General features: G+C 47.1%; 1 pseudogene across 1 annotated transcript; it reads left to right on the top strand.

Moving 5' to 3' along the window:
* Positions 1 to 26,662: 26,662 nt before the first annotated feature.
* LOC147119906 (uncharacterized) lies at positions 26,663 to 40,490 on the top strand (annotated as a pseudogene). The gene is made up of 2 exons (XR_015078098.1): positions 26,663 to 26,976; positions 38,798 to 40,490. The product of XR_015078098.1 is annotated as an uncharacterized LOC147119906 (transcript).
* Positions 40,491 to 72,089: the final 31,599 nt, after the last annotated feature.

The raw sequence follows: 72,089 nt of genomic DNA on the forward strand, positions 1-72,089 counted from the left end.
TAGATTTCCACCCTGGAATTGTACGTGGGGATTCCAACCCTGGGACTGTACATGGAGATTCCAGCCCTGGGACTGTACATGGGGATTCGAATGCACTGGGACTGTACATGGGCTTTCCATTCCTGTTGGGATGATTGGGCTTGTACTCGCTGGAGTTTAGAAGAATGAGAGGGGATCTCATTGCAACTTATTAAATTCTGGCAGGACTGGACAGACTAGATGCAGGGAGGATGTTCCCGATGGTCGGGGTGTCCAGAACCAAAGGTCACAGTCTAAGGATAAGGGGTAAGCCTTTTAGGACAGAAATGAGGAGGAATTTCTTCACCCAGAGAGTGGTGAACCTGTGGAATTCTCTACCACAGAAGGCAGTAGAGGCCAATACATTAATTTATTCAAGAAGGAGTTGGATATATTTCTTAAGGCTAAAGTGATCAAGGTGTATTGGGAGAAAGCAGTGACTGGGTACTGAACTTGGATGATTAGCCGCGATCGCATTGAATGGCGGAACAGGCTCAAGGGGCCGAATGGCCTACTCCTGCTTCTATCTTCTATGTTTTTATGTTTCTAGGTAATTATACATGGAGATTCAGTGCCTTCAGGAGAGATGGTGAGCTATCCGAAGTTTTGGAGAGTCTGAATTAATTAACTGTTTTATTCACCCGGGCACTAGGACCCATTTGGGAAGAGACACTGAAGCCCCTCCCACTCTTTGTTCATAACCAAAATGTCTACGCATGCGCTTTGCTACGCACGGAATCAAGATGGCGGCTGTTAGCCTGGGCCTGTGACTGGGAGAAGCCCCGAAGCTGCAAACACGGGATCTTCAGATTCTTATTCGGGCTTGCGGCCTACACCAGTTGTTTATGAAGCCTCCCCGCCCACGCCCGGTCCATTACTCCGTTCGGTTCAGGCGCTTTTGACTGACTATCTGGAGCTGGTCCGCAGCCTGATTTCACCAGGCTTGTGATGGGCGCATGCTCCAAATCCGTGCATTCCCGCACCTGCGCGCTGGGCTCCTGTAGTCTGGGTGCGGCACATTCTCCCCCGCAGGGAATGCTGGGTAAAAGCCCTGCCATTGAAAGACCACATCAGTGAATAGAATAGGATTTACTGGGATTGCATTGAGCACTGAACCATGTTCATTCTGGCAGTTAGAGTGTGTTTCTGCTGATCTTAATAACCCCTATACCTGGGCTGGAGATTAATATTCTGTAATATTCAGCAGCAGCAGCGGCAGTGCGGACCGGGGAGGAGCGGCGGCGGTGATGAAAGCCAAGTCCGAGGCACAGGTAGGCCCCACAGCGGCAGTGCAGACCTGGAAGGAGTGCCGGTGGTGATAAAAGGTGAGCCCGAGGTGCAGGTAGGCCCCACAGCAGCAGCAGCGACAGTGCAGACCTGGGAGGAATGGCGGCAGCGGTGATAAAAGGAGTGCCCGAGGAGCAGGTGGGCCCCGCGGCAGCAGTGCAGACCTGGGAGCAGCGGCGGCGGCGATATAAGGAGAGCCCAAGGAGCAGGTAGGCACCACACCAATCTCTGAGCTCCGAGAGCGTGAGAGAAGTAAAAACTAATCGAAGTGTGACGTCACCAGAATGAAGGTAATTGATTGGTTGGTGAGTATTTCTCTCTCTCTGTTTTTTTCCAAACTTAAATGTTGTGGTTTATAGTTTCTAGGGTCTCTGTTGTGTAATGGGGACTGCTGTTAAACAAGGGCCCTTGAGAATATCATTTAATTGTAGTGTAATTGGTGGGATTGATTTGATTTAATTTAATTTGAATTTATTAAAGGGTCAATCATGGCAGGGCAGCTCGGTGCTGTGGTATGCTCCTCCTTCGCTTTGTGGGAAATCAGTGAAACTTCCTGTAATGAAATCTGTTTGTCTTGATCCTGTATTCGTTTTGCACTCATGTATATTACCCTCCCCCACTGTGTATAGTTTCACTTCCTCTTTCCCGACTAACCTGGGAGGTTCCAGGTCTTGGCTCTTGGCTCCGCCCCTGACTTCTCTTACATAAAGATCCCAGGATCTGTATGACTCATTCCTGTGAACCAGTCGGCGTGTTGAGATGTTAGCTCTGATCTTAGTGATTAAAAGCCAACTTGTTTAAGTCTATAACTTCTAGTTTTGTGGTTATTGAAGGCCCATCAATTTTAATCACTAAAGAATACTAGGATGGATCGACTCCTAAAACCAGAGCATCTGGACTTGGATCCACATTCTGCTGAAGCATCAAATCAATCTGGACAATGTCACTATCTGCGGGCACAACCAGCAAGACCATGATCTAAATCTTGCGAGATTTATAAAACTGCACTAAAGCTGAACCTAACCTACAATGAAGACAAATGTGTCTTCAACACAACCCATCTCTGTATCCTCGGCTGTGTGGTGGAAGAGGGGGTAATTGGACCGGACCCTGACCGATTATGCCCCCTAAAGGAACTGCCCCTGCCACACAATCCCAAAGCTTGAAAAAGGTGCCTGGGATCTTTTTCGTATTATGCCCAATGGGTGCCCAATTACTCTGATAAGGCCCGACCCCTCATTAAATAGACGCCCTTCCCACTATCAGCTGAAGCTCGGGAGGCTTTCACCAGTATTAAACAGGACATTGAAAGGGCTGCAGTGTGTGCAGTGGACGAATGCATTCCCTTTCAAGTCGAAAGCGATGCATCAGACTTTGCCTTAGCTGCGACCCTCAATCAGGCTGGGAGACCTGTGGCCTTCTTCTCCCGAACCCTTCAGGGACCTGAAATCAGGCACTCTTCTGTCGAGAAGGAGGCACAAGCTATAGTGGAGGCAGTGCGGCACTGGAGACACTACCTAGCCGGCAAACGTTTCACCCTGCTCACCGACCAGCGGTCGGTGGCTTTCATGTTTAATAACAAACAAAGGGGGAAAATCAAGAATGACAAAATAGTCAGGTGGAGGATCGAACTATCCACGTTCGACTATGATATTTATGTACAGGCCGGGAGCCCTTAATGAACCCCCAGACGCCCTATCGCGGGGAATGTGTGCCAGCATTTATACGGACAAATTACAGGGTCTCCACAACGACCTCTGTCACCCAGGGGTCACCCGACTATACCATTTTATAAAGTCCCGCAATCTGCCCCACTCCATCGAGGAGGTCAGGGCAATGACCAGAGCCTGCCGCATCTGTGCGGAATGCAAGCCTCATTTCTACAGGCCTGACCATGCACACCTTATCAAAGCCACACGGCCATTCGAGCGCCTAAGTCTGGACTTCAAGGGACCCCTTCCCTCTGCCGACCGTAATGTATACTTACTCAATATCATTGATGAATATTCCCACTTCCCCTTTGCCATTCCCTGCCCAGACACGACCAGTGCCACGGTCATCAAGTGTCTCTGCAACCTATTCTGCATGTTTGGCATGCCGAATTACATACACAGCGATAGGGGGACGTCATTCATGAGTGACGAACTGCGCCAGTTCTTGCTCTCGAAGGGGATAGCCACTAGCAGAATGACTAGCTACAACCCCCGGGGTAATGGGCAAGTGGAAAGGGAGAATGCTACTGTTTGGAAGGCTGTCACGTTAGCCTTAAAGTCAAAAGGCCTTCCGACCTCCCGCTGGCAGGAAGTCCTCCCAGACGTGCTCCACTCCATAAGGTCTCTGTTATGTACTGCCACTAACGCTACCCCTCACGAAAAGATGTTCATTTTCCCCTGGAAATCCACCTCGGGCATATCTCTACCCACGTGGCTGACGTCTCCGGGGACAGTACTATTGCGGAAGCACGTGACAGGCCATAAAATGGACCCCCTTGTGGAAAAGGTACAGCTCCTCCATGCAAACCCTCAGTACGCCTATATCGAATACGCTGACGGGCGAGAGGACACTGTTTCCATAAAACACCTCGCTCCCTCGGGGAGCGGAGAGAACGATGGGAGACTACCCGATGAAGACCTACACTACAAAGAGACAGGACGCCCAGAGGTATCAATACCCAACTTTAACCTGGAGGACACTGCAGATAACCTGGAAGACACTGCGGAGGCCCTGACAGCGGAGGAACCAGAATCCACCCCCCTAGAGGCACCCCAACCGGCTTTGCGCCAATCACTGAGAACTGCAAAACCTCCTGACAGACTCACTTATACCAACTTTTAAGAAACATCACCCCGATGGACTAAATCTATAGAAGGGGTGAATGTAATGAAATCTGTTTGTCTTAATCCTGTATTCGTTTTGCACTCATGTATATTACCCTCCCCCACTGTGCATAGTTTCACTTCCTCTTTCCCGACTAACCTGGGAGGTTCCAGGTCTTGGCTCTTGGCTCCGCCCCTGACTTCTCTTACATAAAGATCCCAGGATCTGTATGACTCATTCCTGCGAACCGTTCGGCGTGTTGAGATGTTAGCTCTGATCTTAGTGATTAAAAGCCAACTTGTTTAAGTCTATAACTTCTAGTTTTGTGGCTATTGAAGGCCCATCACTTCCTGTGTCCCTGACGACCATGTGTGCGGGAAGTGTATCCAGCTGCAGCTAATGGCAGACCGCATTGCGGTGCTGCAGCTGCGAATGGATGCATACTGGAGCATTCATGATGCTGAGGACATCGTGGATAGCACATTTAGGAAGTTAGTCACACCGCAGGTACAGGATGCATAGGCAGGGAGAGAATGGTTGACCACCAGACAGAGTAGTAGGCGCAGGCAGATCGTGCAGGGGTACCCTGTGGCCATCCCCCTCTCAAACAGATATACCGCTTTGGATATTGGTGAGGGAGATGGCTTATCAGAAGAAGGCAGCAGCAGCCAACTTCCTGGCACCATGGGTGGTTCTGCTGCAGAGGATGGGAGGAAAAAGTGTGGGGGAGCTATCGTGATAGGGGATTCTATTGTAAGGGGAATAGATAGGCGTTTCTGCAACCGCAAACGAGACTCCAGGATGGTATGTTGCCTCCCTGGTGCAAGGGTCAAGAATGTCTCAGAGCGGCAACAGAGCATTTTGGAAGGGGAGTGTGAACAGCCAGTTGTCGGGGTGCATATAGGTACCAACGATATAGGTAAAAAACGGGATGAGGTCCTAAAAGCTGAATATAGGGAGTTAGGAGGTAAATTAAAAAATAGGACCTCAAAGGTCGTAATCTCAGGATTGCTACCAGTGCCGCGTGCTAGTCAGAGTAGAAATAGAAGGATATTTCAGAAGAATATGTGGCTAGAGGAATAGTGAAAGGAGGAGGGATTCAAATTCCGGGGACATTGGAACCGGTTCTGGGGGAGGTGGGAACAGTACAAAACGGACAGTTTGCACCTGGGCAGGGCCGGGACCGATGTCCTAGGGGGAGTGTTTGCTAGTGCTGTGGGGGAGGGTTTAAACTAAAATGGCAGGGGGTTGGGAACCTGTGCAGGTAGTCAGAGGAAAGGAAAACAAGGATAGAAGCAAAAGACAGAAAGGAGAAAAGCAAAAGTGGCAGTCAGAGTAATCAAGGGTTTAAATCAAACATGGCCACAGTAAATAATAATTCTAAAAGGTCTAAGAGTGTTAAAAAAAACAAGTCTGAAGGCTTTGTGTCTTAATGTGAGGAGCATTCGTAATAAGGTGGATGAATTAGCTGCGCAAATAACAGATATGATATGACTGGGATTACGGAAACATGGCTCCAGGGTGACCAGGGCTGGGAACTCAACATCCAGGGGTATTCAATATTCAGGAAAGACAGGCAAAAAGTAAGAGGAGGTGGGGTTGCATTACTGGTTAAAGAGGAGATTAACACAATTGTAAGGAAGGATATTAGCTCTGATGATGTAGAATCTGCATGGGTAGAGCTGAGAAATACCAAGGGACAGAAAATGTTAGTGGGAGTTGTATACTGACCCCCAAACAGTAATGCGGAAGTTGGGGATGGCATTAAACGGGAAATTAGAGATGCCTGCAATAAGGGCACAGCAGTTACCATGGGTGACTTTAATCTACATATAGATTGGGCTAACCAAATTAGTAACAATACTGTGGAGGAGGAATTCCTGGAATGTATACGGGATGGTTTCCTGGACCAATATGTCGAGGAACCAATTGGAGAGCAGGCCATCTTAGCCTGGGTATTATGTAACGAGAAAGGAATAATTAGCAATCTTGTTGTGCGAGGCCCCTTGGGGCGGAGCGATCATAATATGATAGAATTCTTCATTATGATGGAGAGTGTAGTATTTGACTCAGAGACTAGGGTCCTGAATTTAAATAAAGGAAACTACGATGGTATGAGGCGCGTGTTGGGTGGGATTGATTGGGGAATGTCACTCAAAGGGTTGACGGTGGATAGGCAATGGCAAACATTTAAAGATCGAATGGATGAAATCCAGAATTTGTTCATCCCTGTTTGGCACAAAATAAAACAAAAAATGTGACTCAACCGTGGCTAACAAGGGAAATTAGGGATAGCATAAGATCCAAGGAGAGGACATATAAATTGGCCAGAAAAAGTAGCAGACCTGAGGATTGGGAGCAGTTTAGGATTCAACAAAGGAGGACAAAGGGATTAATTAAGAGGGGGAAAATAGAGTATGAGAGTAAGCTTGCTGGGAACATTAAAACTGACTGTAAAAGCTTCTATAGATATGTGAAGGGAAAAAGATTGGTGAAGTCAAGCATAGGTCCCTTGCAGTCAGAATCAGGGGAATTTATAATGGGGAACAAAGAAATGGCAGGCCAATTAAATACATACTTTGGTTCTGTCTTCACAAAGGAGGACACAATTAACCTCCCAGAGATGTCGGGGAACATAGGGTCTAATGAGAGCGAGGAATTGAAAGAAATCAGTATTTGTAGGGAAATGGTGTTCGGGAAATTGACGGGATTGAAACATAGAAACATAGAAGAAATAGGAGCAGGAGTAGGCCATTCAGCCCTTCGAGCCTGCTCCGCCATTCAATGAGATCATGACTGATCATCCAAATTCAGTACGCTGTCCCTGCCTTCTCCCGATATCCCTTGAGCCCTTTAGCCTTAAGAAATATATCCAACTCCTTCTTCAATATATTTAATGAACTGGCCTCCACCGCCCTCTGTGGCAGAGAATTCCACAGGTTCACCACTCTCTGGGTGAAGAAATTCCTCCTCATTTCAGTCCTAAATGGCTTACCCCTTATCCTTAGACTATGACCCCTGGTTCTGGACTCACCAGCCATCAGAAAAATCCTCCCTGCATCTAGTCTTGTCCAGGCCTGACAGAATTTTATAGGTTTCGATGAGATCCCCTCTCAATCTTATAAACTCCAGTGAGTATAAGCCCAATCGACACAATCTCTCCTCATACGTCATTCCTGCCATCCCAGGTATCAGCCTGGTGAATCTTCGCTGCACTCCTTCCATGGCAAGAACGTCCTTCCTCAGATAAGGCGACCAAAACTGCACACAATATTCAAGGTGCGGTCTCACCAAGGCCCTGTACAACTGCAGCAAGACATCCTTGTTCCTTTACTCGAACCTTTGCGCTACGAAGAGCAACATACCATTTGCCTTCTTAACAGGCTGCTGCACCTGCATGCTTACCTTCAGCGACTGGTGCACAAGAACACCCAGGTCTCTTTGCACTTCCCCTTCTCCCAATCTATTGCCATTCAAATAATAATCTGCCTTCCTATTTCATGTGTCTAATTCTGTTAGATTCAGGAGATGGCTCTGTGATAGTGGATTGGCGGTTAGGATCAGATCAGCCAATGATCTTATTGAATGGCGGAGCAGGCTCGAGGGGCCGATTGGCCTACTCCTGCTCCTATTTCTTATGTTCTTATGTTGTTATAATCTGACTTCCTGTTTTTGCCACCAAAGTGGATGACCTCACATTTATCCACATTATAGTGCATTTGCCATGTTTCTGCCCAATCACCCAACCTGTCCAAATCGTACTGGAGTTACATGACATCCTCCTCACAGCATACCCTCCCACCCAGCTTTTTGTCATCTGCAAATTTGGAGATATTACATCCAATTCCCTCGTCCAGATCATTAATATATATTGTGAACAGCTGGGGTCCTAGGACCGATCCTTGCGGTACCCCACTAGTCACTGCCTGCCACTCGGAAAACGACCCGTTTATTCCAACTCTTTTCTTTCTGTCCGCCAACCAGTTCTCTATCCAAGTCAATACCTTGCCCCCAATCCCATGTGCCTTAATTTTGCACGCTAACCTCTTATGCGGGACCTTATCGAAAGCCTTCTGAAAGTCCAAATACACCACATCCACTGGTTCTCCCTTATCTATTTTACCAGTTACATCCTCAAAAAATTCCAGTAGATTAGTCAAGCATGATTTACCTTTTGTAAATCCATGTTGACTTTGTCCGATCCTGTCACTGCTTTCCAAGTGCTCTGCTATTACATCTTTTATAATGGACTCTAGCATTTTCCCCACTACCGATGTCAGCCTTACTGGTCTATAATTCCCCGCTTTTTCTCTACCACCTTTTTTGAATAGTGGGGTAACATTAGCCACCCTCCAATCCATGGGTACTGTTCCAGAGTCTATTGAGTTCTGGAAGATGACCAGCAATGCATGTACTAGTTGTAGGCCCTCTTCCTTATTTACCCAAGGATGTAGATTATCAGGCCCTGGGGATTTATTGGCCTTCAGTTCCATCAATTTTCCTAACACCATTTCCCTACAAATACTGATTTCTTTTAGTTCCACCCTTTCATCAGACCCTATGTTCCCTGGCATCTCTGGGAGGTTATTTGTGTCCTCCTTTGTGAAGACAGAACCAAAATATGTATTTAGTTGGTCTGCCATTTCTTTGTTCCCCATTATAAATTCCCCTGATTCTGACTGCAACGGACCTATGCTTGACTTCACCAATCTTTTTCTCTTCACATATCTATAAAAGCTTTTACAGTCAGTTTTTATGTTCCCTGAAAGCTTACTCTCATACTCTATTTTCCCCCTCTTAATTAATCCCTTTGTCCTCCTTTGTTGAATCCTAAACTGCTCCCAATCCTCAGGTCTGCTGCTTTTTCTGGGCAATTTATATGTCCTCTCCTTGGATCTTATGCTATCCCTAATTTCCCTTGTTAGCCACGGTTGAGTCACCTTTTTTGTTTTATTTTTATGCCAAACTGGGATGAACAAATTCTATAGTTCATCCATTCGGTCTTTGAATGTTTGCCATTGCCTATCCACCATCAACCCTTTGAGTGACATTGCCCAATCAACCCTACCCAACTCGCTCCTCAGACCATCGTAGTTTCCTTTATTTAAATGTAGGACCCTAGTCTCTGAGTCAACTACTTCATTCTCCATCTTAATGAAGAATTTGATCATATTATGATCGCTCTGACCCAAGGGGCCACATAGAACAAGATTGCTAATTAATCCTTTCTCGTTACATAATACCCAGTCTATTGGTCCAGGAAACCATCCTGTAAACACTCCAGGAATTCCTCCTCCACAGTATTGTTACTAATTTGTTTAGCCCAATCTATATGTAGATTAAAGTCACCCATGATGACTGCCGTGCCCTTATTGCACGCTTCTTTAATTTCCCTTTTAATGCCACCCCCAACCTCCGCCTTACTGTTTGGAGGTCTATATACCACTCCCACTAACGTTTTCTGCCCCTTAGTATTTCTCAATTCTGCCCATACAGATTCCACATCATCAGAGCTAATATCCTTCCTTACAATTGTGTTAATCCCTTCTTTAACCAGTAATGCTACCCCACCTCCCTTTCCTTTTTGCCTATCTTTCCTGAATATCAAATACCCCTGGATGTTGAGTTCCCAGCCTTGGCCACCCCTGAGCCACGTTTCCGTAATCCCAACCAAATCATATTCGTTTACTTCTATTTGCACAGCCAATTCATCCACCTTATTACAAATGCTCCTCGCATTAAGACACAAAGCCTTCAGGCTTGTTTTTTTAATGCTCTTAGACCTATTAGAATTATTATTTACTGTGGCCATGTTTGAATTAAACCGTTGATTTCTCTGACTGACACTTTTGTTTTTCTCCTTCCTATGTTTTGCTTTTGTCCATTTTTCCCTTTCCTCTGTCTCCCTGCTCAGGTTCCCAACACCCTGCCATTTTAGTTTAATCCCTCCCCCAGAGCACTAGCAAACACTCCCCCTAGGACATCGGTTCCAGCCCTGCCCAGGTGCAAACCATCCGGTTTGAACTGGTCCCAGCTCCCCCAGAACCGGTTCCAATGTCCCAGGAACTTGAATCCCTCCCACTTGCACCATTCCTCTAGCCACGTATTCATCTGAAATATCCTTCTGTTTCTACACTGACTTGCACGTGGCACTGGTAGCAATCCTGAGATTACTAGCTTTGAGGTTCTATTTTTTAATTTACCTCCTAACTCACTATATTCCGCTTTTAGGACCTCATCCCATTTTTACCTATATTGTTGGTGCGTATATGCACCACGACAACTAGCTGTTCACCCTCCCCTTCCAAGATGTTCTGGAGCCGCTCTGAGACATCCTTGACCGTTGCACCAGGGAGGCAACACATCATCCTGGAGTCTCATTTGCGGCCGCAGAAACGCCTATCCAATCCCCTTACAATAGATTCCCCTATTACTATAGCTCTACCCATCTTTTTCCTCCTGTGCTGTGCAGCAGAGCCACCCCTGGTGCCAGGAAGTTGGCTGCTGCTGCTTTCCTCTGATAAGCCATCCTCCCCAACAGCACTCAAAGTGGTGTATCTGTTTGAGAGGGGGATGTCCACAGGGGACCCCTGCACTACCTGCCTGCGCCTAGTGCTCTGCCTGTTGGTCACCCATTTCCTTTCTTCCTGTCCAACCTCTACCTGCAGTGTGTCCAACTCTGTAAACGTGCTATTCACGACGCCCCGAGCATTGCGAACGCTCCAGTATGCATCCAATTGCAGCTCCAGTGCTGCAATGCGGTCTGTAAGTAGCTGCAGCTGGATGCACTTCCTGCACATGTAGTTGTCAGGGACACAGGAAGTGTCCCTGAGTTCCCACATATCGCAGGAGGAGCATACCACGTGGCCGGGCTGCCCTGCCATGACTTACCCTTTAATTAATGAATTTGAATTAAATCAATCAATCCCACTAATTACACTACAGTTAAATGGTTTACCAACAGTCCCCACTACACCAGAGGGACCTTAGTAACTATAAACCACAGAGTTAAAGTTTAATAAAGAGAGAAATACTCACCAACCAATCACTTACCTGCTTCCTGGTGACATCACACTTTGATTACTTTTTACCTCTCTCCCCCGCTGCTGAATTGGTATGCCTCGTTCGCTGCCGTCAGTTTTATACCTCGCTCGCTCCTCAATCCACTCCCAGGTCTGCTCCAGCCGCTCTGGTCGGGCCTCGTTCGCTGCCACCGGTTTTATACCTCGCTCGCTCCTCAATCCACTCCCAGGTCAGCTCCAGCCACTCTGGTCAGGCCTCGATCGCTGCCGCTGCTTTCATACCTCGCTCGCTCCTCAATCCACTCCCAGGTCCGCTCCAGCCGCTCTGGTCGGGTCTCGTTCACTGCCGCTGGTTTTATACCTCGCTCGCTCCTCAATCCACTCCCAGGTCAGCTCCAGCCGCTCTGGTCGGGCCTCGTTCGCTGCCGTCGGTTTTATACCTCGCTCGCTCCTCAATCCACTCCCAGTTCCACTACAGCCACTCTGGTCGGGCATCGTTCGCTGCCGTCAGTTTTATACCTCGCTCACTCCTCAATCCACTCCCAGGTCCACTCCAGCCGCTCTGGTCGGATCTTGTTTGCTGCCGCCGGTTTTATACATCGCTCACTCCTCAATCCACTCCCAGGTCTGCTCCAGCCGCTCTGGTCAGGCCTCGTTCGCTGCTGCTGGTTTTATACCTCGCTCGCTCCTCAATCCACTCCCAGGTCCACTCCAGCCACTCTGGTTGGGCCTCGTTCGTTGCCGCCGGTTTTATACCTCGCTCGCTCCTCAATCCACTCCCAGGTCCGCTCCAGCCGCTCTGGTCGGGCCTCGTTTGCTGCCGCCGTTTGAAGGCTGTTAAATCCCCAGGGCCTGATAATCTACATCCTAGGGTACTTAAAGAAATGGCCCTAGAAATAGTAGATGCATTGCTGGTCATCTTCCAAAATTCTATATACTCTGGAACAGTTCCCATGGATTGCAGGGTTGCTAATGTTACCCCACTATTCAAAAAAGGTGGTAGAGAGAAAATGGGGAATTATAGACCGGTAAGCCTGACATCGGTAGTGGTGAAAATGTTAGAGTCCATTATGAAAGATGTAATAGCAGAGCACTTGGAAAACAGTGACAGGATCGGACAAAATCAACATGGATTTACAAAAGGTAAATCGTGCTTGACTAATCACAGAATCACAGAATCACAGAAACCCCACAGTGCAGATAGAGGCCATTTCGGCCCATCGAGCCTGCACTGACACATATCCCACCCGATCCCCGTAACCCCTACACATATCCCACCCTATCCCCGTAACCCCACGTATTTAATCCCCCTAACACTAAGGGTCAATTTATCATAGCCAATCAACCTAACCTGCACATCTTTGGACTGTGGGAGGAAACCGGAGCACCCGGAGTAAACCCACGCAAACACGGGGAGAATGTGCAAACTCCACACAGACAGTCGCCCGAGGCCGGATTCGAACCCGGGTCCCTGGCGCTGTGAGGCAACAGTGCTAACCACTATGCCACCGTGCTGCCCTACTGGAATTTTTTGAGGATGTAACTGGTAGAATAGATAAAGGAGAACCAGTGGATGTGGTGTATTTGGACTTTCAGAAGGCTTTTGATAAGGTCCCGCATAAGAGATTAGTGTGTAAAGTTAAGGCACATGGGATTGGGGGCAAGTTACGGACTTGGATAGAGAACTGGTTGGTAGACAGGGAGCAAAGAGTTGGAATAAATGGGTCTTTTTCCGAGTGGCGGGCAGTGACTAGTGGGGTACCGCAGGGATCAGTCCTGGGACCCCAGCTAATCACAATATATATTAATGATCTAGACGAGGGAACTAGATGTAATATCTCCAAGTTTGCAGATGACACAAAGCTGGGTGGGCATGTATGCTGTGAGGAGGATGCCGAGAAAGTCCAATATGATTTGGACAAGTTGGGTGATTGGGCAGATGCATGGCAGATGCAGTATAATGTGGATAAATGTGAGGTTATCCACTTTGGTGGCAAAAACAGGAAGGCAGATTATTATCTGAATGGCAATGGATTGGGAGAAGGGGAAGTGCAACGAGACCTGGGTGTCCTTGTGCACTAGTCGCTGAAGGTATGCATGCAGGTGCAGCAGGCGGTTAGGAAGGCAAATGGTATATTGGCCTTCGTAGCGAGAGGGTTCGAGTACAGGAACAAGGATGTCTTGCTGCAGTTGTACAGGGCCTTGGTGAGACCACATATTGAGTATTGTGTGCAGTTTTGGTCGCCTTATCTGAGGAAGGATTATCTTGCCATGGAGGGAGTGCAGCAAAGATTCACCAGACTGATACCTGGGATGGCAGAAATGACGTATGAGGAGAAATTGGATTGATTGGACTTATACTCACTGGAGTTTAGAAGAATGAGAGGGGATTTCATTGAAACTTATAAAATTCTAACAGGACTAGACAGACTAGATGCAGGAAGGATGTTCCCGATGGCGTGGGAGTCAGGAACCAGGGGTCACAGTCTAAGGATAAGGGGTAAGCCATTTAGGACTGAAATGAGGAGAAATTTCTTCACCCAGAGAGTGGTGAACCTGCGGAATTCTCTACCACAAAAGGCAGTTGAGGCCAATTCATTAAGTATATTCAAGAAGGAGCTAGATCTATTTCTTAAGGCTAAAGGTATCAAAGGATATGGGAAGAAGGCAGGGACAGGGTAGTGAATTTGGATGATCAGCCATGATCTCATTGAATGGCGGAGCAAGCTCGAGGGGCCAAAAGACCTACTCCTGCTCCTATCTTCTATGTTTCTATAAATATTGAATGAATCTGCTTTGTTTCAAAATCATTGTATTGAATATTTTATTTCTCCATGATAAGTGAAGATTAATTGATGTCCTGTTAGCGACTGTTCCTTTTTTGGGCCCTTTCTTACTCTAACTTATATCACTTCTCACCTAGTTCATCCTCTACCACATCTAACCGAAGCTTGTTCAGTTTGAGTTCATGGCTTGTGGGTGTCATAGACTGAACTGCAGTGTCTCACTTTACACTCATCTGATGGCCTGGCCAAAGTGGCCATTAACTGGTCCAGGCAGCGGGCGGTCGAGGGGGTCGTTCGGCCCGATTGCTGGCCTCTCTTCCGCGGCCATGTTTATGCCCGGGTGGCCCTGGAGATGGAGAACGCGATGTCCGCCGGCACGCTCGAGGCCTTCCATGACCGGTGGGCACCGCAGGGACTGGAGTGCATCATCACCCTGGAAACACAATTTTAATTTAAGTTATTAAGTTTTATTTAAAGTTTTATTAAGTTACAGATTTTTTGTTGAAACACCCAAACAAAAGAGTACACACATCTGACTGGAGATGGAGCATGCGGTGTCTGCCGGCACGCTTGAGGCCTTCTGCGACTGGTGGGCGCCACAGGGACTGGAGTGCATCATCACCCTGGACAACACAATTTTAATTTAATTTGTTAAGTTTCTTTTAAAGTTACATTAGTTACCGTCTATTTGTTTAACCACCCAATCAAAAAGAGTACACTCATCTGAAATTCCTTTGAACCACCCACCCCTTTATAGAACTATCTTGCATAAGATTTGAAATCCGTTATTTTCTTTTTGGTCTGGTCTTGTTGATTTAATCTCTTGTTATTAACATTCCTTGCACTATTCCTTTAATGGAGATATTTGTTTCAAATACTTAGGATTACACAGGATATATGGCACAGAAACAGGCCATTCAGCCCAACCAGCCCATGCCGGCGTTTATGCTCCACTCGAGCCTCTTCCTGTCTTTCCCCATCTAACTCTATCAGCATAACCCTCTATTTCCTTCTCCCTCATATGCTTGTCTAGCCTCCCCTTAAATGCATCTATACTATTCGCTTCAACCACCCGCTATGGTAGCGAGTTCCATATTCTCACCACTCTTTGGGTAAAGAAATTTCTCTTGAATTCTCTATTTGATTTCTTGGTGACTATCTTGTATTGATGGCCTCTAGTTATGCTCTTCCCCACAAGTGGAAACATTCTCTCTGTATCTACTCTATCAAAAGCTTTCATCATTTTAAAGACCTATATAATATGGCAAACAGAACTGTATACAGTACTCTAAGTGTGGTCTAACCAAGGTTTGATACAGATTTAGCATAACGTCCTTACTTTTCAATTCTATACCTCTAGAAATAAATTCCAGTGCTTGGTTTGCCTTTTTATGGCCTTGTTAAACTGTGTCGCAACTTTTAGTGATTTTTGTATTTTTACTCCGAGATCCCTTTGTGCCTCCACCCCACCTAGACTCACACCCTCCAAGTAATAAGTGACCTCCCTATTCTTCCTACCAAAATGTAATACTGTGGCAGAGCCATTAAGGGACTCTAAACAACTGTACATAATTCCCTTTTAACAACTTGTTAGCTACAGACTGAATCTGTATCTTTATTTATATTGTTTGCATGTAAATAGCGCAGCCCCTTTAAGAGCAAGGCCAAACGCGATGATGTCATCACGTTGATCACGTGATCCTCCAGCGGCGGGAAAACGTGATGACATCATGACGTCGACCCGGGGACCTCCCAGTCAGTCCTCGTGGAGCCTCTGAACTGAGCAGATCTGTATTCGATGTTCTCCTGCATTTATTTGTTTAAACCTGTTAGTTTCCATTAAACTTCATTTTGTTTGATCGCCTGAGTGGACCTCAGTCTTTTGGATAGGAACTAAACATTCCTACATTGGTGACCCCGACTTTTGCGAATGGTTTTCGCAGAAGATACTCAACATGAAAATGAACGCCGTTACCTTGAAGCTACCGCAGTTCTGGGAGCAACAACCAGCCACGTGGTTCATCCAGGCTGAAGCCCAGTTTGCCATCAGGGACATCGTTGCGGATCAGACCCGTTATTATTACGTGGTCTCTGCCCTCGACAGTGCCACAGCCTCGTGGATCATCAGCCTACTTGGTAGTCCGCCTACTGATCGCAAGTATGACACGTTAAAGGCGCGGTTGCTACAGGTCTTCAGGCTCATGAAGTCGGAGCATGCCCGCTGGCTGCTCGCTATGCCCGGCCTCGGGGATTCCAAGCCGTCCGAGCTCATGAGCCAAATACTCACGCTCCTCGGTTCCGAACCAGAAAGCTTCCTCTTCAGGGAGTTATTCCTCAGCCAACTACCGGAGCAAGTTCAGGCTGCCCTGGCAGGTCTGAAGTCACAGACTGCGTGGAGCTTGCTGCCGAAGCGGACAAGATTTTCGCAGTGAGACAGCAGTACTGTGCTGCCACGAGGTCCCCATCCCCCACAGACTCTGCTCCAGCTCCTCAATCAGCGGGGTTGTGCTTCTGCCACGCCCGTTTTGGCATGAAAGCAAGATGCTGCCACCCTCCCTGCAGCTTTTCGCTCAAAAAAAAGCATCAACAGCAACCCTGGCGAAAGAGGACCGGGTCTAACAAGTGCCCCACAGCTGCGATGGCCATCGGAGACTCGGGCAAACTCCTCTTCATCACCGACTCCCTATCTGGTTGACATTTCCTTTTCGACACCAGGGCGCAGTGTAGCATCCTACCTGTGTCAAATCTCGACATACAAGCTGGGGGCCATGGCCCTTCCCTCGAGGCGGCTAATGGCGGGGCCATTCGGACTATTGGAAGGCGGCGGGTCCAGGTGTGTTTCGGCGGCCAGTGCTTCCACTGGGAATTCATCACGGCCAAAGTCTCGCAGGCCATCCTCGGAGCGGATTTTTTGTGCGCCAACGGCCTCCTGGTCGATGTCAGGCACTGCCGGTTGATCAATGCGGCCACGTTCCACTCCATCCCGTGCCACCGCAGTAACGCCATGTCGGGCACTGTCTCCTGTGCGTTTCTACCTCCGGATGACTTCACTCGCCTCCTCGGAGAGTTCCCAGATCTTACAAGGCCCACTTTCTCCTCCTCGGCCACGAAACATGGTGTTGAACATCACATCACCACTACTGGCTCCCCGGTTTACGCACAGGCCAGACGACTCGAACCCGGCAAGCTCACGGCTGTGAAAGCGGAGTTCGACATGATGGAGCGGCTGGGGATTATTCGCCGGTCGAATAGTCCCTGGTCTTCGCCTCTCCACATTGTTCCGAAACCTGGCGGTCGATGGCGGCCATGCGGCGACTACCGACGCCTGAACGATGCCACTACTCCTGATCGGTACCCGATCCCGCATATTCAGGATTTCTCGGCCCATTTGGCGGGAAATACCATTTTTTCAAAAGTCGACCTCGTCCGTGGTTACCACCAGGTTCCCATGCACCCGCAAGACGTCCCGAAAACCGCAGTCATCACCCCATTCAGCCTGTTTGAATTTCTGCGGATGCCGTTTGGTTTGAAGAACGCTGCACAGGCTTTCCAGCGCTTGGTGGACGCTATGCTTCGGGACCTAAATTTCCTATTCGTCTACCTCGACGACATCCTCATCACCAGCCCTAGCAAAGAGGAGCACATCTGCCATTTACGCACCCTCTTTACGCGCCTCAGTCAACACGGTTTGATCATCAACCCGGCCAAGTGCCAGTTCGGCCTGCAGCGGATTGATTTCTTGGGCCACTGCATCACATCAGATGGCGCAGTTCCCTTACAGATGAAGGTGGAGGCAGTTACATCTTTCCCGCGCCTGCAGACCGTAAGGGCCCTGCAAGAGTTCCTTGGGTTGGTCAATTTTTATCACCGGTTCATCCCTAAGGTGACTTTGCTCATGCAGCCCTTGTACGAGGCCCTCAAGGGCAAGTCCGGTAAGGAGCCGATCAACTGGACGGCCGAGATGGAACGGGCTTTTGTCAACACTAAAGGCGCCTTGGCCAACGCAACCATGCTGGCACACCCGCTTCCAGGTGCCACCATCACCCTTACCACCAACGCATCAGACTACGCCATCAGCGCAGTACAGGAACAGTGGGTGAATGGGATGTGGCAACCGCTGGCATTTTTCAGCTGGCAACTACGGCGCAATGAACGAAAATACAGCACTTTCGACCGGGAGTTGCTGGCACTCTTTCTGGCCATCCACCATTTCCGGTTCTTGTTAGAGGGACATCCCTTCACCGCGTTTGTGGATCATAAACCACTAACCTTCACCATGGCCAAGACTGCCAAACCGTGGTCAGCCCGACAACAACACCAGTTAATGTTCATATCGGAATTCACGACAGATATCCAACACATAGCTGGCAAAGACAACCTGGTGGCAGATTGCCTCTCCCGTGCGACCGTTTATCGACTATGCCCTCATGGCTGTCGAGCAAGTATCTGACCCTGAGGTGCAGGCTTACAGAACCGACATCTCTAGCCTCCAACCGGCTGATGTTAAGTTCCATGCAGCAGGCACCACGCTATTGTGTGACGTCTCCATGGGAGATCCTCGCCCTATTGTTCCGGTCGCCTGGCGCCGCAAAATTTTTGACGCCATACACGGGTTTTCACATTCTGGAATGAAGGCCTCCCAAAGGTTGATGTCATCAAAATTTGTCTGGAAAGGAATGCATAAGGATGTCCGCGACTGGGCTAACACCTGCGTCGTCTGCCAAAAATCAAAAGTGCAACGCCACGTCAAGGCTCCATTGGCCACTTTTGCAGTATCAGAGCGCCGGTTTGACTATGTGAACATAGGCCTGGTTGGGCCGCTTCCACCATCACAGGGGTTCACAGACATCCTCACCATGGTAGACTGCACCACTAGATGGCCAGAGGCGGTTCCTTTGTCATCTACCACCTCAGCTGACGTCGCCAGGGCGTTCATATCCACTTGGGTTGCCCGTTTCGGTGTTCCGGCAGACATCTCTTCAGGCCAGGGTCCGCAGTTTTCATCTGAGCTCTGGAACACTGTGGCCCGGGGCCTCGGCACCAAGCTACATCGCACCACGGCCTATCATCCACAGGCGAACGGCTTGTGCGAGCGTTTTCACAGGTCCTTAAAGGCGGCACTGAGGGCCAGTCTCCAAGGCGCCGGATGGGTAAATAAGCTACCGTGGATCATGTTGGGTTTGTGCACGGCACCCAAGGAGGATTTTCAGTCGCCTTCGGCTGAGCTCGTGTACGGTCAACCACTCCGCGTACCAGGTGACTTCCTCCCGAGTCCAACAGAGCCATGGTCCGCATCCGACCAACTCACCAGACACCAAGGAACAGCCAAGTCTTTCGCTCCAATAACAACGTCGCATCACGGCTTGCAAACCTCACATGTCCCAGCAGAGCTGAAGAATGCCACATATGTGTTCATCCGCGATGACGCCCATCGGGATCCGCTCATGCCTCCTTAAACAGGCCCTTTCCGTGTACTGGAAGCAGGGGACAAAAGTTTCTCGGTGGAGATCGGGGGTAAACCAGACCACGTATTGATTGATCGTCTTAAGCCGGCACACCTGGACCTTGACCGTCCTGTCGAGACCGCACAGCCGCCAAGATGTGGTCGACCACCCACGGCTCCCGCGCCAGACCAAATGTTTCCACCCGTCAGCCCACCCACTGTCCAGCAGCTGCCACCTCAGGAATACAGAAGTCGCTCTGACAGGCATGTCAGACCTTCTCGCTGGTTGACTTTTTCGGTTAAAGGCAATTCTGGGGGGGCGCATGTGGCAGAGCCACTAAGGGACTCTAAACAACTGTACATAATTCCCTTTTAACAACTTGTTAGCTACAGACTGAATCTGTATCTTTATTTATATTGTTTGCATGTAAACAGCACGGCCCCTTTAAGAGAGCGGCCAAACGCGATGACGTCATCACGTTGATCACGTGATCCTCCAGCGGCAGAAAAAATGTGATGATGCCATGACGTCGACCTGGGGACCTCCCAGTCAGTCCTCGTGATGCCTCTGAACTGAGCAGATCTGTATTCGATGTTCTCCTGCGGTTATTTGTTTAAACCTGTTAGTTTCCATTAAACTTCGTTTTGTTTGATCGCCTGAGTGGACCTCAGTCTTTTGGATAGGAACTAGACATTCCTACAATACCTCACCTTTATCCGTGTTGAGCTTCATTTGCCAATTATATGCCCATTCTGCAAATTTATTAATGTCCTCCTGTAATTTGTTGCAGTCCTCCTCAGTATTGACAATTTGGTGTCATCCGCAAATTTAGAAATTGTGTTTTTGATTCCAAAGTCTAAATCGTTAATGTAAATTTGAACAACAGTGGTCCCAGCACTGATCCTTGTGGAACACCGCTACCCAACTTCTGCCACTGTGAATAGCCACCCTTTACCCCTACTCTCTGCTTTCTGTCTTAAAGCTAGTTAGCTATCCATTCTGCTACTTGTCCCCTGACTCTGCATTCTCTGACAGTTGTTCGTCAATCTATTAGGGGGTACCTTATCGAAGGCCTTTTGAAAATCTAGATAGATTACATCTACTGCATTACCATTGTCTACTCTCTCTGTTACCTCTTCAAAAAATTCAATGAGGTTGGTCAAGCAAGATGTTCCCTTTTGAAATCCATGCTGACTATTCATTACTTTGTTTTTGATTTCTAGATGTTCTTCTGTTTTCTCCTTTAGTAGGGATTCCATTATTTTCCCTACCACCCATGTTAAGCTGACTGGTCTATAATTCCCTGAACATGTTCTGTCCCCCTTCTTAAATATCAGTTTTACGTTAGCTATCTGCCAGTTCTCTGGCACTATACCTTTTTCTAACAAATTATTAAATATGCATAGTAATGCCTCTGCTATCTCTTCCCTAGATTCTTTTACAATACATGGATGCAATCCATCCAGACCAGGGGTTTTATCCTCATTGAGTTTGATTAATTTTTTTATATATCCCATTTCTTATTTTAAATGCACTTATCTCATTACTAATCTCATCATCGAATGTCATGTCCACCTGTTCTATCTCCCTGGCAAATACTGAAGCAAAATAATTATTTAACATTTCTGCCATCCTCTATCATTACCAGTGGTATTATCCTGACTATCCCTTGATGGCCCTCTTCCCATCCTAACCTTCCCTTTTTTGTTGATGTGCCTATAAAGTATTTTACTACTTTGTTTTATGTTCTTTGATAATTTAATTTCATAGTTCCTCTTTGCCTCCCTAATTGTTTTTTTTTTACTTCTCTCCTAATCTTTTCATATTCTCTCTTGTCATGCACTCCCATGCTGTCTGTGTACTTAATGCATGTCTCTTTCCTTACCCTCAATTGTTCCCTTATGCCTTTATTCATCCATGGAGTCTCATTATTGTTTAGTTTGTTCTTTCCTTTTAGAGGAATATATTTTTCCTGCTCTCTGTTGAACACCATTTTAAATGTTTCTCGTTGCTGTTCTACATCATTGTTTGCCAATATTATTGCCCATTTTTGTTTCCCAAGTTCTATTCTCAGCCCCTCAAAATCAATTTTTCTCCAATCTATTAAACTGGTTTTCATCATACTTATGTCCTTCTCAATTATCATCTGAAAGTGTATTATATTATGGTCACTATTGCCTATATGTTCCCCTACCATTACTTCTCTTATCTGTTCTGGTTCATTCCCCATTACTAGATCCAATAGCGAATTCTCCCTTGTTGGGCTTTTTACACATTGTAGGAACTCCATTCCCTTATCCACTTTACCTACCTCTTCTGTCCAATCAATACCGGAGTAGTTGAAATCCCCCATGATTATTATTCTATATTTTTTACTCATTTCCCTAATTTGCATGCATATTTCTTCCTCCATCTCCCTTCCACTATTAGGTGGTCTGTGGACTACGCCTATTAGTGTGATTGATCCTTTATTATCTTTTATCGCTATCCATATGGATTCTATTTTTGTCTCACTGATATCTGCGTCACTTTTTTCTACTGCCATTATGTTATCCCGAATAAGTACAGCTACTCCACCTCCACTTTTTCCCTCCCTATCTTTTCTAAATATGTTATACCCTGCAATGTTTAATTCCCAGTCCTGATTTTTCTGCAGCCACATCTCAGTAAACCCTACTATGTCCAGTTCCTCGCAACGTATGATTGCCTCCAGCTACCCTGTTTTATTACGGACACTGTGTGCATTGCTGTACAGAGAGTTTAACTCATTTCCTCTCACTTTATGTTTAACCATCTTTTTAGACTTCTGTTCTATAACTCTATTTATTCCCTTGCCATGAATGTCCTCCCTTACTTTACTCTTTCCTGTGCTCTCTTTTTCTCTTCTGTTTATATTTAGGCTGGTTACGTTTCTTGTAGATCCATCCCCCATCTTACTAAAGCCTTTGCCACTTCCCTATTTACCCTTTCCGCTAGGACACAGGTCCCATCCCACTTCAAGTGGAGCCTGTCCAATTGGTACAGCTCCTTCCTGTCCCAGAACTGGTGCCAGTGTCCCATGAAAAGGAACTCCTCTTTCCCACACTAGCCCTTTAGCCATGTGTTAATTCTCCTGATCTTTCTGCTTCTATGCCAATTTGCAGAGATTATTACCCTCGAGGACCTGCTTTTCAATTTAGATCCTAACTCCTGATACGCTTTCTGCAGGACCTCCTCCCTGTTCCTACCTATGTTGTTTGTTCCAACATGGACCACGACAACTGGATTTCCACACTTCCCTTCAAAGTTCCTCTCCAGCCGCTGTGAGATATCCTTTATCCTGGCACCAGGTAGGCAACATACCCTTCGGGATTCACGTTCTTGGCTGCAGAGAACGCTATCTCTCTCCCTAATTATAGAGTCCACTATCACTACCACATTTCAATTCTGCTCTTCTCCCCCACTTGGACAGCCTTCTGAGCCACAGTGCCTTGGTCTGCATTGTGGCTGTCCTCCCTGCAGTCCTTCTCCTTGTCCTCACAGGTACATCATACCTGTTGGACAGGACCAGTTTCTGCGAGACCTCCTTCTCAACCTCTCCTAAATGCCTGCTACCTCGCTCCCTAACAGTCACACTCTCCCTTTCCTGAACCTGAGCTTTCCTCTGGGGTGTGGATGTTGACGTAATAAAACTCACTACGCATTTGGTTTGAGCATAAACCAAGGCTTTAATCAACTTGTTTCAGAACATGGAGGTCTAGTTGTATTTCACGAGCTCCTTGTCTTGCAAAATGTCCCTGACAAGCTGGGGCCCACGCCCAAGTATTTATACTCCTTGGACGGCACCACCAGCTGGCTGTCCAGCGTTATTTCATAAGTAGTTTCTTGATGATGAGATTTATAACAAATATATTCTGGATAAAACTGTCCAGAAATTCCTCCCCCACCCTCATGTGTCGGAGTGTCTCCAACTCGCACTGCAGCTCAATGACTCTGAGCCGGAGAGATTCGAGATGGAGACATCTATTGCAGATGTGTTCATAGAAACATAGAAACATAGAAGATAGGAGCAGGAGTAGGCCATTCGGCCCTTAGAGCCTGCTCCGCCATTCAATGAGATCATGGCTGATCATTCAAATTCAGTACCCTGTCCCTGCCTACTCCCCATATCCCTTGATCCCTTTAGCCTCAAGAAATATATCCAACTCCTTCTTGAATATATTTAATGAACTGGCCTCCACCGCCCTCTGTGGCAGAGAGTTCCACAGGTTCACCACTCTCTGGGTGAAGAAATTCCTCCTAATTTCAGTCCTAAATGGCTTACCCCTTATCCTTAGACTGTGACCCCTGGTTCTGGACTCCTTGGCCATCAGAAACATCCTTCCAGCATCTAGTCTGTCCAGGCCTGACAGAATTTTATAGGTTTCGATGAGATCCCCTCTCAATCTTCTAAACTCCAGTGAGTAAAAGCCCAATTGACACAATCTCTCCTCATACGTCATTCCTGCCATCCCAGGTATCAGCCTGGTGAATCTTCGCTGCACTCCTTCCATGGCAAGTACCTCCTGCCTCAGATAAGGTGACCAAAACTGCACACAATACTCAAGGTGCAGTCTCACCAAGGCCCTGTACAACTGTAGCAAGACATCCTTGTTCCTGTACTCGAACCCTCTTGCTATGAAGGCCAACATACCATTTGCCTTCTTAACCGCCTGCTGCACCTGCATGCTTACCTTCAGCGACTGGTGCACAAGAACACCCAGGTCTCTTTGCACTTCCCCTTCTCCCAATCTATTGCCATTCAAATAATAATGTGCCTTCCTGTTTTTGCCACCAAAGTGGATAACTTCACATTTATCCACATTATAGTGCATTTGCCATGTTTCTGCCCAATCACCTAACCTGCCCAAATCGTACTGGAGTTTCATGACATCATCCTCGCAGCATACCCTCCCACCCAGCTTTGAGTTGCCTACAAATTTGGAGATATTACATCCAATTCCCTCGTCCAGATCATTAATATATATTGAGAACAGCTGGGGTCCTAGGACCGATCCTTGCGGTACCCCACTAGTCACTGCCTGCCACTCGGAAAACGACCCGTTTATTCCAACTCTTTGCTTTCTGTCCGCCAACCAGTTCTCTATCCAAGTCAATACCTTGCCCCCAATCCCATGCGCCTTAATTTTGCATGCTAATCTCTTATGCGGGACCTTATCAAAAGCATTCTGAAAGTCCAAATACACCACATCCACTGGTTCTCCCTTATCTATTTTATCAGTTACATCCTCAAAAAATTCCAGTAGATTATTCAAGCATGATTTACCTTTTGTAAATCCATGTTGACTTTGTCCGATCCTGTCACTGCTTTCCAAGTGCTCTGCTATTACATCTTTTATAATAGACTCCAGCATTTTCCCCACTACCGATGTCAGGCTTACCGGTCTATAATTCCCCGCTTTTTCTCTGCCACCTATTTTGAATAGTGAGGTAACATTAGCTACCCTCCAATCCATGGGTACTGTTCCAGAGTCTATCGAGTTCTGGAAGATGACCAGCAATGCATCTACTATTTCTAGGGCCACTTCCTTAAGTCCCCTTGGATGTAGATTATCAGGCCCTGGGGATTTATCGGCCTTCAGTCCCATCAATTTTCCTAACACCATTTCCCTACAAATACTGATTTCTTTCAGTTCCATCCTTTCATCAGACCCTATGTTCCCCGGTATTTCTGGGAGGTTATTTGTGTCCTCCTTTGTGAAGACAGAACCAATAAATGTATTTAGTTGGTCAGCCATTTCTTTGTTCCCCATTATAAATTCCCCCGATTCTGACTGCAAGGGACCTACGCTTGACTTCACCAATCTTTTTCTCTTCACATATCTATAAAAGCTTTTACAGTCAGTTTTTATGTTACCTGCAAGCTTACTCTCATATTCTATTTTCCCTTTCTTAATAAATCACTTTGTCCTCCTTTGTTGAATCCGGAACTGCTCCCAATCCTCAGGATTACTGCTTTATCTGGCCAATTTCTATGTCCTCTCCTTGGATCTTATGCTATCCCTAATTTCCCTTGTTACCCACGGTTGAGTCACCTTTTTTGTTTTATTTTTATGCCAAACTGGGATGAACAACTTCTGTAGTTCATCCATTCGGTCTTTAAATATTTGCCATTGCCTATCCACCGTCATCCCTTTGAGTGCCATTCCCCAATCAATCCTACCCAATTATTTAAATTGAGGACCCTTGTTTCTGAGTCAACTGCTTCATTTTCCATCTTAATGAAGAATTCGATCATATTATGATCGCTCCGACCCAAGGGCCCTCGTACAACAAGATTGCTAATTAATCCTTTCTCATTACATAATACCCAGTCTAAGATGGCCTGATCTCTGGTTGGTTCCTTGACATATTGGTCCAGGAAACCATCCCGTAAACACTCCAGGAATTCCTCCTCCACAGTATTGTTACCAATTTTGTTAGCCCATCTATATGTAGATTAAAGTCACCCATGATGACTGCTCTGCCCTTATTGCATGCTTCTTTAATTTCCCTTTTAAAGTCATCCCCAACCTCCGCCTTACTGTTTGGAGGTCTATATACCACTCCCACTAACGTTTTTTTCCCCTTAGTATTTCTCAATTCTACCCATACAGATTCCACATCATCAGAGCTAATATCCTTCATTACAATTGTGTTAATCCCTTCTTTAACCAGTAAGGCTACCCCACCTCCCTTTCCTTTCTGCCTATCTTTCCTGAATATCGAATACCCCTGGATGTTGAGTTCCCAGTCTTGCCCATCCTTGAGCCACGTTTCCGTAATCCCAACCAAATCATATTCGTTTAGGATACACTTGGGACAGTCTCGCTGTTCATAAACTTCCACATACTGCAGTCCAGACACAACCTGCCCTGCCATATCTTAATCTTTAATCAACGATTTGTATAGATAAATTAATTATTTAACTAGTTAATCTATAAATTTAATACATTATGTTGTAGTGTCCCGCTTTTACTTCTTTTGTTTCTTTCATTCTTTTGTCCGATCGCAGCCCTGCCTCCAATCTAGTTTCTTTTCTTTCCAGTTTTGAAGAAGGGTCCAACCCGAAACGTCAACTCAAATTTCTCTCCACGGATGTTGCCTGACCTGCTGAGTTTTTCCAGCATTTTCTGTTGTTATTCCTAGTTTAAACCACTGTCCTAGATGAGAGGAATAAAAGAGACACTGTAGTTTAGTCTATAATACCCACACGTACTCAAACGGAACAAGCTTGGTTTTGATGTGGTAAAGGCGCAGGAGCATTTCAATGGCGGGGTTTTTACCCAGCATTCGCGGCGGGGGAGAATGTGCATCAACCAGCGCGCAGGCGCGTGACCCTCCGGGGTTTGGCGCATGCGCGGCATATGGAATTGGCGAGATTGTCGCTTCGGAACTGCTCCGAATAAATCGGTCAGAAAAGGCCGGACAGAGCGGAGCAATGAACCGGCGGTGATGCGGGGAGGCTTCAGAAAGAATTGGTGGAGAAAGTAAGCCCCAAATAGTAACCTGAAGTTCACGCGTTTGCAGCTTCGGGGCTTCTGCCGGTCACAGACCCAGGAAACCGGCAGCCATCTTGATTCAGTGAGTAGCAAAGCGCATGCGCGGCCATCTTGACAACAGAACAAAGAGTGGGCGGGGCTACAGTGGTTAACATCCCACACAATTGTAACAGAAGAACCGCAAAGCTTTTCTTCCCATGTACAGTCCCAGGGCTGGAATCCCCACCTGCGGTCCCAGGGCTGGAATCCCCACCTGCGGTCCCAGGGCTGGAATCCCCACCTGCGGTCCCAGGGCTGGATTCCCCACCTGCGGTCCCAGGGCTGGAATCCCCACCTGCGGTTCCAGGGCTGGATTCCCCACCTGCGGTCCCAGGGCTGGAATCGCCAGGGACGGTCCCAGGGCGGGAATCGCCATGTACGGCCCCAGGGCTGGAATCGCCAGGTACGGCCCCAGGGCTGGAATCACGGCGTGCGGCCCCAGGGCTGGAATCGCCAGGTACGGCCCCAGGGCTGGAATCGCCAGGTACGGTCCCAGGGCTGGAATCGCCATGTACGGCCCCAGGGCTGGAATCGCCAGGTACGGCCCCAGGGCTGGAATCGCCATGGACGGCCCCAGGGTTAGCATCCCCATGTACTGTCACAGGGTTGAAATTCCCATGTACAGTCCCGGGTTGGAATCCCCATGTGCAGTTCCGTGGTTGGAAAAACCATGTACTGTCCCAGGGGTTGGATTTCCCATGTACGGTCCCAGCGGTAGAAACACCATGTACGGTCCCAGGGGTTGGATTTCCCATGTACGGTCCCAGCGGTAGAATCCCCATGTGCGGTCCCAGGTTTGGAATCCCCATGTGCGGTCCCAGGTTTGGAATCCCCATGTGCGGTCCCAGGGCTGGAACCGCCAGGGGCGGCCGCAGGGCTGGAACCGCCAGCGACGGCCGCAGGGCTGGAACCGCCAGCGACGGCCGCAGGGCTGGAACCGCCAGCGACGGCCGCAGGGCTGGAACCGCCAGCGACGGCCGCAGGGCTGGAATCCCCGTGCATAGAAACATAGAAGATAGGAGCAGGAGTAGGCCATTCGGCCCTTCGAGCCTGCTCCGCCATTCAATGAGATCATGGCTGATCATCCAAATTCAGTACCCTGTCCTTGCCTTCTCCCCATATCCCTTGATCCCTTTAGCCTCAAGAAATATATCCAACACGTTCTTGAATATATTTAATGAACTGGACTCCACCGCCGTCTGTGGCAGAGAATTCCACAGGTTCACCACTCTCTGGGTGAAGAAATTCCTCCTCATTTCAGTCCTAAATGGCTTACCCCTTATCCTTAGACTGTGACCCCTGGTTCTGGACTCCCCGGCCATCAGAAACATCCTTTCTGCATCTAGTCTGTCCAGACCTAACAGAATTTTATAGGTTTCGATGAGATCCCCTCTCAATCTTCTAAACTCCAGTGAGTATAAGCCCAATTGACACAATCTCTCCTCATACGTCATTCCTGCCATCCCAGGTATCAGCCTGGTGAATCTTCGCTGCACTCCCTCCATGGCAAGAACGTCCTTCCTCAGGTAAGATGACCAAAACTGCACACAATACTCAAGGTGCGGTCTCGCCAAGGCCCTGTATAACTGCAGCAAGACATCCTTGTTCTTGTACTCGAACCCTCTTGCTACGAAGGCCAACATACCATTTCCCTTCGTAACCGCCTGCTGCACCTGCATGCTTACCTTCAGCGACTGTTGCACAAGATCACCCAAGTCTCTTTGCACTTCCCCTTCTCCCAATCTATTGCCATTAAATGGATAGAGGATTGGCTATCTAACAGAAGGCAGAGAGTTGGGATAAATGGTTCATTCTCAGACTGGCAATCAGTAACTAGTGATGTTCCGCAGGGGTCAGTGCTGGGTCCCCAACTCTTTACAATCTATATTAACGATTTGGAGGAGGGGACCGAGTGTAACATATCAAAGTTTGCAGATGATATTAAGATGGGAGGGAAAGTAGTGAGTGAGGAGGACATAAAAAACCTGCAAGGGGACATAGACAGGCTAAGTAAGTGGGCAGAGATTTGGCAGATGGAATACAATACTGGAAAGTGTGAGGTTATGCACTTTGGCAGGAAAAATCGTAGAGCAAGTTATTATCTTAATGGCAATAAACTGGAAAGTACTGAAGTACAAAGGGATCTGGGGGTCCTGGTGCACGAAACTCAAAAGGTTAGTATGCAGGTGCAGCAAGTGGTTAAGAAGGCCAATGGAATGTTGGCTTTCATTGCTAGGGGGATAGAATATAAAAATAGGGAGGTATTGCTTCAGTTGTACAAGGTATTGGTGAGACCGCACCTGGAATACTGCATACAGTTTTGGTGTCCATACTTAAGAAAAGACATACTTGCTCTCGAGTCAGTACAAAGAAGGTTCACTCGGTTAATCCCGGGGATGAGGGGATGGACATATGAGGAGAGGTTGAGTAGATTGGGACTCTACTCATTGGAGTTCAGAAGAATGAGAGGCGATCTTATTGAAACATATAAGATTGTGAAGTGGTTGGATCGGGTGGATGCGGGGAGGATGTTCCCGTTGATGGGTGAAACTAGAACTAGGGGGCATAGTCTTAGAATAAGGGGCTGCTCTTTCAAAACTGAGATGAGGAGGAACTACTTCACTCAGAGGGTGGTAGGTCCATGGAATATGCTGCCCCAAAAAGCTGTAGAAGCTACATCATTACATAAATTTAAAACAGAAATAGACAGTTTCCTAGAAGTAAAGGGAATTAAGGGTTACAGGGAGTGGGCAGGAATTTGGACATGAGTCTAGGTCCGGATCGGTCATGGTCCTGTGGGTAGCGGAGCGGGCCCAGGGGCCGTGTAGCCTGATCCTGCTCCTATTTCATGTGTCTAATTCTGTTAGATTCAGGAGATGGCTCTGTGATAGTGGATTGGCGGTTAGGATCAGATCAGCCAATGATCTTATTGAATGGCGGAGCAGGCTCGAGGGGCCGATTGGCCTACTCCTGCTCCTATTATGTTCTTATGTTGTTATAATCTGACTTCCTGTTTTTGCCACCAAAGTGGATGACCTCACATTTATCCACATTATAGTGCATTTGCCATGTTTCTGCCCAATCACCCAACCTGTCCAAATCGTACTGGAGTTACATGACATCCTCCTCACAGCATACCCTCCCACCCAGCTTTTTGTCATCTGCAAATTTGGAGATATTACATCCAATTCCCTCGTCCAGATCATTAATATATATTGTGAACAGCTGGGGTCCTAGGACCGATCCTTGCGGTACCCCACTAGTCACTGCCTGCCACTCGGAAAACGACCCGTTTATTCCAACTCTTTGCTTTCTGTCCGCCAACCAGTTCTCTATCCAAGTCAATACCTTGCCCCCAATCCCATGTGCCTTAATTTTGCACGCTAACCTCTTATGCGGGACCTTATCGAAAGCCTTCTGAAAGTCCAAATACACCACATCCACTGGTTCTCCCTTATCTATTTTACCAGTTACATCCTCAAAAAATTCCAGTAGATTAGTCAAGCATGATTTACCTTTTGTAAATCCATGTTGACTTTGTCCGATCCTGTCACTGCTTTCCAAGTGCTCTGCTATTACATCTTTTATAATGGACTCTAGCATTTTCCCCACTACCGATGTCAGCCTTACTGGTCTATAATTCCCCGCTTTTTCTCTGCCACCTTTTTTGAATAGTGGGGTAACATTAGCTACCCTCCAATCCATGGGTACTGTTCCAGAGTCTATCGAGTTCTGGAAGATGACCAGCAATGCATCTACTATTTCCAGGGCCACTTCCTTAAGTCCCCTTGGATGTAGATTATCAGGCCCTGGGGATTTATCGGCCTTCAGTCCCATCAATTTTCCTAACACCATTTCCCTACAAGGACTGATTTCTTTCAGTTCCACTCTTTCATCAGACCCTATGTTCCGTGGTATTTCTAGGAGGTTATTCGTGTCCTCCTTTGTGAAGACAGAACCAAAATATGTATTTAGTTGGCCTGCCATTTCTTTGCTCCCCATTATAAATTCCCCCAATTCTGACTGCAAGGGACCTACGCTTGACTTCACCAATCTTTTTCTCTTCACATATCTATAAAAGCTTTTACAGTCAGTTTTTATGTTCCCTGCAAGCTTACTCTCATATTCTATTTTCCCTTTCTTAATTAATCCCTTTGTCCTCCTTTGATGAATCCTTAACTGCTCCTAATCCTCAGGATTATTGCTTTTTCTGGCCAATTTGTATGTGCTCTCCTTGGATCTTATGCTATCCCTAATTTCACTTGTTAGCCATGGTTGAGTCACCTTTTTTGTTTTATTTTTATGCCAAACTGGGATGAACAACTTCTGTAGTTCATCCATTCGGTCTTTGAATGTTTGCCATTGCCTATCCACCGTCAACTCTTTGAGTGCCATTCCCCAATCAACCCTACCCAACTCGCTCCTCAGACCATCGTAGTTTCCTTTATTTAAATTGAGGACCCTGGTTTCTGAGTCAACTACTTCATTCTCCATCTTAATGAAGAATTCGATCATATTATGATCGCTCCGACGCAAGGGGCCTCGTACAACAAGATTGCTAATTAATCCTTTCTCATTACATAATACCCAGTCTAAGATGGCCTGATCTCTGGTTGGTTCCTCGACATATTGGTCCAGGAAACCATCCCGTAAACACTCCAGGAATTCATCCTCCACAGTATTGTTACTAATTTAGTTAGCCCAATCTATATGTAGATTAAAGTCACCCATGATGACTGCTGTGCCCTTATTGCACGCTTCTTTAATTTCCCTTTTAATGCTGTCCCCAACCACCGCCTTACTGTTTGGAGGTCTATATACCACTCCCACTAATGTTTTTTTCGCCTTAGTATTTCTCAATTCTACCCCTACAGATTCCACCTCATCAGAGCTAATATCCTTCATTACAATCCCTTCTTTAACCAGTAATGCTACCCCTCCTCCCTTTCCTTTTTGCCTATCTTTCCTGAATATCGAATACCCCTGGATGTTGAGTTCCCAGTCTTGGCCGTCCTTGAGCCACGTTTCCGTAATCCCAACCAAATCATATTCGTTTACCTCTATTTGGGCAGCCAATTCATCCACCTTATTACAAATGCTCCTCGCATTAAGACACAAAGCCTTCAGGCTTGTTTTTTTAATGCTCTTAGACCTATTAGAATTATTATTTACTGTGGGCACATTTGATTTAAACCGTTGATTTCTCTGACTGCCACTTTTTTTCCTCCTGCCTATCTTTTGCTTTTATCCTTGTTTCCCTTTCCTCTGTCTCCCTGCTCAGGTTCCCAACCCCCTTCCATTTTAGTTTAAACCCTCCCCCAGAGCACTAGCAAACACTCCCCTTAGGACATCGGTTCCAGCCCTGCCCAGGTGCAGACCTTCCGGATTGAACTGGTCCCACCTCCCCCAGAACCGGTTCCAATGTCCCAGGAACTTGAATCCCTCCCCCTGGCACCATTGCTCTAGCCACGTATTCATCTGAAGTATCCTTCTATTTGTACTCTGACTAGCACGTGGCACTGGTAGCAATCCTGAGATTACTACCCTTTGAGGTCCTGTTTTTTAATTTACCTCCTAACTCCCTATATTCCGCTTTTAGGACCTCATCCTGCTTTTTACCTATATCGTTGGTGCCTATATGCACCACGACAACTGGCTGTTCACCCTCCCCTTCCAAGATGTTCTGCAGCCGCTCGGATACATCCTTGACCCTTGCACCAGGGAGGCAACACACCATCCTGGAGTCTCGTTTGCGGCCGCAGAAACGCCTATCTATTCCCCTTACAATTGAATCCCCTATTAGTATAGCTCTACCACTCTTTTTCCTCCCATTCTGTGCAGCAGAGCCACCCCTGGTGCAGGGTCCCAGGGCTGGAATCCTCATGCAGGGTCCCAGGGCTGGAATCCCCGTGCATGGTCCCAGGACTGGAATCCCCGTGCATGGTCCCAGGGCTGGAATCCCCGTGCAGGGTCCCAGGGCTGGAATCCCCGTGCAGGGTCCCAGGGCTGGAATCCCCGTGCAGGGTCCCAGGGCTGGAATCCCTCAGCAACACCGAGTGCGGGTCTCAGGCCCCGAGTCAGAGCCGGCAGACATGCAGCCAGGACCCCGGCACCGTTAACCCCAGGGTGCAGCACCTCCCCCAGACAAGAAACACAACAACTTGCATTTATGCAGATAACATTGATGGGAGTTGTAGTTGTACTGTGGGGCCGAGTATACATCAGAAAATTAGAGGCACATGTAAGAAGGGGAATACAACAATCATGGGGGACATTAATCTACATGTAGACTGGGCAAACCAAATTTGCAGTAGTCGTGTGGAGGACGAATTCATGGAATGTATGCAAGATAATTTTCTAGATCAGTATGTTGAGGAATCAGCTAGGGAACAGCCTGTTTTAGATCTAATATTGTGCAATGAGAAAGGGTTAATTAATAACCTTGTAGTAAAGGAGCCTTTAGGGAAGAGTGACCATAATATGATAGAATTTTATATTGAGTTTGAAAGTGATTGAGTTAAATTCGAAACTAGGGTCTTGGATCTAAACAAAGCAAAGTACGTAGGTATGAGGGGGGAGTTGGCTAAGGTAGATTGGGAAACTACATTTAAAGATATGACGGTAGACAAGCAATGGCTAGCATTTAAAGAATTAATACATAATTTACAGCAAATATACATTCCTGTAAGGCACAAAATCCCCACAGGAAAGGTGATCCAACCGTGGCTAACACGAGAAGTTAAAGATGGTGGCCCAGAAATTCGGGTCGGGGTCTCCCCGCGGGTGCAAGCCCCCGATCTGCACTTAGCTTGCGCGCCGGCCGTTGAGCTGTAGGGCCCCGTGGAATTCCGATCCAGGGCCTGGTCCAGCTGCCGGCGCGCAGTGCTTGCATATCCCAGGGGCGCAGTTAGTTCGATGCATCCCCTGGGATCACGTGGGCCATGGGCAGCCAATCAGAGCAGGGAAAAGCCCATTCATTAGTCTGACAGCAAGAGCTGTCAAGACTTATAAATACTACGGCCCCAAAATAGCACTAAACAATCACATTTTTTAAATAAAGTATAAATTACATGAAATAACTATTTTAAACAATAATTAAAATTTTTGAAAAGAATAATTTTATATTCTAACGGGGCTAAAAATAAACTTACCTTGCTTTAAAGTATTTAAAAATAATAAACCTGTGGAATTTTTTTTTTAATTTTAATTAATTCACCACTTGCATTTCTAAATCCTGCAGGCTTACGATCCCGGAGAAACCTGTATTAAAAAAAAAAAAAACCATAAGTTTGATGCGCACGCGCATCCTCCCCCACGCACGCGTTCGACCTCTGAACCCCTGCTTTCAGAGGAACGGAAGTGCCGGTTTCCCGCGCATGCGCAGTGTATGCAGGAAACCGGCACTTCCATCGGGCTTACGGGTGAGTACCCCGTGCGTACTCACCCGTGGAGACCCGAATTTCTGGGCCATTATTAGATCAAAGGAAGAGGCTTATAATGTTGTCAAAAAGAGTAGTGAGCCTGGGGATTGAGAGGATTTTAGAATTTTGCAAAGGAGGAGCAACAAATTTATAAAGAAAGAGAAAATAAAATATGAGAGTAAATTAGCGAGAGACATAAAAACAGATTGTAAAAGCTTCTATAGGTATGTAAAAAGGAAAAGATTAGTGAAAGTAAATGTGCGTCCCTTACAGGCTGAGACAGGAGAAATTATAATGGGGAAAAAGGAAATGGCAGAGAAATTAAACAAATTCTTTGTGCCTGCCCTCACTGAAAAAGACGCAAAAAACTTCCCGGAAATAGTAGCGAATTAAGGGTCTAGCGAGAATGAGGAACTGAAAGAAATTAGTATTAGTAAAAAAAAGTACTGGAGAAATTAATGGGACTGAAAGCTGATCAATCCCCAGGCCCTGATGGCCTACACCCTAGGATTTTGAAACAGGTGGCTATAGAGATAGTGGATGCATTGGTTGTCATTTTCCAAACTTCCATAGATTCGAGAATGGTTCCCGCGGATTGGAAGGTAGCAAATGTAACCCCACTATTTAAGAAAGGGAGAGAGAAAATGGGGAACTACAGACCAGTTAGCCTGACATCAGCAGTAGGGAAAATGCTAGAATCTATTATTAAGGTCGTGGTAACAGGGCACTTAGGAAATAATAATAGGACTGGCCAAGTTTGCTGATGATACAAAGCTGGGTGGGAATGTAAGTTGTGAGGAGGATGCAAGGAGGCTTCAAGGGGATATAGACAGGCTAAGTCAGTGGGCAAGAACATGACAAATGGAATATAATGTGAAATATGAAGTTATTCAGTTTGGTAGGGAAAATAGAAAAGCAGAGTATTTTTTAAATGGTGAGAGATTGGGAAATGTTGGTGATCAGAGGGACCTGGATGTCCTTGTACACGAATCACTGAAAGTTAACATGCAGGTACAGCAAGCAATTAGGAAAGCAAATGGTATGTTGGCCTTTATTACAAGTGGATTTGAGTATAAGAGTAAAGACGTCTTACTGCAATTATGTAGGGCCTTGGTGAGACCACACCTGAAGTATTGTGTACAGTTTTGGTCTCCTTACCTAAGGAAGGATATACTTGCCATAGAGGGAGTGCAACAAAGGTTCACAGGCTGGTTCCTGGGATGGGGGGATTGTCCTATGAGCGCCCAGCAGCGCCTATACTTCCTAAGGAGGCTGAAGGGATGTAACCTGTCACCCCTGATCCTCTCTAACTTTTACCGCTGCTCTATTGAGAGCATCCTGACGAACTGTATCACAGTATGGTATGGCAGCTGTAGCTCCTATGACCGGAAAGCCCTGCAGCGGGTCGTCAAAACTGCCAAACGCATTACCGGCACCCGGCTACCGACCATAGAGAACATCTATCAGAAACGCTGTTTACGGAGGTCACTGACCATCATCAAAGACCCTACCCACCCTAGCCACAGTCTGTTCGCCCCCCTGCCATCTGGGAGACGCTACAGATGCATTCGCACCCATACGACCAGATTCAGGAACAGCTTCTTTCCCAGGGCTGTCATCCTACTGAACTCCACAAATAAACTCTAAAGCCTGCACATCTGCCAATGCACTTTATAATGTTTATGTTAATGTATTACAAGCCAAATGCATGTTGAATGTTTAAATGTCTTAATCTAAATGTACACTCTCGGGAGCCGCAAGCCTACATTTCATTGTACTGCACTTGTGCACTAACGATGACAATAAAGTTGATTGTGATTATGATTATATTCTCTAGAGTTTAGAAGAATGAGAGCTGATCTCATTGAAACATACAAAATTCTTACAGGGCTTGACAGGGTAGATGCCGGGAGGATGTTTCCCCTGGCTGGGAAGTCAAGAACCAGGGATTACAGTCTCAGAATAAGGGGTCGGCCATTTAGGACTGAGATGAGGAGAAATTTCTTCACTCAGAGGGTGGTGAATCTTTGGAATTCTCTACCCCAGAGGGCTGTGGAGGCTCAGTCATTGAGTATATTCAAAACAGAGATCGATAGATTTTTGAATATTAAGGGAATCAAGGGATATGGAGATAGTGCAGGAAAGTGGAGATGAGGTAGAAGATCAGCCATGAACTTATTGAATGGCGGAGCAGGCTCGAAGGCCAAATGTCCTACTCCTGCTCCTGTTTCCTATGTTCTTCTGTTCTTATACAGCAGAGGGAGCAATTCAGAGCCATTCCACCTCCTTTTGCTTTTTGCCTGTCCTTCCTAAATATTGAATATTCTTGGATATTCAGCTCCCAGCCTTGGTCACCCTGCAGCCATGTCTCCGTAATCGCAATTATATCATATCCGTTTACATCTAATTGCGCTGTTAATTTGTTTACCTTATTAGGAATGCTTTGTGCATTCAGATACAGTGCCTTTAGATTTGTCTTTTTAACATTTTTAAACATCTTAAAATGTTTTTTTACTATGGCCCTATTTGGCTTATTACCATTTGTTCTTACCCGGACCCTATTTGTTCGTGCGCCCCTTTCGTTGTACGCTCTGTCCCTTCCTGACACAATCTGGTTATCCTTACCCCAATCACTTTCCTGCACTGCTTCCTTGTCTTTTCTCTTCAACATTCTAGATTTCTCTCCACCGGGACCCTCCCCCAACCCCCTTATTTAGTTTAAAGCCCCATTAACCCCAGGGTGCAGCACCTCCCCCAGACAAGAAACACAACAACTTGCATTTATACAGCAGAGGGACCAATTCAGAGCTGGTTAGCATCAGGGTGGTTGGTGCATGTGGAACTCGATCCCTGGCCTCCTGTGTTGGTCTTTCTTGTTGCATCAGTTTGAGCTGGAGTGGAGAGGGGGGAGAAGCTGCTGGGTTTAACCCCCAGTACTTCTGAGCCCAGTCGGACGCAACAATTTCCAATGTGAGACTGTAAAGGTAGGTGGATTTTTTTAATTTTTTTTATTCATTGATGGGATGTGGGCGTCGCTGGCTAGGCCTGCATTTAGTGCCCATCCCTAAAAGCTCTTGAGAAGATGGTGGTGAGCCGCCTTCCTGAACCGCTGCAGTCCATATGGTGTAGGTACACCCACAATGCTGTTAGGAAGGGAGTTCCAGGATTTTGGCCCAGCGACAGTGAAGGAACGGCGATACAGGTCCAAGTCAGGATGGTGTGTGGCTTGGAGGGGAACTTGTAGGTGGTGATGTTCCCATGCGTCTGCTGCCCTTGTCCTTCTAAGTGGTAGAGGTCGCGGGTTTGCAAGGTGCTGTTGAAGGAGCTTTGGCGAGTTGCTGCAGTGCATCTTGTAGATGGTACACACTGCAGCCACAGTGCACCGATGGTGGAGGGAGTGAATGTTGAAGGTGGTGGATGGAGTGCCAATCAAGCGGGCTGCTTTATCCTGAATGGTGTCGAGCTTCTTGAGTGTTGGAGCTGCACTCATCCAGGCAAGTGGAGAGTATTCCATCACACTCCTGACTTGTGCCTTGTAGATGGTGGAAAGGCTTTGGGGAGTCAGGAGGTGAGACACTCGCCGCAGAATTCCCAGCCTCTGGCCTGCTCTTGTAGCCACAGTATTTATATGGCTGGTCCAGTTCAGTTTCTGATCAATGGTAACCCCCCAGGATGTTGATAGTGGGGGATTCGGCGATGGTAATGCCATTGAATGAAATAGGGGAATTAAGTTGCTAAACAGACACTGTCCGTACAGTGTAAAAGATTATCATTTTAGGAATAAGTATTTCTGTAGATGCTTTCAATCCATTTTATATATACAGATTTTTTAATTCATTCGATGTGGGTGTCACTAGCAGGGCCAGCATATATTGCCAGTCCCCAGTTGCCCATTGAGAAGGTGATGCTGGGCCTTCTTCTTGAACCTCTGCAGTCCGTGTGGTGAAGGTACTCTCAGAATGCGGTTAGGTGAGGTGTTCCAGGATTTTCACCCAGCGATGTAGGAACGGCAATATATGCCCAAGTCAGGATAGTGTGTGACTTGGAGGAGAACTGGGAGGTGATGGTGTTCCCATGCACCTGCTGCCCTTGTCCTTCTAGGTGGTGGAGGTCGCGTGTTTGGGAGGTGCTGTCAAAGTACTGGTCGAGTTACAGATGTATAAAGTCACTGCTTCACTCCTCCCCCTCCCACCTCACACTCTCTGCTCCCATAGAGGCCAGAGTCTTGTGTAGGCCCAGACCGGGTGGCGGGTTCCCTTCCCTGCAGGACATTAGTGAACCAGTTGTGTTTTTATGACAATCCGGCAGCTTTCATGGTCACTTTTTTCCAGTGCCGGCCCCACAAATTCCCAGTTTAATTCAGCTCAATTTCACAACCTGCCTTTGTGTTTTTGTGGGTTCTCTCTCACCCTCCCTTTTTCCTGTTTTAAATTCATTTTACAGGGTGTTAGAAGGGGAGGATTTGCAAGACGGGAAGCTCAAACCAAACATCACTTCAAGATCTGACAATCACTCAATTCATCAGGACCTTTGAGCATGGAAACAGAAGGCACCGTTCAGAGTGGGGAGAAACCGTACATGTGTTCTGTGTGTGGACGAGGCTTCAGCCGATCCTCTGGCCTGTCGAGACACAAGCGCAGTCACACCGGGGAGAGGCCATTCACCTGCTCCGAGTGTGGGAAGGGATTCACTCAGTCATGCAATCTGCTGCAGCACCGGCGAGTTCACACCGGGGAGAGGCCGTTCACCTGCTCCGAGTGTGGGAAGGGATTCAAGTGTTCATCCCACCTGCTGGAACACCAGCGAGTTCACACCGGGGAGAGGCCGTTCACCTGCTCCGAGTGTGGGAAGAGATTCAGGTGTTCATCCAGCCTGCTGAGACACCAGCGAGTTCACACTGGGGAGAGGCCATTCACCTGCTCTGAGTGTGGGAAGGGATTCACTCAGTCATCAAACCTGCTGACTCACCAGCGAGTTCACACCGGGGAGAGGCCATTCACCTGCTCTGAGTGTGGGAAGGGATTCACTCAGTCATCCGACCTTCTGACACACCAACGAGTTCACACCGGGGAGAGGCCGTTCACCTGCTCCGAGTGTGGGAAGGGATTCAAGTGTTCATCCCACCTTCTGACACACCAGCGAGTTCACACCGGGGAGAGGCCGTTCAACTGCTCCGAATGTGGGAAGGGATTCACTCGGTCATCCACCCTGCTGACACACCAGCGAGTTCACACCGGGGGGAGACCATTCCCCTGCTCTGTGTGTGGGAAGGGATTCACTCAGTCATCCCACCTGCTGCAGCACCAGCGAGTTCACACTGACGACAAACCTTTTAAATGCCCGGACTGCGGGAAGTGCTTTAAATGTTCCGGGGAACTGACTTGTCATCAACGTGTTCACACTGACGAGAAACCGTTCAGGTGAACTCACTGCGGGGCTGGGTTCAGGCGATCATCTGACCTCACTATACACCAGCGCACTCACACTGGGGAGAGGCAGTTCACCTGCTCTCAGTGTGGGAAGGGATTCACTCAGTCATCCCACCTACTGATATACCAGCGATTCACACTGCAAAGAGACCTTTTAAATGTTCTGACTGAGAAGAGATTTAAAAGCAAAAAAGATCTGCTGGAACACCAGCGAGTTCACACTGGGGAGAGACCATTCACCTGGTCCGTGTATGGGAAGGGATACACCTCGGTCACCCAGCCTGCTGACACACCAGTGATTTCACAAGTGACTGCAGAGGTTGGATTCTGACATTTTTGCTGCTGTTAATCACATCCCGGACTGAATCGTGTTCATTCTGACAGTTCGGGTTTGTTTCTGCTGATGTTAATAACCCCTGTAACTGGGCAGGACTTTAATATTCTGGATACATCTATATATATAAAACAGTATGTCTCTCTGTCAATAGCAAAATACTGCGGATGTTGGAAATCCGAAATAACAACAGAAAATGCTGGAAAAACTCAGCAAGCCAGGCAACATCCGTGGACAGAAATTTGAGTTGACGTTTCAGGTCGAACCCTTCAAAACTGGAAAGAAAAGATAGATCGGAGGCAGGGCTGCGATCGGACAAAAGAATAAAAGAAACAAAAGAAGTAAAAAAGAGACAATAAAAGGTCTCTCTCTCTCTCTCTGTCTGTCTGTCTGTCCGGCTATACAATCAAAAGTTATAGAGCGTACCTACACATCTGTTATATCAAAAGAAAGCTCATCATTAGGGGACTCCTGTACGCATATTTACTTTCTCGTCGGACAAAAATTGTGCCGACGGTATCCAAAAAACGTTCAAAATTCCGCTCATTATCTACTCATTAGCATCGAGTGACGTGAAGGTTGACCAATCGTACGGTCGAGCGACCCGACGGTCGACCAATCACTGCGTCATGGGGGCGGGTTCATTGCATGTGCGGGCGGGCCATCCTACAGTCGAGTGACAGGACGATTGACCAATCCTACACTTCAGTGACCCGACAGTTGACCAATCGGTGCGTGTGTGGGCGGGCCTTATCATTCTGAACCGAGGTGAGTGGCCGGCATCTTGATTTCAAACTCTTCATTTATTTTTCCCGCTTTCTGCGTGTTTCTTTTCAAACCTACATTTCCAGCAAAAAAAAAAGTTGCTTTTAAAAAACACATTGTTTTTAAAAAAAGTTAATTCATTTGTAAATCTTTCCTCTAACCTCTATAATTTTCCTACCTTTCACTGTTTTTGCAGACAGGCCTCGAAGCCTGGGCGTCTGTTGCCCAGCCACGCCCGAGCTACGCACCGGCCGCCCCGCTGGGCCCGATTCCGAACCAGCGGCCAGCCATCTTGGTAAAGGCTGGCTGGGCTCACTGCAACCTGCTCGTGCTTCATTCGTGCTCGCGCTGCACGGCGCACGCGCACCTCCACACAGGGTCCACAGAGCGCGGGCAGAGGGAAGTGAGCAGGTTAGCGGGGGGGGCGGGGCTCGGGAAGGGAGGGGGTGGGGGGATCGGAGAGGGTTACACGGCAACCGGGCTCGCCAGCCGCAATCGGCTGTCTCAAGCCGCTCAGGCCCAGGCCCGGTCCCGGAGATCGGGAGGGCGGAGAGGGGAGGAGGGTTACCCCGGCAACCGGGCCCGGCCAGCCGCAATCGGCCGTCTCAAGCCGCCTCAGGCCCGGCCTTGGCTGACTGGGGCGCTGCGCTCGGCTGGGCCATGTCAGTGCGTGGGGCGGCACGGAGCTCGGGAGCCATCGCCGGCAGAGGGGAGAGGGTCTGCTGGCTCCCCCCATCCCTTTCTCCACCCCCTCCTTCCCCCACCTTTCCCCCTACCTCCCCTCCCCCCTACTCCCCCTCCCCCCTACTCCCCCTCCCCTAGTCCCCCCCTCCCCTCTTTCCCCCCCTCCCCTCTTTCCCCCTCTTCTCCCCCTCCCCTCTTCTCCCCCTCCCCTCTTCCCCCCCTCCCCTCTTCCCCCCCCTCCCCTCTTCCCCCCCTCCCCTCTTCCCTCTTCCCCCCCTCCCCTCTTCCCCCCTCCCCTCTTCCCCCCCTCCCCTCTTCCCCCCCTCCCCTCTTCCCCCCCTCCCCTCTTCCCCCCCTCCCCTCTTCCCCCCCTCCCCTCTTCCCCCCCTCCCCTCTTCCCCCCCTCCCCTCTTCCCCCCCTCCCCTCTTCCCCCCCCTCCCCTCTTCCCCCCTCCCCTCTTCCCCCCCTCCCCTCTTCCCCCCTCCCCTCTTCCCCCCTCCCCTCTTCCCCCCCTCCCCTCTTTCCCCCCTCCCCTCTTTCCCCCCTCCCCTCTTCCCCCCCCTCCCCTCTTCCCCCCCCTCCCCTCTTCCCCCCTCCCCTCTTCCCCCCCTCCCCTCTTCCCCCCCCTCCCCTCTTCCCCCCCTCCCCTCTTCCCCCCCCCCCTCCCCTCTTCCCCCCCTCCCCTCTTCCCCCCCTCCCCTCTTCCCCCCCTCCCCTCTTCCCCCCCTCCCCTCTTCTCCCCCTCCCCCTCCCCTCTTCTCCCCCTCCCCTCTTCTCCCCCTCCCCTCTTCCCCCCTCCCCTCTTCCCCCCCTCCCCTCTTCCCCCCCCTCCCCTCTTCCCCCCCCCTCCCCTCTTCCCCTCCTCCCCTCTTCCCCCCTCGCCCGCCCTCTTCCCCGCTCGCTCGCTCCCTTCCCCTTCCCCCCCGCCCGCTCGCTCCCCCCCCCCCCCCACGGCCCGCTCGCTCCCCTCCCCCACGGCCACGTGCTCTCTCTTCCAACAACAACATGCCCTCAAAAATGCCTCGGCACTTCAGCTAGTGTCAAATAAATCAGCTTAGCTTTAAACACATTGTTGTGGATTTTTTCGTTCCCACCTGAGTGTTTTGCATCACCTGGTTGGAGCTCAGAAAGGACAATCTGGGGGGAGGCTTGTATGGTGTGAACAAAACTATAGACTGGACACAGTCCATCAGGGCCACACTGAGAGGCAAACGCCACTTTAGTCTTTCACGTCTCTCTTCACTGACAGCAATGTCCCCATGCAGGTTAATCTCACGGCCGCGCTCTTCCATGGGTCACAGATCCTCGGCACGGAACAGAAGACTCCTTTACAACTGTGTTTATAGTCAGGAAGAACAACGGTGAATGCTGGAAACGTGCTGTCAAATCAGAGATTGTTGTCAAACTGCGATCTGTTCCTGACTGAAAGTGAAATGGCAGGGTTAAGTTTCCAGTCTAAAAATGACTGGTAATTAATCTATGAATGTTTAATGTGTTTGTAGAATCATAGAATGGTTACAGCACAGAATGTGGCCATTTGGCCCGTTGAGCCTGTGCAGGCTCTCTGCAAGAACTCTTCAGCTCGTCCCACTCCCCCACCCTTCCCTTGGAGCCCTGCAAATTTTTGTGCTTCAGACACTGATCAAATTCCCTTTTGAAAGCCACAATTGAATCTGCCTCCACCACCCTTTCAGGCAGTGTATTCCCGATCCTAACCACTCACTGCGTAAAAAGTTTTTCCTCATGTCACCTTTGGTTCTTCTGCCAATCACCTTAAATCTGCGTCCTCTGGTTCTCGACCCTTCCACCAATGGGAACAGTTTCTCTCTATCTACTCTGTCTAGACACCTCATGATTTTGAACACCTCTATCAAATCTCCTCTCAATCTTCTCTGCTCTAAGGAGAACAACCCCAGCTTCTCCAGTCTATCAAGGTAACTGAAGCCCCTCATTCCTGGAATCATTCTCGTAAATCTTTTCTGCACCTTCTCTAAGGCCTTCACATCCTTCCTGAGGTGGTGCCCAGAATTGGACACAGTACTCCAGTTGGGGCCGAACCAGTGTTTCATCATCAGTTCCACACTTTTGTACTCTATACCTCTATTTATTAAGTCCAGGGTCCCGTAAGCCTTTTTAACTGCTTTCTCAACCTGCCCTGCCACCTTCAAGGATTTGTGCACACATACCCCTCGGTCTCTCTGTTTGTGCACCCACTTTAGGATTGTACCATTTAGTTTACATGTCCTCTCCTCATTTTTTCCACCAAAATGTATCACTTCACACTTTTCTGCGTTAAATTTTATCTGCCACATGTCCGCCCATTTCACCAGCCTGCCTATGTCTTCCTGAAGTCTATCACTCTCCTCCTCACTGTTCACTATACTTCCAAGTTTTGTGTCATCTGCGAATTTTGAAATTGTGCCCTGTACACCCAAGTCCAAGTCATTAATATATATCAAGAAAAGCAGTGGTCCTAGAACTGACCCCTGGAGAACACCACTTTATAACTTCCTTCAGTCCAAAAAACAACCGTTCACCACTACTCTCTGTTTCCTCTCACTTAGCCAATTTCGTATCCATGCTGCCACTGTTCCTTTTATTCCATGGGCTTCAACTTTGCTGGCAAGCCTATTATGTGGCACTTTGTCAAATGCCTTTTGGAAATCTATATACACCACATCAACCGCATTTCCCTCATCAACCCTCTCTGTTACCTCATCAAAAACTTGATCAAGTTGGTTAAACACGATTTGCCTTTAACAAATGCATGCTGGCTTTCCTTAATTAATCCACACCGATCCAAGTGACTATTAATTTTGTCCCTGACTCTGTTTCTAAAATCTTCCCCACGACCGAGGTTAAACTGACTGGACTGCAGTTGCCGGGTTTATCCTTACACCCTTTTTTGAACAATGGTGTAACATTTGCAATTCTCCAGTCCTCTGGCACCACCCCTGTATCTATGGAGAATTGGCATATTATGGCCGTGATTTCCTCCCTCAATTCCCTCAGCATCCTAGGATGCATCCCATCCACTCCTGGTGATTTATCTACTTTAAGTACAGCCAGTCTTTCTAATGCCTCCTCTTTATCAATTTTTATCCTATCCGGTATCTCCACTACCTCCTCCTTTACTATGTCTATGGCTGCATCCTCTTCCTTGGTGATGACAGATGCAAAATACTCATTTAGTACCTCAGCCATACCCTCTACCTCCATGCGTAGGTCTCCTTTATGGTCCCTAATCTGCCCCACCCCTCCTCTTACTACCCTTTTACTATGTAAATGCCTATAGAAGACTTTTGGATTACCTTTTATGTTGGCTGCCATTCTATTCTCATACTCTCTCTTTGCCCCTCTTAGTTTCTTTTTCACTTCTCTGACCTTTCTATATTTTGCCTGATACTCAGATGTATTTGCAAACTGACATGTCATATGTGCTCTTTTTCTGTTTCATCAAATTCTCTAACTCTTTCATCATCCAGGGAGCTTTGACTTTAGTTGTCCTGCTTTCCCCCCTCTTGGGAATGTACCTCAACTGTACCTGAACTACTTCCTCTTTAAAGGCAGCCCATTGTTCCATTACTGTTTTGCCTGCTAATCTTTGATTCCACTTTACCTGGGCCAGATCCGTTCTCATCCCACTGAAATAGGCCTTCCCCCCCCAGTTAAACATTTTTACTCTAGATTTCTCCCTATTCTTTTCCATAGCTAATCTAAACCTTAAGATACTATGATCACTGTTCCCCAAAAGAGAGGCCTGTGTTGGGAGCAGGGAGAGCGGCGGTACAGTGAGTACTTAAACTCACTTTCAAGGGCTTTTTTACAGAGGCTTACCAATCTCACAGACCGGCGGCGGCATTCCTGTGTCCCTGATGACCATGTGTGTGGGAAGTGTATCCAACTGCAGCTACTGACAGACCGCATTGCGGCGCTGAAGCTGAGAATGGATACATACTGGAGCATTCGCAATGCTGAGGACATCATGGATAGCACGTTTAGGGAGTTGGTCACACCGCAGGTAAAGGCGGCACAGGAAGGAAGGGAATGGGTGACCACCAGGCAGAGTAGTAGGTGCAGGCAGGTAGTGCAGGGGTCCCCTGTGGCCATCCTCCATTCAATCAGATATATGACTTTGGATATTGTTGAGGGAGATGGCTTATCGGAGGACGGCAGCAGCAGCCAATTTCCTGGCACGATGGGTGGTCCTGCTGCACAGGACAGGAGGAAAAAGAGCGGGAGAGCTATAGTGATAGGGGTTTCTATTGTAAGGGGAATAGATAGGTGTTTCAAATTCTGGGGACATTGGAACCGATTGTGGAGGAGGTGGGACCAGTAAAAACTGGACGGTTTGCACCTGGGCAGGACCAGAGCCGATGTCCTAGGGGGAGTGTTTGCACGTGCTGTTGGGGAGGGTTTAAACTAAAATGGCAGGGTGTTGGGAACCTGTGCAAGGAGACAGAGGAAAGGGAAGCAAGGATAGAAACAAAAGACAGGAAGGAGAAAAGCAAAAGTGGAAGGCAGAGAATTCAAGGGTATAAATCAAACAGGGCCACAGTAAATAAGAATTCTAACAGGACTAAGAGTGTAAAAAAATCAAGCCTGAAGGCTTTGTGTCTTAATGCGAGGAGGATTCATAATAAGGTGGATGAATTAGCTGTGCAAATAGATGTAAATGGATATATAATTGGGATTACAGAGACATGGCTCCAGGGTGACCAAGACTGGGAATTCAACATTAAGGGGTATTCACTATTCAGGAAGGACAGGAAAAAAGGAAAAGGAGGTGTGGTAGCATTGCTGGTTAAAGAGGGGATTAACACAATAGTAAGGAAGGATTTTAGCTCTGATGATGTGGAATCTGTATGGGCAGAGCTGAGAAATAGCAAGGGGCAGAAACCGTTAGTGGGAGTTATATACAGACCCCCAAACAGTAATGCTGAGGTTGGGGATGGCATTAAACGGGAAATTAGAGACACGTGCATTAAGGGCACAGCAGTTATCATGGGTGACTAATCTACATATAGATTGGGCTAACCAAATTAGTCACAATACTGTGGAGGAGGAATTCGAAGAGTGTATTTCTATCCGTAGGGGATGGTTTCCTGGACCAATATGTCAAGGAACCAGCGAGAACAGTCCATCTTAGACTGGGTATTATGTAATGAGAGGATTAATTAGCAATCTTGTGTGAGGCCCCTTGCGGGCGTGATCATAATATGATAGAATTCTTCATTAAAATGGAGAGTGAAGTAGTTGACTCAGAGACTAGGGTCCTGAATTTAAATAAAGGAAACTATGATGGTATGAGGCACGAGTTGGCTAGGATGTATTGGGGAATGTTACTTAAAGGGTTGACGGTGGATAGGCAATGGCAAACATTTAAAGATTGCATGGATGAACTACAGAATTTGTTCATCCCTGTTTGCCATAAAAATAAAACAAAAAAGGTGACTCAACCGTGGCTAACAAGGAAAATTAAGATCCAAGGAGAGGACATATAACTTAGCCAGAAAAGGCAGCAAACCTGAGGATTGGGAGCAGTTTAGGATTCGGCAAAGGAGGACTAAAGGATTAATTAAGAGGGGTAAAATAGATTATGAGAATAAGCTTGCAGAGAACATAAAACTGACTGTAAAAGCTTCTATAGATATGTGAAGAGAAAAAGATTGGTGAAGTCAAGCGTAGGTCCCTTGCAGTCAGATTTAGGGGAATTTATAATGGGGAACAAAAATGGCAGACCAGTTAAATAAATACATACGTGACGGGGACGGGGTGGCATCGTCAGAACAGATGCGGCGTCTGTTCTGATGATGCCACCTTCCATACCAGTGCTTCCAACATGTCTTCCTTTTTCCTCAACCGAGGATTCCTCTCTATTGTGGTTGACACGGCCCTTGACCGTGTCCGTTCCATTTCCCGCACTTCTGCTCTCACCCCTTCCCCTCCCTCCCAGAACCAACTCCTCTTTCACCTCTACTCTCCAACCACCCTCACCCCAACTCTTCTTTCACATCTACTCTCCAATCCCCTCATCCCTACTCCTCTTTGAACCCTACACTCCAACCCCCTCACCCCAACTCTTATTGCACCCATACTCTCCAAACCCACACCGCAACTCCTCTTTCACCCCTACTCTCCAACCCCCACACCCCAACTTCTCTGTCACCCCTACTCTCCAACCCCCTCATCCCAACTCTTTCACCCCTACTCTCCAACCACCCTCACCCCAACTCTTTCACCCCTACTCTACAAAACCGCTCAGTCCAACTCCTCTTTCACCCCTACTCTCCAAACCCCTCTCACCACAACTCCACTTTCACCCTTACTCTCCAACCCCCTCACTTCAACTCCTCTTTCACCCTTAGGCTCCAACCCCCTCACCCCTTCTCCGCTTTGAATCCTACTCTCCAACCCGCTCACCCGAACTCCTCTTTGAACCCTACACTCCATCCCCCTCACCTCAACTCGTCTTTCACCCCTACTCTCCAACCCTCCTCACCCCAAATTCTTTCACGCCCTACTCTCCAACCACCTCACCCCAACTCCTCTTTCACCTCTACTCTCCAACCCCTTCACCCCAACTCATCTTTCACCCCTACTCTCCAAACCCTCACCCCAACTTCTTTTTCACCCCATCTCCTCTTTAATCCTACTCTCCAACCCGCTCACACCAACTCCTCTTTCACACGGACTCTCCAACCCCCCTCACCCCAACTCCTCTTTGAACCCTAAACTCCAACCCCCCTCACCTCAACTCCTCTTTGAACCCTACACTCCAACCACCCTCACCTCAACTACTCTTTCACCCCTACTCTCCAACCCCCTTACCCCACCTCCTCTTTCAGCCCTACTCTCCAACCCCCCTCACCCCAACTCCTGTTTCACCCCTACTCTCCAAACCCCTCACCCCAACTGCTCTTTCACCTCACTCTCCAACCCCCTCACCCCAACTCCTCTATCACCTCTACTATCCAACCCCTCACCCAACTCATCTTTCACCCCCACTCTCCAACCCCCCTCACTGCAACTCATCTTTCACACCTATTCTCCAACCCCCCTCACCCCACCTCCTCTTTCATGCCTACTCTCCAACACCCCAACTCCTCTTTCACTCCTACTCTCCAAACCCCTCACCCCAACTCCTGTTCCACCCCTACTCTCCAACCCCCCTCACCCAAACTCCTTTCACCCCTACTCTCCAACTCTCTCGCCCCAACTCCTCTTTCACCCCTATTCTCCAACCCCCCTCACCCCAACTCCCCTTTAATCCTACTCTCCAACCTGCTCACACCAACTCCTCTTTCACCCCTACTCTCCAACCCCCTTACCCCACCTCCACTTTCACCTCTACTCTCCAAACCCCCTCACCTCAACTACTCTCCAACCCCTCACCCAACTCATCTTTCACCCCCACTCTCCAACCACCCTCACCCCAACTCCTCTTTCACCCCAATTCTCCAACCCCCCTCAGCCCAACTCCTGTTTCACCCCAACTCCTCTTTCACCCTACTCTCCAAATCCCCTCACCCCAACTCCTCTTTCACACCTATTCTCCAACCCCCCTCACCCCAACTCCTCTTTCAACCCTACTCTCCAACCCACTCACCCAATTCCTGTTTCACCCATGCTCTCCAACCCCCCTCACCCCAACTCCTCTTTCACCCTTACTCTCTAAACCCCTCACCCCAACTTCTTTCACCCCTACTCTCCAACCCCCTCACCTCAACTCCTCTTTCACTCCTACTCTCCACCCCACCTCACCCCAACTCCTCTTTCACCTCTACTCTCCAACCCCTTCTCATCTTCCATTCACTTGAATTGAAAGTAAACAGACAGATTGTACCAATCAGGATTTGAAAGATTTTACAACAGATTCTAGTTTTTCTTAGAGTTGGGATCTTTCTCTATACTATCCACTCGCGGAATTAGATAGCAGACTTTCTCCTGTGAATATAGATCTGGGGTATTGGGCCATGATGTGTTCACTTGTTGACTCTAAACCTTTGCCATTTATTTGATGTGATCTGTTTACTTGTTCACTTGCTGATTGGATTCAAATTTAAATTAAAACTATGTTTGCAGGCATGATGTTCTATTCACACATCGAAGGTGAGAGAGATGCTGTGGTACACACGCTAAGTCCAGTAGCTGAAAGTCATTAACAGACTGAGTTTTGTGTTTAATGATCCTGGGTGTGTTACCGAGACCTTCCCTGGATACCAAGGCTAGGAGAGGCATTCTGGAAGATCTGGGGAGCTGGGACTTGTCCATGAGAGTAACCAAAGATATGAGAACTGAAATAATCTCGAGTTAGAAAGGAGGAAACACCCAAAAATGGAACCGTCAGTAACAGGACATTAATTAATCTCCTCTTATATGAAATAGGAGCAGGAGCAGGCCATTTGGCCCTTCGAGCCTGGTCTGCCAATCAATAAGATCATTGCTGATCTTCGACCTCAACTCCACCGGCCTGTACTATCCCCATATCTCTTGATTCCCTTAATATTCAAAAATCTATTGATCTCTGCTCAACGACTGAGCCTCCACAGTCCTCTGGGGTAGAGAATTCCAAAGATTCACCACCCTCTGAGTGAAGAAATTTCTCCTCATTTCATTCCTAAATCGCCAAACCTTTATTCTGAGACTGTGACCCCTGGTTCTAGATTCCATAGCCAGGGGAAACATCCTCCCTGCATTTACCTTGTCAAGTCCTGTAAGAATTTTGTAAGTTTCAATGAGATCACCTCTCATTATTCTAAAATATAATCTCGGAGACATCAAATATCGACACACTGTGTTCTTTGAAATATCAAAATATTAAACTCCAGCCTGGTTATATGGGTTATTAACATCACCAGAAACAAACTCCAACTGTCACGATGAACATGGTTCATTCCTGGATGTGATTAACAGAAGGAATAACAGCAGAATCCAATCTCTGCATTTACTTGTGAAGTCACTGGTGCCTCAGTAGGCTAGATGACTGAGTGAATCTCTTCCCATACATGGAGCAGGTGAACAGACTCTCCCCAGTGTGAACTCCCTGGTGTGTCAGCAGGCTGGATGAGGGAGTGAATCACTTCCCACAGTCAAATCAGGTGAATGGCCTCTCCTTGGTGTGAGTACTTTGGTGTGTTAGCAGGTGCGATGACTGAATGAATCCCTTCCCACACTTAGAGCAGGTGAACGGCCTCTCCCCAGTGTGAACTCGCTAGTGTTTCAGCAGGCTGGATGAATCAGTGAATCTTTTCCCATACCCAGAGGAAGTGAACGCCTCCTCCCCAGTGTGAGTATGTTGGTGTGCTGTGAGGCCGGATGACTAAGCAAATCCTTGCCCACATTCAGAGCAGGTGAATGGTCTCTCCCCAGTGTGAACTCGCTGGTGAGTTAGAAGGTTGGATGACTGAGTCAATCCCTTCCCACACATGGGGAAGGTGAACGGTCTCTCCCCAGTGTGACTGTGATGATGAATTTCCAGCTGGGATGGGTAACTGAATCTCTTCCCACAGTCCCCACATTTCCCTGCTTTCTCCATGGTGCGGGTATCCTTGTGCCTCCCCAGGTTGGACGATCAGTTGAAGCCTCGTCCACACACACAACACGTGCACGGTTTCTCCCCGCTGTGAATGGTGCAATGTTTTTTCAGGCTGTGTAACTGGTTAAAGCTCTTTCCAAAATCAGTGCACTGGAATACTCTCACTTGTGTGTGTGTGTGTCTCGGTGCTTTTCCAGTCACAATGATACTTGAAATCTTTTCCCACAGATGGAACAGACAAACATTTCTCCGTCCACATTCAAAGTCTGATGATATTCATGTCCTGATGAATTGAGGGACTCTGTCAGATCTTGATGAGATGTTTTGTTTGAGTTTCCTCCCCTTCTAATACCCTGTAAAAGGAGTTTACAAAACTCATCACTCTACGTACAGGATAGAAATTTAGAACAGACAATTCTAGTTTCTTTGGAACATTCCTTTCCTGTTCCCCAAAGCTGTAAATCCCCATTCCACACATTTTCCCTCCTCCCTGTGTTGAAATCCAAACCAAACGCATTTGCATCAAACTTTTTTCCTCTATTCCCAGTTTTCTGTGTGCCACAACTCTGTGTTCAGTTTGATACTAACTGGTTCCACTCTCTCCCTCTCCTGCCCTGAAGGTGATTCGTCTGACTGGTTTCATTTCTGCACTAACTTGTTCTGCTCCTCCCCTGAAGGTGCCGACTCTGTCTGGGTTCAGTTATGCAATAACTGGTTCCTTTCTCTCCCTCTCCTGCCCTGAAGGTGTTGATGCTTGGCTGGGTTCATTCCTGCATGAACTGCTTTCTCGCCCTCCTTTGAAGTTGCTGACTCTGCCTGCATTCAGTTCTACAATCATTGGGTTCCCTTCTGGAAGAGATAAAGTCAGTGACGGTCTCAGAATTGATGGTGTGGTGTTCAGTATTGGAGTCATGGTCCAGGGGAGGCAGGAGGAGTTGTGTCTCCAAGAAAAGGGTTAATCATACTAGCAACCATGTTTTTCCAAACTGACGAGGTAATCAACTGAAGAAACTAATAGGGCCTCAAACACCCCTTCCAGGTGAAACAGCGATTTACTTGTACTTTTTGCAATTTAATATACTGTATTCGCTGCTCACAAAGTGGTCTCCTCTACATTGGGGAGACCAAACGCAGATTGGGCGACCGCTTTGCGGAACACCTCCATTCAGTCCATAAGGACCCTGAGCTTCTGGTCGCCTGTCACTTTAATTCTCCACTTCACTCCCACTCTGATCTCTCTGTCCTCGGTCTATTACATTGCTCCAATGAAGCTCAACATAAGCTCGAGGAACAGCAGCACCTCATCTTTCAATTAGGCGCTTTACAGCCTTCCTGACTCAACATCGAGTTCAACAATTTCAGATAATAATCCCTGCCCCTGTTTTTCAAGCTGTATGATTTTGCCATTCCATTTGCAACATTTTCACAGTGGCCCAGTAATTCCTCTCTCAACGCGTGAGTACGGTCGGGGTACTCACGCGTCTGGCCGGAGGAAATGCCCGTGTTCAGCATGCACAGCGCATGTGGGGTAAACCGGCATTTCCAGTCCTCTGAACGAAGGGGTTCAGAGGCACAGCGCGTGCGACTGCACAGGTAGCGCTTGCGCAGTGAACTTCATCGATTTCATTCATGGATTCAGTGAGGGTAAGTCCTTACAAGTTACACTTGAAAAAAGCATGTGTAAAGTTGCTCCAAGGCTGCGGAGGAAGATATATTTTATCGTGGAGCTTCTGAAAGGCAATATTTTTGTTTGGGAAAGGGAGAAAAGTTATTTTAAGAAATGCTGAGGTAAGTTTTAAAGTTTAAATTTTTTTTTTTTAAACGGGTTTTCAGTACGGTAGGTAAAAGGAGCAATTGTGGCTGTGTGAATTGAATGTGAGAATGAGTGTTCTAAAATGAGTAATGTAACATTTCCAACACTTTTAAGAAAGAAACTTTTCATCAGTAATAAGTAATTATGTATGTATGTCCGCATATATTCCTTTACGTATATGTATGTATGTTTTATATTCCTTTACTTATGTGTATGAATGTATGTTTTTAATTATGATTTTCCAATAAGTTACTTTCTCTGAAAGTCATAATTAAATACATACATTCATACACATAAGTAAAGGAATATATACATACACGCAAAGGAATATATACAGACATACATACATAATTACTTAAAAGAATATATTACTGATGAAAAGTTTCTTTCTTAAAAATGTTGGAGTCATTTTCACATTTAATAAACACAGCAAATTCAATTCACATAGCCACAATTGATCCTTCTACCTACAGTACTGAAAACCCCTTTTAAAAAACAAAAATAAACTTTAAAACTTACCTCAGCATTCCTTAAAATAACTTTCCTCCCTTTCCCAAACAAAAATATTGCCTTTCAGAAGCTCCACGATAAGAAATATCTTCCTCCGCAGCCTCTGGAGCAACTGTACTCATGCTTTTTTCATGTGTAAGTTGTAAGGACTTGACCTCACTGAAAGCATCAATGAAAGCGGCGAATTTTACTGCGCACGCGCTGCCTGTACAGTCGCACGCATTCTGCCTCTGAACCCCTTCGTTCAGAGGACAGGAAATGCCGTTTTTCCCCGCATGCGTTAACACTCCTTCCGTGACCATAACCATCTTCATACCAGCCATTAGGGTGGTTAGTCCTATGGCTTGAGGGTTTTACGGGCTCCCACAACCCATCTGAGGGGGGGGGGACACAAGTATCGCGCTGGATGTCCACCCAGAATTTATAGTTGGAGCTCCGACTCCACTTGCTGGGACTGTCTGGAGCGGGATTCGAAACCCTACTCCTTCTGGCCCAGCGGCGGGGATGCTTACCGCTACGCAAAAGGCCCACTCCGCGCAAAAGGTGACACCCAAATGCTTCCTGCGCCTTTTCCCTCCCCGTGACTGGAGCCCTATGCTGCCACTTGAAAGACCAAGCTATCATCTGTCCTTTTTGCGGCGCCTTTGACTTCTCATTACCAATGATGAGCAGGCGCTGTACCTCCACCTCGTTGAGGAGATTGCTGAGGTCATCATCAGTTCAATTGTGAGTTCTTTTAATGCCGTGAATTGTGCTCATTCCAGACATTTCACGTTGCTAATCGGATTGGGCCTTTGGCGTAGCGGCAGGATCCCCGCCGCTGGGCCAGACGGGGTAGGGTTTCGAACCCCGCTCCAGACAGTCCTGGCAAGTGGAGTCGGAGCTCCGGCTCTAAATTCTGGGTTGACATCCAGTGGGATATTTGCGTCTGTGGGTGTGGTGGCCCCCCCTCCTTGTATAGCTTGTGGGAGCCCGTAAAACCCTCCCGCCATAGGACTAACCACCCTAATGGCTGGTTCAAAGATGGTTACCGTCACGGAATGAGTGTTAATCATGGCCATAAATCCTTCCACCACTGCATACAGTTCCCCAAAGGGAACAGTGTGAAGACACGTATGACGACGACATTGCTAAATAAATAAATGGAATTTAAAAAATTCTTTTAGGGCTTTTAAAAGTCTTTAAATTGCTTTAATTCTGTTTAAAACTACTTCAGATTCTTCAAAATAATGTAAACGTTTTTAAAAGTTTATAAAAGTTACCAAAAGCTTCATAAAAATACCAAAAACCTATTTAAAATGCTGCTTTGCATGTAAAAATGCTTAGCAGCTTGTGAGAAACATTGGGGCGTGTCCTATTAAACTGAGACCTCAAGGGGCGTGTCTCAGTTGCACAGCGCGCTACAGGCTTCGCGCTGGCTGCACTCCTGGGCGGCGTGACGTCAGACGCTGCCCGGGAGTCAACATTTTAAAACAGCAATTCCAGGCGTCCCTGAAGCTCAACGGCCGGCGCGTCGGGTAAGTGCATATCGGGGGCTTGCACGCGCGGCAAGCCCCCGACCCGAATTTCTGGGCCAGTATGTTCTTTCAATTGCTTCCTCCCCTCCTACCCCCCCTCCCCCAGACCCCCGTCTCTGCACCTACTTAATATCTGTTACATTTCCAGCTTTTTCAAGTTCTGATGAAGAGTCCCAGACCTGAAATGTTAACTCTCTTTCTCTCTCCACAGATGCTGCTTGGCCTGCTGAGTATTTCCAGCATTTTCTGTTGTTATTTAATATAACAATGCATTGTCTTTATATTGTCTTTATGTTGACTTTTAGCTTGTGTGTTAAATAGGTAAGTATGATTCTTTACAGACCCTCCCTAACCCATCTCCATTTCTCCTTATTTACAGACACTTCCTGAGCAGTCTGCATTTATCCTTACTTAGATGCTCCCTGACCAGTCACCATTTCTCCTCCATTTACAGAGTCTCCCTGACCACTCACCATTTCTTCTCACTTACAGACTCTCCCTGACCAGTCTCCATTTCTCCTCCATTTACAGATGCTCCCTGACCAGTCTCCATTTCTCCTCCATTTACAGATGCTCCCTGACCAGTCTCCATTTCTCCTCCATTTACAGATGCTCCCTGACCAGTCTCCATTTCTCCTCCATCTACAGATGCTCCCTGACCAGTCACCATTTCTCCATTTATAGACGCTCCCTGACCACTCACCATTTCTCCTCCATTTACAGACGCTACCTGACCAGTCTCCATTTCTCCTCCATTTACAGATGCTCCCTGGCCAGTCTCTATTTCTCCTCATTTACACATGTTCCCTGACCAGTCTCCATTTCTCCTCCTTTACAGTCGCTCCCTCACCAGTTGTTGTCGTTTCTCCTCCATTTACAGACGCTCCCTGACCAGTCAGCATTTCTCCTTCATTTACAGATGCTCCCTGACCAGTCTCCATTTCTCCTCCATTTACAGACGTTCCCTGACCAGTCAGCATTTCTCCTCCATTTACAGACGTTCCCTGACCAGCCAGCATTTCTCCTCCATTTACAGACGCTCCCTGACCAGTCACCATTTCTGCTACATTTAAAGACGTTCCCTGACCAGTCAGCATTTCTCTTCCATTTACAGACGCTCCCTGACCAGTCACCATTTCTGCTACATTTACAGACGTTCCCTGACCAGTCTCCATTTCTCCTCCATTTGCAGACACCCCCTGACATTTCTCCATTTCTCCTGCATTTGCAAATGCTCCCTGACCAGTCTCCATTTCTCCTCCATTTATAGACGCTCCCTGACCAGTCACCATTTCTCCTTCATTTACAGATGCTCCCTGACCAGTCTCCATTTCTCCTCCATTTACAGATGCTCCCTGACCAGTCTCCATTTCTCCTCATTTACAGATGCACCCTGACCGGTCTCCATTTCTCCTTCATTTACAGATGCTCCCTGACCAGTCTCCATTTCTCCTCCATTTACAGATGCTCCCTGACCAGTCTCCATTTCTCCTCATTTACAGATGCACCCTGACCAGTCTCCATTTCTCCTCCAATTACAGACGCTCCCTGACCAGTCACCATTTCTGCTACATTTACAGATGTTCCCTGACCAGTCACCATTTCTCCTCCATTAACAAACGCTCCCTGACCCATCACCAGGTTCGAGAGTCTCGTGTCAACAACTTAAATACCTTGTTAGAAATGTAAGATGAGCAGATTCTCTGTCCTCTACCGTACCTTACATTGATCCATCAATCAGAGTAAACTTGCAAGTCCCGCATGGTCAGCCCGCTGGATGGAACCTCGGACGCCCTGAGCTTGATCTCCGGTGTCCCCAGTCCCGACTGCCCCCTTACATCAGGATCCCCTCACTTTTATAACCTGTAGTGATCCAGCTCTGGCACCTGACTCTTCTTTGTCTTCTCTGTTTGGTTTTGGGAGGAAGTGAGGGAAAGACAGCTGGAACTTCTCTAACCTATGATTTACAAGGACACTTTCCCTGGTTCCCGGCAGTTACTTTTCTTCAGTAATGTTCTCATTATCCCTAAACTACCCTGCCTGCTGCTATAGAATCATAGGCCTAGAAATTGGGTATAGCCCCGCTTGAGGCGTTAGAACTGGCGATGCGCAAATTTTATAGCCAGACTAAAATTATCACCGCTTGGCGCGATATTGGGTTGCATCATCTCCAAAGGGGATTGAGGCGCTAAATCAGCCATTGCACGGTGCTCTTAAGGCGCAAAAGGTCAGGTGCTACTCAATATCAACGCGGATGGGCACAGCGCAGGTGAACTCAATTACGGGAAAGCACGAGACCTCCAGGCCCCGGCCGGCTCCTAAAGGGGTGGGTCAGTCAGCCTGAGCTTCAACACCTCAGATTCGGCGCTCGCCCTAGTCTGGCGGTACAAACTTGTTCATCATGGAGAAGGTTAGGCAGAGAGCAGAGCGCTTCAGCACTGAGGCTCTGGACCACTTGGTGGCTGCAGTTGAACACCGTCGAGAGGTCCTGTGTCCGGATAATGGCAAGAGGCCGAATCAGAAGGCTTATCAACGATCTTGGAGGGAGGTTGCTGTGAGGGTGAACTCCAGCAGCATAGCGACCAGGACCCCTGTTCAGTGCAGGAAGAAATTCAATGACCTCACACGGATCGTTAGGGTGAGTGATGGTTTACCAAACTTGTGCTTCCCTCCATCTGCAGCTGACTTCGGGCACCCTGCTGCAATGATGCACCAATGGCCATCTGTCAGTATGCACCCATGGCCCTTTCTGGGCACACACATGGACAGATGTCTCAAGGCCTCATGTAAGGGCTCTTGCACCATGAGGGGCATGCGATGAGGTCTCAAGGCATCATGTAAGGGCTCTTGCACCATGGGAGGCATGCGATGAGGTCTCAAGGCATTGTGTAACAGAACCTTCCCTTCTTTCCCCTGCAGTCCAAGCTGGCGATGATTCGAAAGGAGCAGCGTCGAACCGGTGGCGGACCTGCACAAGTGGGCACTCTCACGGATCTGGTGGAGAGAGTGCACCAGATACTTGGAGGACGTCTGTCTGGTCCTGTGACCACTGCATCTGCCGACCCCATTACCGACAGCGAGGGTAAGACTCTCACCTTTTTCACCTGTTGCCTTCCACTTGGTCCCCCCGCCAGCATGCTTCCTCAGTGTGCAGCCATGTCAGAGCCTTGCCGCAATCTGGCATGCCTTGCAGCAAAGCTGTCCTTTTGCTAAAGCCACTCTTGCACCTCCCACTTTCAGATGAAGCAGCACCAACTTGGGCTCAACGCGTTGAAGCTGCCAGTGCCAGTGCCACCGGAGGCGAGGACCAGGAGGAATCCGGACCAGCCGTTGCAGAATCCGGGGAGCTGAGACATCTGCAGACTGGGGATAGTAGTCCCCTGGAGGGGACGGGGGGTGGCTCTGAGGATGAACCAGTTGCCGGAACAAGCGGCATGCAGCAACACATGGGGGATAGGCAAGTTCGGCCACCATCTCCCCGCAGCGCAAGGCAGGTCATCATGACTGCTGCACAGAGTGCAGATGAGGTCCGTTGCCTGGCTGAGATGAGCAAACAGGCCCGGGTCAGACACACGGAGCTGATGGCTGCAGTGGAGAAGATGCCTGATTCAATAGATTCATTGGCAAGGAGTATGTTGGACTTCGGGGCAACAATGGCAAGGACTCTGCAGGGCTTTGGCGCAACAATGGAGAGGACTCTCCAGGTGTTCGGGGAAACAATGGACAGGTCTTTCCAGGGCTTTGGGGCCACAATGGACAGGACTATCCAGGGCTTCGGCCCAACAATGGAGAGGACTGTCCACAGCTTTGAGTCAGCAATGGAAAGGACTGTTCAGGGCTTCGGACAATCCTTGGAAAGGTCTGTGCAGGGCTTGTCCGAGGCAGTGGAGCGGTCGGCACCTGCCTTGTCCGAAGCCATGGGAAGAACTGTCCAGGCCTTCTCCGAAGCACTGGCACCTGGCACACAGGTCCTCACTGTTGCCACACAGTCACTTGCTGGGCTCCTCCACAGCCAGATTGACGCAACGCGATCTCTCACTGCAGCCACCCTCTCTGCATCAGATAGGATCACCCCGGGCCCTTCCACTCCCGTACAAGGCCAGGAATCAGTGGAGCATGCGATTGTGGCGGATGAGCTAAGCCGCTCCCCTCAGATAGCAGTGTGTCATCCGACCATGGTGCAGGTGTCCTCTCTCGGCAGGAGACCATTGCACATGCCAGCGCTGGGACGCCTTCATTGCAGCTGCCACCACCTGCAGACCACACTGCTTCCAGCCATGGTCACAGCAAGCATCCTGCGTCCGCACCCTCCAAGCCCAGAGGTCGGCCAGGCCGTCCCTCAGGGGCTTCTGCGCTTCCAGACAGTCAGCAAGCATCCCCCAGCCTTGAGCCCGCCACTGGGGTCCAATTACGTAGGAGCAGCAGGAAGGGGAGGGGCTGGGCACGAAAGAGAAGTTGTTCTCCCTCAAGAAGCCAGTTGCAGAGGGAGGTGCTGAGACGTTTGTTTGTCCAAATTCAAGGACACCCTCACCTGCTGTTATATTTGCAGAAGGTTTGTTGAGTTTTGCGGCTTTGCCGAACAGTTCACAGTTATTTTGAAAGTTATGGTTTCTGCTCACATTACGTTGTTTAGCTGTAATGAAAGACTTTTGTGTCAATAAACAGAAGTTTCAATGTTGCATGGTGCATGTGACTACTTTCAGTGATGCTGGCATTCAGAGGCCCTCAAACATCCAAAGTGCGCATGAATTAAGACTCTCATCATTCTGCCACAGGGGTGTCGACACGAGTCCAGAGGAGCCTCTGATGTATGGACCTTCCACTTTCAGCAGCCCTTCCATCTTCCTCCTCCTCCTCCGCCTGCTCTTCCTCCTCCTACTCCTCATACTCCTCCTCCTCCGTCTGCTTGTGCAGGGTCCGAGGGAAGGTAATGAATTTACGCGTTTGCCTATAAAGGGCATCTGTCACTTGCCAGATGCAACAGCGGACTGCAGCCTGAGCGTCAGTCGCATTGTCCCCAATGGCTGACTGAAAGGATCCGTTGGCATAAAAATGGAAGCCATCAGTCAGTGTAGCCATCACGGACAGAGAGGTTCTGCAGCGTTCACGCGGCTGCAGATCCTGACCAAGCAGATGGCACAGATCAGTAACAATGTCCCTCCAGATTCGGAGCCTTCGCAAACACTGCTCCTCCGACATGTCAAGGCTTGTCACCTGCTGCCTAAAGACCCTCGCAGCATCCCGTCAGATTGGCCGACCTCCATTGCCCCATCTCCTTCTGGCCAATCCCGGCCCTCTCTCCCGCCGTCTCTCTGCCCCTTCACAATGTTGGGCGATGAGGCAGTCGCCCTTCAAACAAGCTCCCATTCCAATGCCAGTTGGTCGAAAGGCTTTTAGGTGTAGTGCTGCAAGTGCTTCGGACAGGGTTGAAGGTCCCAAGTACTGTAAAGCTAAATTCCCAGAACTCCGCTCCACATTAGCTCGCCAACTCTCTCTAGCAGCGATCGCAATGAGCAAGCCAAGTGGCACAAGATTCTGCAAAGGAGCTGTCCCCTTTAAATAGCGCCGCCCTACTCCGAGAAGGGCCTGTTAGCCCTCCCTCGAACTGTCACTAATAGCGCTGGGCGCTAAGCCTCCGAACGCCACCCAATATCCTTAGAGGATGAGACCGGGAAATTAATGGTGGGAAATATGGAGATGGCAAAAACACTGAATGAGTATTTTGTATCAATCTTTACAGTAGAGGACACTAAGAATATCCCAACACTGGACAAACAGGGGGCTATAGGGGGGGAGGAACTAAACACGATCAAAATCACTAAGGAAGTGGTACTCGGTAAAATAATGGGAGTCAAGGCGGATAAATCACCTGGACCTGATGGCTTACATCCTAGGGTCTTGAGGGAAGTGGCGGTAGGGATTGTGGATGCATTGGTAATAATTTTCCAAAACTCCCTGGACTCAGCAAAGGTCCCGGCAGACTGGAAAACTGCTAATGTAACACCCTTATTTAAAAAGGGCAGTAGACAGAAGGCTGGAAACTATAGACCGGTTAGCCTAACATCTGTGGTAGGTAAAATGTTGGAGTCCATTATTAAGGAGACAGTAACAGGACATTTGGATAATCATAATTTAATAGGACAAAGTCAGCATGGTTTTATGAAGGGGAAGTCATGTTTGACAAATTTGCTGGAGTTCTTTGAGGAAGTAACATATAGGGTGGATAAAGGGGAACCAATGGACGTAGTGTATTTAGATATCCAAAAGGCATTTGACAAGGTGCCACACAAAAGATTATTGCTTAAGATAAAAAATCACGGGATTGGGGGTAATATTCTGGCACGGATGGAGGATTGGCTATCTAACAGAAGGCAGAGAGTTGGAATAAATGGTTCATTCTCAGACTGGCAATCAGTAACTAGTGGTGTTCCGCAGGGGTCAGTGCTGGGTCCCCAACTCTTTACAATCTATATTAACGATTTGGAGGAGGGGACCGAGTGTAACATATCAAAGTTTGCAGATGATACTAAGATGGGAGGGAAAGTAGTGAGTGAGGAGGACATAAAAAACCTGCAAGGGGACATAGACAGGCTAAGTAAATGGGCAGAGATTTGGCAGATGGAATACAATACTGGAAAGTGTGAGGTTATGCACTTTGGCAGGAAAAATCGTAGAGCAAATTATTATCTTAATGGCAAGAAACTGGAAAGTACTGAAGTACGAAGGGATCTGGGGGTCCTGCTGCACGAAACTCAAAAGTATGCAGGTGTAGCAAGTGATTAAGAAGGCCAATGGAATGTTGGCTTTCATTGCTAGGGGGATAGAATATAAAAATAGGGAGGTATTGCTTCAGTTGTACAAGGTATTGGTGAGACCGCACCTGGAATACTGCATACAGTTTTGGTGTCCATACTTAAGAAAAGACACACTTGCTCTCGAGTCAGTACAAAGAAGTTTCACTCGCTTAATCCCAGGGATGAGGGGATGGACATATGAGGAGAGGTTGAGTAGATTGGGACTCTACTCATTGGAGTTCAGAAGAATGAGAGGCGATCTTATTGAAACATATAAGATTGTGAAGGGGTTGGGTCGGGTGGATGCGGGGAGGATGTTCCCGATGATGGGTGAAACTCGAACTAGGGGGCATAGTCTTAGAATAAGGGGCAGCCCTTTCAATACTGAGATGAGGAGGAACTACTTCACTCAGAGGGTGGTAGGTCCAAGGAATATGCTGCCCCAAAAAGCTGTAGAAGCTACATCATTACATACATTTAAAACAGAAATAGACAGTTTCCTAGAAGTAAAGGGAATTAAGGGTTACGGGGAGCGGGCAGGAATTTGGACATGAGTCTAGGTTCGGATCGGTCAAAGCCCTGTGGGTAGCGGAGCGGGCCCAGTGGCCGTGTAGCCTGATCCTGCTCCTATTTCATGTGTCTAATTCTGTTAGATTCAGGAGATAGTTCTGTGATAGTCGATTGGCGGTTAGGATCAGATCAGCCATGATCTTATTGAATGGCGGAGCAGGCTCGAGGGGACGATTGGCCTACTCCTGCTCCTATTTCTTTTGTTCTTATGTTCTTATGCGCTCAGGCACTCCTAAAAGGCGTTGCACACTGAAATGTTGTCATAAGCTGCTTGCGCTCGCGGGCGCACGCAAACACTTAGCGCAGGCCCTAAATGTATAGTCAATATCTGAGTTGGCGCTATCCTCATAGCGTTCGCCCCAGCATAGGGCTTTGCCCCAATTCTAGGTCTCTTTAGGCGCTCAGCGCCGGCGCTAACAAACCAATTTCTAGGCTATAGAGTTAGACAGAACAGATAGAATCGCTTCGGCCCATCATGTCCACGCTGGCCATCAAACCCCATCTGTTCCAATCCCATTTTCCAGCACTTGGTCCGTAGCCTTGTATGCTATGGCGTTTCAAGTGCTCATCTAAATGGTTCATGAATGTTGTGCATGTTCCTGCCTCTACCACCCTTTCAGGCAGTGAGTTCCAGATACCAACCACCCTCTGGGTGAAAACGTTTTTCCTCAAATCCCCACTAAACGTCCTGCCCCTTACCTTGAATCAATGCCCCCTGGTTATTGACCCCACTACCAAAGGGAAAAGTTCCTTTCTATCTACCCTATCTATGCCCCTCATAATTGAGCACACCTCGATCAGGTCCCCCCTCAGCCTTCTCTGCTCTAAGGAAAACAACCCCAGCCTGTCCAGTCTCTCTTCATAGCTGAAGCGCTCCAGCCCAGGTAACATCCTGGTGAATCTCCTCTGCACCCTCTCCAAAGCAATCACATCCTTCCTATAGTGTGGTGACCAGAACTGCACACAGTATTCCAGCTGTGGCCTAACTAGCATTTTGTATAGTCCATCATAACCTCCCTACTCTTATATTCTATGCCTGAGCTAATGAAGGCAAGTATTCCATATGCCTTTTTAACCACCTTATCCCCCTGTCCTGCTGCCTTCAGGGATCTATGTACATGCACACCAAGGTCCCTCTGAACCTCTGTACTTCCTAGGGTCCTACCATTCATTGTGTATTCCCTTGCCTTGTTTGTCCTCCCAAAATGCATCACCTCACACTTTTCAGGGTTACATTCCATTTGCCACTGTTCTGCCCATCTGACCATCCTGTCTATATCGTCCTGTAGCCTGAGAAGCATAGAAACATAGATGATAGGAGCAGAAGTAGGCCATTCCGCCCCTCGAGCCTGCTCCGGCATTCAATGAGATCGTGGCTGATCATCCAAACTCAGTACCCTGTCTCTGCCTTCTCCTCTTATCCCTTGATCCCTTTAGCCTTAAGAAATATATCTAACTCCATCTAGAATATATTCAATGAATTGGCCTCAACTGCCTTCTGTGGTAGAGAATTCCACAGGTTCACCACTCTCTGGGTGAAGAAAATCCTCCTCATCTCTGATCTAAATGGCTTACCCCTTATCCTTAGACTGTGACCCCTGGTTCTGGACTCCCCCACCATCAGGAACATCCTTCCTGCATCTAGTCTGTCTAGTCCTTTTAGAATTTTATAAATTTCAATGAGATCCACTCTCATTCTTCTAAACTCCAGCGAGTATAAGCCCAATCGACCCAATCTCTCATACATTATTCCTGCCATCCCAGGTATCAATCTGGTGAATCTTCGCTGCACTCCATCCATGGCAAGAACATCCTTCCTCAGGTAAGGCGACCAAAACTGCACACTATACTCAAGGTGTGGTCTCACCAAGGCCCTTTACAACTGCAGCAAGACATCCTTGTTCCTGTACTCAAACCCTCTTGCTAAAAAGGCAACATGCCATTTGCCTTCTTAACCGCCTGCTGTATCTGCATGCTTACCTTCAGCGACTGGTGCACAAGAACACCCAGGTCTCGTTGCACTTCCCCTTCTCCCAATCTATTGCCATTCAGTTAATAATCTGCCTTCCTGTTTTTGACGCCAAAGTGGATAACCTCTCATTTATCCACATTATACTGCATCTGCCATGCATCTGCCCAATCACCCAACCTGTCCGAATCATACTGGAGTTTCTCGGCATCCTCCTCGCAGCACACGCTCCCACCCAGCTTTGTGTCGTCTGCAAACTTGGAGATATTACATCTAGTTCCCTCGTCTAGATCATTTATATATATTGTGAATAGCTGGGGTCCTTGGACTGATCCCTGTGGTACCCCAGTAGTCACTGCCTGCCACTTGGAAAAAGACCCATTTATTCCAACTCTTTGCTTCCTGCCTGCCAACCAGTTCTCTATCCAGGTCAGCACCTTACCCCCAATCCCATGTGCCTTAACTTTACACGCTAATCTCTATTGCGGGACCTTATCGAAAGCCTTCTGAAAATCCAAATACACCACATCCACTGGTTTTCCCACATCCACTGGTTCTCCCTTATCTATTTTACCAGTTACATCCTCAAAAAATTCCAGTAGATTAGTCAAGCACGATTTACCTTTTGTAAATCCATGTTGACTTTGTCCGATCCTGTCACTGTTTTCCAAGTGCTCTGCTATTACATCTTTTATAATGGACTCTAGCATTTTCCCCACTACTGATGTCAGGCTCACCGGTCTATAATTCCCTATTTTCTCTCTACCACATTTTTTGAACAGTGGGGTAACATTAGCTACCCTCCAATCCATGGGAACTGTTCCAAAGTCTATAGAATTTAGGAAGATGACCAGCAATGCATCTACTATTTTAAGGGCCACTTCCTTAAGTACCCTTGGATGTAGATAATCAGGCCCTGGGGATTTATCGGCCTTCAATCCCATCAATTTCCCGAACACCATTTCCCTACAAATACTGATTTCATTCAGTTCCTCCCTCTCATTAGACCCTATGTTCCCTGACATCTCTTGGAGGTTATTTGTGTCCTCCTTTGTGAAGACAGAACCAAAGTATGTATTTAATTGGTCTGCCATTTCTTTGTTCCCCATTATAAATTCCCCTGATTCTGACTGCAAGGGACCTATGCTTGACTTCACCGATCTTTTTCTCTTCACATATCTATAAAATCTTTTACAGTCAGTTTTTATGTTCTCTGCAAGCTTACTCTCATACTCTATTTACCCCCTGCTAATTAATTCCTTTGTCCTCCTTTGCTGAATTCTAAACTGCTCCCAATCCTCAGGTTTACTGCTTTTTCTGGCCAATTTATATGTCCTCTCCTTGGATCTTATGCTATCCCTAATTTCCCTTATTAGTCACAGTTGAGTCACCTTTTTTGTTTTATTTTTGTGCCTAACAGTGATGAACAAATTCCGTAGTTCATCCATGCGATCTTTGAATGTTTGCCATTGCCTATCCACCGTTAACCCTTTGAGTAACATTCCCCAATCAATCCTACCCAACTCGTGCCTCGTACCATCGTAGTTTACTTTATTTAAATTCAGGACCCTAGTTTCTGAGTCAACTACTTCACTCTCCATCTTAATGAAGAAATCTATCATATTATGATCGCTCTGCCCCAAGGGGCCTCGCACAATGTGGTGATTATTCCTTGTTTAGTAAAAGTATTGTGATTGGTTGTTTGTTAACTGCCTTGGGATATATGTTGTAATCTCATTGGTAGTTGATGATCACATGATGTGTTGTGGCCACCTTAAATTCAGTTCTTTTCCAGCTTTGGTTGGGACTGGATGTGGGAAGATGTGCTGCAGATTTTAAAGTTAATAAAGCCTAGCTTTGGAAGGCAAATCTATTCTTTATTTCAATTTATTAACTTTATGTTAGAATGGAGCGATATCTTCAACCAGAACGATTCAAGGCTGACCCCAATTCTGCTGGAGTGGATGATAAATGGAAACATTGGTATTGTATATTTAAAAACTTTTTGGGCATGTTGGATCAAGAGTCTCTAAATAAGCTGAATATGCTGATCAACTACATTGCTCCGGATGTATATAAATATATTTTGGACTGTAAAACTTATGATGTGGCTATTTCTACATTGGAAAAGATTTTTGTTAAACCAAAGAATGAGGTATTTGCACGTCACCTTCTATCTGCCCGTAGGCAGCAGGTGGGAGAATCTTTGGATACTTATTTACAAGCACTTCGGTGCCTTAGTGTTAACTGTAATTATAAGGCCGTGACGGCTGAAGAATATAAGGAAGAATCGGTACGGGATGCTTTTATTAATGGATTACTGTCTAGATCAATTCGTCAGCGGTTGTTAGAAAATAAGACTTTGGATCTTAAAAGTGCTTTTGAGCAAGCTTCTGCATTGGATGTGGCTCAGACAAGTTCGGATTCTTATGCTCTTTTTAATCGGCCTGCGACTATGGTTTCGGCAGTTTCGGATGAAAAGGAATTATGTGGACTTAATGGGAGTGGTTTACTAGATTCAGAAACAGTTTCTTCTTCGGTGGCTGTTGCCTCTAGGATTCAGAAGTTTAATTTTTTGGGAATATCCGGCACCCTTGTCTGAAGTGTCCTGCTCGGGAGGCTGTGTGTAGTAAATGTGGCAAGAGAGGTCATTATGCACGCGTGTGCAAATCATCAGGTTCAATTACCTCCTCCTCTCCTGGTGTGGGAGGGCCCTCCTCCACTACCTCCTCTGTGACTATTCAGCCTTTAGATAGGGCGTTTATTGCATCAATTTCTGCTGCATTTGCTCATGGCCTAAACAAAGCTATAGTTACGGCTCAAGTTAATGGGTTGGAAGTGAAGGACCTTATAGATACGGGCAGTACTGAGAGATTTATAAGTCTTCAGTTTGCGAAGGAGAAGCATTTGAAAATTTCACCTGTTACGTATCAGGTGTGTATGGCTCAGACGACCCTTACTTCACAAATAGCTGGTTGTTGCTTTGTGAAAATGATTCTTCTAGGTAATACGTATACTGATATACGCCTATCTGTTTTGCCTAATCTCTGTGCGGATATTTTGATTGGACATGATGTGCTTCAGTTACACGAGTCTCTTAGTCTTTCATTTGGAGGGACTAAGCCACCTTTATCTATTTGTGGATTAACCTCTTTATCTATTTCTCCATTATCACTTTTTTCCAATTTGATGTCGGATTGTAAGCCAATTGCTACCAAGTCAAGAAGATATAGTAGTCAGGATAGAGAATTTATTAATTCTGAAGTTCAACGTCTCTTATTGGAAGGAATCATTGAACCTAGTTGTTCGCCTTGGCAAGCACAGGTAGTTGTCATGACTAACGAGAGACGCAAGAAACGAATGGTGATAGACTATTCCCAAACTATTAATAGGTATACTCAATTAGATGCGTACCCTTTGCCTAAGATTGATGAGCTTATCAACAAAGTATCTCAGTATAAGGTTTTTAGCACCATTGAATTAAAGAGTGCTTATCATCAGATTCCTATTGTTAAGAAGGATCAACCATATACGGCCTTTGAGGCTGGTGGAAAGCTGTATCAGTTTTGTCGAATACCATTTGGTGTTACTAATGGTGTTGCTTGTTTTCAACGGGCAATGGATGCTTTTATAAGTGATAACTCCCTCTCTGACACCTTTTCATACTTAGATGACATCACAGTGTGTGGCAAATCAAGGGTGGAGCATGATTCTAATTTAAAAAGATTCCTTCAAGCTGCGGAAAAAGTTGGTTTAACTTTTAACAAAGAGAAATGTATCTTTTCGACTACTGAGGTAAATCTATTGGGGTATATTATCTCGGGAAACAAGATTAAACCAGATCCAGAATGTCTGCGACCATTGATTTACCTTGTCCTACTAATTCTAAGGCTTTGCAACGAGTTGTTGGACTGTTTTCTTATTATTCTAATTGGATTGCAAATTTTTCACGGAAGATCCGGCCTCTTATTCGGGTTACGACATATCCTCTATCATGGGAGGCCAGGACATGTTTTAAGAATTTTAAAAAGGATATTTTAGGAGCAGTTGTGCATTCTATTGATGAGCAGGTTCCCTTTGTGATCGAGACGAATGCTTCGGATTTTGCAATTGGGGCTACTCTGAACCAAAATGGAAGACCTGTGTCCTTTTTCTCACGTACTTTGAACAATAGTGAAAAAAGACATTCTTCAATAGAGAAAGATGCATACGCAATAGTAGAAGCATTGCGTAAATGGAGACATTATTTATCGGGGCGACATTTCACGTTGGTAACTGATCAAAAATCTGTGTCCTTTATGTTTGATGTTAAACATTTTGGAAAGATCAAAAATGATAAAATAATGAGATGGAGGATTGAGTTGGCATGTTACCATTTTGACATCGTTTATCGTCCGGGGAAGGATAATGTTGCTGCTGATGCACTGTCGAGGGCTTATTGTTCTGTGATTCACGGAGATACGCTTATTAATCTTCACAATGCCTTATGTCATCCTGGGGTTACGAGGATGATACACTTTGTACGCAGTAAGAACTTGCCTTTTTCAGTTGAAGATGTCAAGCGGATGACTTCATCATGTTCTATCTGTGCTCGGTGTAAACCGAATTTCTTTAAGCCTCAACGAGCTCATCTTATAAAGGCTACTTCTCCTTTTGAACGTTTGAGCGTCGATTTTAAGGGGCCTCTTCCTTCAATTACTCAAAACCGATATATATTTACTGTTGTGGATGAGTTTTCAAGGTTCCCTTTTGCTTTTCCTTGTGCAGATGTATCAGCTGCTACAGTTATTAAATGTCTAACTCAACTTTTTGTCATCTTTGGGATGCCTGCGTATATCCATTCGGATCAGGGAAGTTCTTTTATGTCTTCCCAGTTGAAGGAATGCCTTCAGAGTCGGGGAATTTCTACTAGTAGAACTACCCCGTATAATCCCCAGGGTAATGGACAGTGCGAACGATACAATGGGGTGATCTGGAAGGCAGTTATGTTGGCTTTGACATCCCGGAACCTTAAGAATACACAGTGGGAAATGGTACTGCCTGATGCCCTGCATTCCATTAGATCATTGCTTTCAACGGCTACTAATGTGACCCCCCATGAAAGGCTCTTTAACTATCCGCGGAGATCTACTATGGGATATTCGGTACCTTCATGGCTTACTATGCAGGGACCTGTGCTGCTTTGACGCCATGTTAGATTGTCAAAATATGATCCTTTGGTGGAGGAGGTGGAGCTGTTGGAGGCAAATTCCCAATATGCTCATATTCGATTCCAAGATGGGAAATAAAGTACTGTTTCAATTAAAGACTTGGCTCCTTGTGGGGGCCAGCCCTCTTCTGAGGATATTAACAATAGTCATGATTCAGATAATGTTAAAACTGTTACAGATACTACGAATATTTCCAATCCGATTGCAGATAATTATACTTCTATTAGTCAGCCCTTGATAAATGTTTATGACCATCCCAGTTTACCTTCTGATGGGATTTCTAATCCGGAAACCGTTGAAAATCGGGATATGGATAGCCTTCCTGCTGAAGATACTTCTGTGCCTTCTGGTGTGGGAGGGCAAGGAATTTCACCAAGGCTAAGAAGGTCGACACGAACAAGATATCTGGTCGACTGATTGAAAATGGACTTTTAAATTGATAGTAATGTTTTAAAATTGTTGAAATATTATAGTATATTGTTTTAGTTGAGAGATACTTAATAATTATTTGCAATGTTACTATTTGTTGTTGTTCACTTAGTATTGTGTTAAGTGAACAGTTTTATTCTTGTTTTAGTTGTAAATAATTAATTATAAATTGTAAAGATTATTTAGGTTGGAGTATATTTTAAAAGGAGGGGTGAATGTGGTGATTATTCCTTGTTTAGTAAAAGTATTGTGATTGGTTGTTTGTTAACTGCCTTGGGATATATGTTGTAATCTCATTGGTAGTTGATGATCACATGATGTGTTGTGGCCACCTTAAATTCAGTTCTTTTCCAGCTTTGGTTGGGACTGGATGTGGGAAGATGTGCTGCTGATTTTAAAGTTAATAAAGCCTAGCTTTGGAAGGCAAATCTATTCTTTATTTCACACAACAAGATTGCTAATTAATCCTTTCTCATTACATAATACCCAGGCTAAGATGGCCTGATCTCTAGTTGGTTCCTCGACATATTGGTCCAGGAAACCATCTCGGAATTCCTCCTCCACAGTATTGTTACTAATTTGTTTAGCCCAATCTATATGTGGATTAAAGTCACCCATGATAACTGCTGTGCCCTTATTGCACGTGTCTCTAATTTCCCATTTAATGCCATCCCCAATCTCCGCATTACTGCATTCACTCCTCACTATTTACCACTCCACCAATTTTTGTGTCGTCTGCGAACTTACTGATCATACCTCCTACATTCATATCTAAATCATTAATGTACACTACAAATAGCAAAGGACCCAGCACTGATCCCTGCGGTACACCACTGGACACAGGCTACCAGTCACAAAAACAACCTATGACCATCACGCTCTTCCTCCTGCCACTAAGCTAATTTTGGATCCAGTGTGCCAAATTGCCCTGGTTCCCATGGGCACTTATCTTCATGACCAGTCTCCCATGCGAGACTTTGTCAAAAGCCTTACTGAAGTCCATGTAGACTACATCAACTGCACTACCCTCATCCACACCTAGTCACCCCCTCGAAAAATTCTATCAAATTGGTTAGACGTGATCTCCCCCTGACAAAGCCATGCTGACTATCCTTGATTGATCCTTGCCTCTCCAAGTCCCTCAGAATTTTTTCCAATAATTTCCCTACCACTGATGTTAGGCTCACTGGCCTGTAATTCCCTGGTTTATCCCTACTGCCCTTCTTGAATAATGGTACTAAGTTAGCTGATCTCCAGTCCTCTGGCACTTCCCTTGTGGCCAGAGAGGTTCTGAAAATTTGTGCCAGAGCCCTTGCAATCTCCTCCCTTGCTTCACACAGCAGCCTGGGGTATGTCTCGTCTGGGCCTGGGGATTTATCCACTTTTAGGCCTGCTCAAACCGCTAGTACCTCCTCCCTCTCAATACTAATTTGTTCAAGTATATCACAATCCCCCTGCCTGATTCCTATGCCTACATCGTCCTTCTCCATAGTGAACACAGATGCAAAATATTCATTTAAAACCTCACCTACATCTTCCGGCTCTACACACAGATTGCCACTTTGGTCCCTAATGGGCCCTATACTTTCCCTGATTATCCACTTTCCCTTAATATACTTATAAAACACCTTGGGATTTTCCTTTTTTTTACCCACCAGTGTTTTTTCATGCCCCCTCTTTGCTCTCTTATTTCTTTATTAAGTACCCCCCTGCACTGTCTATACTCCTCTAGGGCTTCCACTGTTTTTAGTCTTTTGTATCTGCCAAAAGCCTCCCTTTTTTTCCTAATCCATTCTTGTATATCCCTTGACATCCAGGGTTCCCTGGGCTTGTTGGTCCCAGCCTTGACCTTTACGAGAACATATTGGCATTGTACTCTCTATTTCCTTTCTGAAAGAATCCCACTGCTCTGATTTGGATTTTCTGACAAGATCCACTTTGGCCAGATCCTGCCTTATCATATTAAAATCGGCCTTCCCCCAATTTAGAACCTTTATTTCCGGTCCATCTTTGTCCTTTTCCATGACTACCTTAAATCTCACCGAATTACGGTCACTGTCACCAAAATGCTCTCATAGAAACATAGAAGATAGGAGCAGGAGTAGGCCATTCGGCCCCTCGAGCCTGCTCCGCCATTCAATGCGATCATGGCTGATCATCCAAACTCAGTAC

This window comes from Somniosus microcephalus, chromosome 4, assembly GCF_052327205.1.
Source record: "Somniosus microcephalus isolate GS21.2 chromosome 4, FLI_Smic_1.0, whole genome shotgun sequence".
Taxonomy (NCBI): domain Eukaryota; kingdom Metazoa; phylum Chordata; class Chondrichthyes; order Squaliformes; family Somniosidae; genus Somniosus; species Somniosus microcephalus.